General features: G+C 42.8%; 3 annotated features.

The window, feature by feature from the left end:
* Positions 25,769 to 26,391: an enhancer, noted in NCBI's record as "OCT4-NANOG-H3K4me1 hESC enhancer chr2:239565991-239566613 (GRCh37/hg19 assembly coordinates)". NCBI's record gives its function as "activates a minimal SCP1, AML or CMV promoter by ChIP-STARR-seq in primed H9 embryonic stem cells {active_cell/tissue: H9 hESC(primed)}" and the evidence as "EXISTENCE:reporter gene assay evidence [ECO:0000049][PMID:30033119]".
* Positions 44,670 to 45,171: an enhancer, noted in NCBI's record as "H3K4me1 hESC enhancer chr2:239547211-239547712 (GRCh37/hg19 assembly coordinates)". NCBI's record gives its function as "activates a minimal SCP1, AML or CMV promoter by ChIP-STARR-seq in primed H9 embryonic stem cells {active_cell/tissue: H9 hESC(primed)}" and the evidence as "EXISTENCE:reporter gene assay evidence [ECO:0000049][PMID:30033119]".
* Positions 49,787 to 49,987: a silencer, noted in NCBI's record as "peak4103 fragment used in MPRA reporter construct". NCBI's record gives its function as "represses an SCP1 promoter by STARR-seq MPRAs in K562 erythroleukemia cells {active_cell/tissue: K562}" and the evidence as "EXISTENCE:reporter gene assay evidence [ECO:0000049][PMID:32103011]".

The raw sequence follows: 72,089 nt of genomic DNA, 5'->3' as shown, positions 1-72,089 counted from the left end.
GGAAGAAGAAAAAGAAAGACAATTGATACTGGTTTGAAGATGAAGAGGCTGGAGTCAGGATCAACTGAGCAACCACTGACCATGCCCTGAGGACCAGGAAGAACTGAGGACCAGGAAGACGTGCCCCAGGTATGACGGACACTCAGAGAGTAGCCCTGCATTTCCCAGAGGAAATACATCCTGAATCCCAGAGATGATTGCAGGTGAAACTTCACAGCTACTTCTTACACCTCTGACTCAAGTTTGTTCTTTAATTTCCAAGGGCTTCCTATGCTATATCTATGTAAAGACAGTGAATGCACAGTAATGGTGGCATTGCAAATCAATGGGGAAAGCATGAGTTAGTTACTAAGTGGAGTTTAGGTACTAACATTTATAATTAATCTGTGTCTTAAACTAAAATCATTTCAATTGTGATTAACATATTAAATATTAAAGAAAAGATTATAAAACTCTTAAAATAGATGATAATCGAATATTTATATGACCATAGATGGGATGGAGAATTTCAAGGTGACCCCAAGGCAAAAACTGTAAGAGAAAAACTGATAGATAAGTCAACCTAAACATGTAAGACTTCTTTATGTCAACGATGAAATAAAAAGGGAAATGATGAAATGGAAACAATATAAATACAAATTGTTAATGGTCTTCATATAGAGATTGCATTTAAAATTCAATAAGCTATGGAATAAGGTGTGCTAAGCACACGAATATGCATACTATATAAAGTAGGGGAAAGTTTAATCTCATTAATAATTTTTTTAAATGACATGTTTTCCTACGATAAAGGAAAGGTCTATGAAATGTAGTGTCCCAGATTGGTGAAAAACGTGAGAAGGCAAATCAATACTATCCTGAAGACTAGGTAGACATGAAAATTATTCTGAACTGAAGACTGGCAATACACACATGCAGTAGAAGCTCCAAAAATAGGCCCTTTAGCCCAAGGGTCCGCAGTCCCTGGGCCATGGAGCAGTACTGGTCCACAGCCTGTTAGGAACCTGGCTGCACAGCAGGAGGTGAGTGGTGGGCTAGCGGCGCTCCGCCTACTGTCAGATCAGCAGTGGCATTCAATTCTCATAGGAGTGCAAACCCTATTGTGAACTACACATGTGAGGGATCTAGGTTGCAAGCTCCTTATGAGAATCTAATAATAAATGTAATGCACTTGAATCATCCCAAAACCATCCCCCAGCCCCATCTGTGGAAAAATTGTCTTCCACAAAACCGGTCCCTGGTCCCAAAAAGGTTGGGGACTGCTGCTTTAGCCCATGAAGTGGCCCATTCTACTTCTAGAAATTCAATACTCTTTTTCTCCAAATGTAAGCCATGTCCAAAAAATATATCACAAAAGATGTTAATAACAAAACTGTTTCTAAGGAGGAAGTATGAGAATAGAAACAACCATCTAGAAACATGAATTCAATTAAATAAAAATTTTACACAATAAGATAGTATGTAGCCATTAAAACAATGTTGAAGCAATGCATATATTGGTATTGAAAATGTTCATAAAATGTAGTTAGGTGAAATCATAAGTGAAACTTTTAGTGGGAAAGCATACTTAAACATAAATAGACTCTGAAAGCTACCAGCAGTTGCTTCTCAGTGAGTGGGATTATCATTGGTTTGGCTACTATATTTTCTGACTTCGGTAAAAATCTATTACTTTGGGGGTAAGAAAAATAAGTTCTGAAATTTCATTTTGAATAAAAATAATAACAATAAATCATCTATACATTCAACTAAGACAGTAAAAAAAGGGGACAAATATTTCTAATTTGAAAATACAAAAGGAAGGAAATAATACAGAATAAAAAATAAATCAAGAAATTATGAAAAAGAACAGTGCCATTAATAAATAAAACCATGTGCTCTCTGAAACAGCAATAAATAGACAAAAAAGAAGAATAAAAATATGCATGTGCACTATTATCTCAATTATGTTTAAAAGCATAGAAAATACTCAGAAGAAAACATGCAAGATATTAAATGCCACATCTGGTCATTGCACTCATATATTTTTTCTGTAATTTTATATTTTATTTTCCAAATATTCTACAATGACCATGAATTCATTTTGTAATCTTAAATTGATACTGGAAATAAGCATGAAGGAAAAACATGGAGTTTTAAGTGAAAACACTGACGGTGGAAATGATAGATGGCTAACATAGGCTAAGGTAAAACTTAACATCAGCACTGGCAGAACCACAGACGTAGGTAAGGCATATTCCTACTCTGACCTATGCCCTTGACTTGGAGTCCCCAGGATCTAGGTGTCTCCAGTGCCCCCCATATGGTTCAAGGCAGAATGGCACATGAAGCAAGGGATGGCAGAAGGGAGAAGGTAGAGCAGAAAGCATGGGGCTGTGCACAGCAGGACAAAAGGAAATCTGGACAAGTGGAAAGATCAGAAGGTACAAGTCCAGATTCCCAAATAAAGGAGTGATTATGGGCCCTGCTAAGGAAAGGATTAGGCTCCCAGGTGATAATCGTAAGCAGCTGCAAGGGGAAGCTGTAAAGAGTCAGAAGTAAGGCAAGAGCATCGACTGGACCCAACAACAAGGACAGTTGCAAGATGGGCAGCATGCTATAAGAAATGATGATGCCCTCAATGGAGGTAGAAAGTGCACTTCGCTCTTCAAGTTGTTTTTTATAAATGTATGTGTTTAAAGTTCCTGTCCTTTTCATTAACTTGTTAATTTCTATAATTAAGTGTTCGTTCAAGTTGCAAGTTATTTAGTTATTTGTATATTAAAAGGTTATAGGTATGTTAAATCAAACATTCCAGGGTTTTTCAAAGCACAGTGATCAAACTGTTGGATTTGAAACTGTGTTGGGTTTTACAATGTTGGACAAAATATTTTGGCAAGGCTGGAAAAATGGTCACTCTCATACATTGTAGATGAGAATGCAAAATGCAAATTCCCCTATGGAGAGGAATTTCAAAATACCTAGCAAAACTTCAAATTCATTTAACCCTTGACCCAGCAATTCCACTTCTAGAAATATACCCAAAATATAGATTGGGAAAAATACACAAACATATATGCATAAGATGAATCACTGTAACACTGTTTATAATAGCAAAAGACTGGGAACAACCTAAAGGTCTATCGAAGGGTACTAGCTGAATAAACTATGGTATATCTACACAATAGAGTACTATACAACTATAAAAAGCAATGAAGAATATTTATATATACTGCTTTGATGTGACACTTAGGACACATTCTTAAAAGAAAAAACAAAGTGGATAACTGTGGTATCTTCAAGTTGATATGTTACCATGTGTTGAAAAAATAGGAGAATATGAAAATAAATATTTGCTTTTATTTTGAGATAGAAGGATAAAACATACATTTTCACAAAATTACCTGTAGAAAGATAGAGGGGACAGGGAGAGAAGCTGGACTTCTCTGAATATAACATTGTTCTATAGTTCCAACTTAGGATCCATGTAAATAATTATAACATAAAAATCAACTGTGGAACAACTCCTAAAAATCAAAAGCAAAATGAAGCAAATGAACCTGAATGTGTATCAGGTGAGTGATAAGCAAAACGGAAAGCAGCTATTGAAGTGATTTCTAAACCTAATGATTTGACTAGTCATCCCTAGTGAAATAAACCCCAGGAAAACACATGCACAAATACAAAAAAGTTAATGTTTTCAGTATTTATATTGCTGACACTTATTGTATTGGTAGGTACTTTTATCCTGAGGTTATATTGTTTATTCTATAGGATAAGACAAATAAGTAATTATGTTGATGTCATGAAGAACCAGGATTTTGAGCTTTGGAGAAAGGAGATACATACAGATCAATCAAGTTTAGTAAAAAGTAATAGTACTAAATTTGAATTGGAAGTAAAATTTTTAACTCAAGAAATATTTTGTCTTTTAAAAAATGTGTATTTCCTAATTCTGTCCACTGGAAACATCTGGTAATGAGGAAAATCCTAGTAGCAATGAGCACCCCTAGAGCCCAAATTGTGTTTTCTCTATATCTTCTCCCTTTAAAGGAAACCATGGCCCCTTGGAAAAATGGCTGAGTCCAAGTCTAGGGCAGAAACAAACAGAATGCACCAGGAACATCTTGTCATACCAAAAGCAAGAAGGGTATCAGGTTGTACTAGGATCTGTCAGAGGTCTCAGGACTCAACTTGGAAAACCTTCTATTGGCCAAAGAAGGGACAATTTGAGCATGAGTAATAATAATGACTGAAGTAGATTGAAACATATCAAACATGTTTCTATCTCATGAATTCATAATTACACTACTAAAAAGAGTTATTTGTCATCCTTGAGGAATACTATGAACCAACTACTTAGAAAATGTATAAATATCTCTGACAAGCAAAAACTGAAGGAATTTGTCACCTTTTGACTGGCCTTATACGAAATGCTCAGGGGAGTCCTACATCTGGAAGAAAAAAGATTATAATTACCGTAATGAAAACATGCAAAAGTAAGTTTAAAAACTCACTTGGTAGAGTAGATACCCAAAGGAGAAAGAGAAAAGAATCAAACCTTCTCACTACAGAAAACCCCAAATTGCAATGATAAACAATAAGAAAGGAATGAAAGACATACAAAATAACCAGAAAACAGTTTACAAACTGACAGGAGTAAGTCCTCACCGGTCAGTAATAACCTTAAGTACAATTGGATTAACTTTTCCACTGAAAAGATATAAATTTGCTGAATTGATTTTAAAAAGAAACCCAGCAATATGTTGCCTACAAGAAATTCACTTCACCTGTAAAGACACATATAGACTGGAGAAAGTGAAGGAATGATAAAAGATATTTCATGCAAACAGAAGCCAAAAGTGAGCAGGAGTAGCTATACTTATAGCAGATACAACAGATTTTAAGTCAAAACTGTAAAAAGAGACAAAACAGATTATTATATAATGATAAAGGGATCAATTTAGCAAAAGGATATAACGATTGTAAATATATACATACCCAACACTGAAGCACCCAGATATATAAATCAAATATTATTATTAGATCTAAAGGGAGCGATATCCTGGGCATGGTGACTCACACCTGCAATCACAGCACTTTGGAAGGCCAAAGCAGGTGGATCTCTTGAGCTCAGAAGTTTGAGACCATCCTGGGCAACATGGTGAAACCCCCTCTCTACAAAAAATAAAAAAATTAACCACGCATGGTGGTGTGCACCTGTAGTCCCAGCTACCCAGGAGGCTGAGGTGGGAGGATCAATCACCTGAGCCTGGAGTTCAAGGCTGCAGTCAGCCACGATTGTGCCACTGCACTCTAGCCTGAGAAATGGAGTAAGACTCTGTCTCAAAAAAATAAAGTTAGGGAGAAACAGGCTCCAATACAATGATAGTTGGGGACCTCAACACCACACTCTCAGCATTGGACAGAGCATTTAGACAGAAAATCAACAAAGAGACATTGAATTTAAACCGCATTTTAGACCAAAGAGGCCTAACAAACATTTACAGAACATCTTGTCTGACAGCTGCAGAATACATATTTTTTTCATCAGCACATGGAAGATTCTCCAGGATAGACCACATGTTAGGTCACAAAACAAGTCTCAACAAACTTAATAGAATTTAAATCAAATCAAGTGTCTTTTCTGACAACAGTGGAATAAAAGTAGAAATCAATACAAGAGGAACTTTCAAAACTGTAAAAAGACATAGAAATTAAACAAAATGCTTGTGAATGACCAATGGGTCAATAAAGAAATTAAGAAGGAAATTTACAAATTTCTTGAAGCAAATGAAAATGGAAACAGAGCACATCAAAACTTCTGGGATTATGAACTGAAAGTAACTAGAAAGGCAAGAACAAACCAAATGCAAAATTAGTAGAAGAAAAGAAAAAATAAAGATCAGAGCAGAAACAAATGGAATTCAGACTGAAAAAATACAAAAGAACAATGAAACAAAAAGGTGTTTTTTTTAAAAGATTAACAAAATTGGCATACTACTAGTTAGACTGGTCAAGAAAAAAAAAAGAGTGAAGTAAATATAATCAGAAACAAAAAGGAGACATTACAACCTTTACCACAGAAATACAAAGGATTGTTGGAGACTATTACCAACAATTATATGTGAATAACTATACACCAACAAATTGGAAAACTTAATGAAAATGGATAAATTTCTGGACACATGCAACCTATCAAGATTGAACCATGAAGTAATAGAAAACCTGGACAGATCAATTACAAGTAATGACATTGAATCAGTAATAAAAATCTTTTATCAAAGAAAAGCCCAGAACCTAATGGTTTTATTGCTGAATTCTATCAAACATTTAAAGAAGAGCTAGTGCCAATTCTTATCAAATCTTCCAGAAAATTGAAAAGAGGGGAATTTCTTCAAATTGTTTTATAAGACCAGCATTACCCTGATACCAAAACCAGATAAGGACACAACAAAAGAAAACTATAGGCCAATATCCCTGGTGAACATAGGTGGAAAAACCCTTAACAAAAACTAATAAACTGAATCCAGCAGCACATTAAAAAGATCATTCACCATGATCAAGTGGGATTTATCCCAGGAATGCAAGGATGGCTCAACATAAGCCAATTAATAAACATGATATATCACATCAAAAGGATGAAAAACAAAACCAAATGATCATCTCAATAGATACATAAAAAGCATTTGATAAAATTCAACATTGTTTCATGATTTTAAAAACTCAAAAAACTAGGTATAATAAAAGGGAATGCTGAAAGCTTTTTCTCTAAGAACTGGAACAATGCAAGGATGCCCACTGTCACCACTCTTACTCAACATAGTACTAAAAATCCTAGCCAGAGCAATTAGGCAACAGAAATAAATAAAGGACATCCAAATTGGAAAAAAAGGAAATAAAAATATTCCTCTTTGCAGATAACATAATTTTACACATAGAAAACCCTAAAAGTTCCACCAAAAAACTCTCAGAACTGGTAAACAAATTTAGCAAATTTACAGGATATGAAATTTTAAACTACAAAAATCCATAGCATTTCTATACACCAATAATGAACTAGCAAAAAGAAATCAAAAAGCAATCCCATTTATGATAGCTACAAAAATGTAAATAATAATTATTCCTAGGAATAAATTTTTTTAAAAGAGGTGAAATATATATACAAGGAAAACTTTAAGACAGTGTGAAAGAAATTGGAATGGCCACACACACACACAAAAGAAAGACATCCCATGCTCATGGATTGGAAAAATTAATACTGTGAAATGACCATACTACCAAGAGTGATCCATAGATTCAATGTAATAACTATCAGAACACCAAGACATTCCTCACAGAAATAGAAAAAGCGTTTTAAAATCCACATGTGGAATCACAGAAGGCTTCCTAAATGCCAAAGCAATCCTGAGCAAAAAGAACAAAACTGGAGGTATCACCTACCTGACTTCAAAATATACTATAAAACTATAATAACAAAAACCGCATGGTACTAGCATAAAAACAGATACATAGACCAGTGGAACAGAATAGAGAACCCAGATATAAATCCATGTATGTACAGCCAATTGATTATTGACAAAGGCACCAAGAACATTCAGTGGAAAACTTTCAATAAATGGTGCTGACAAAACTGGATATCCATATGCAGAAAAATAAACCTAGACTGCTATCTCTCACCACATACAAAAATCAACTCAAAATGAATTAAAAACTTAAATGTAAGACCTGAAACTATGAGAATACTAGAAGAAAACATTGGAGAAACATTTCAAAACACTGGACTGGCCAAAAACTTTTTGTGTAAAACCTCAAAAGCACAGAGAACAAAAGAAAAATAGACAAATGAGATTCCATCAAGCTAAAAAGCTTCTGCACAGCAAAAGAGACAATTAACAGAATAAAGAGACAATCTACAGAATGGGGGAAAATATTTGCAAGCTACCCATCTGACAAATAATTATTAATCAGAATATGTAAAGGACTTGAACAACTCAATGGCAAAAAATAATAATAATCTGATTTTTAAATGGGCAAATGATTTGAATAGACATTTCTCAAAAGAAGATACACAAGTGGTTAATAGGTATATGAAAAAATGCTCATCACTAATTACCAAGGAAATGCAAATCGACAGTGAGATATCCTCTCACCCCAGTTAAAATGGGGTGAGATGATTTCATCAAAAAGACAAAAAAATAGATGATTGTGAGGATGGGAGAAAGGGGAATGACATTTCTGGTGGGAATGTAAATTATTACAGCCACTATGGAAAACACTATGGAGATTTCTCAAAACACTAAAAATAGATCTACAATATGATCCAGCAATCCCGCTGCTGGGTATATATCCACAAGAAAAGAAAGAAAATCAGCTGGCCAGGTGTGGTGGCTCATGCCTGTAATCCTAACACTTTGGGAGGCAAGGCAGGCAGATCACTTGAGGTCAGGAGTTCAAGACCAGCCTGGCCAGCGTGGTGAAACTTCATCTCTACTAAAAATTAGCCAGGCATGGTGGCACATGCCTGTAATCCCAGCTACTTGGGAGGCTGAGGCAGGAGAAGCACTTGAACCCAGGAGGCAGAGGTTGCAGTGAGCTGGGATCGCGCCACTGCACTCCAGCCTGGGTGACAGAGCAAGACTCTGAAAAAAAAAGAAAGATGAAAGGAGAGAAAGAAAAAAAAGAAAGAAAAGAAAGAAAGAAAGAGAGAGAGAGAGAGGGCGGGAGGGAGGGAGGGAGGAAGGGTCAGTTATCAAAGAGATAGCTGCACATCCATGTTCATTACAGCACTATTCACTATAGCCAAGATATGGAATCAACTTCACTGTCCATCAATAGATGAATAAAGAAACTGTGGTGGCCGGGTGTGATGGCTCATGCCTGTCATCCCAGCACTTTGGGAGCCCAAGGTGGGTGGATCACCTGGAGTCAGGAGTCCGAGACCAGCCTGGCCAACATGGTGAAACCTTGTCTCTACAAAAAATACAAAGATTAGCTGGGCATGGTGGCAGGTGCCTGTAATCCCAGCTACTCGGGAGGCTGAGGCACGAGAATTGCTTGAACCAAGGAGGCGGAGGTTGCAGTGAGCTGAGATTGTGCCATTGCACTCCAGTCTGGGCAACAAGAGCGAAACTTTGTCTCAAAAAAAAGAAAAGAAAAAAAGAAACTGTGATATATATATACAGTGGAATATGATGCACCCATAAAAAGGAAATTCTGTCATTTGCAGCTACATGGATGAAACTGGAAGTCGTTATGTTAAGTGAAATAAGCCAGGCAGAGAAAGACAAATATCACATTTTCTCACTCCTATGTAGAAGCTAAAAACATTGACCTCATAGAGGTAAAGGTTAGAATGATGGTTACCAGAGGCTGGGAAGGGTGAGGCAGGGGGATAGCGATAGGTTAAGGGGTACAAAATACAGTTAGATAGGCCGGGCGCAGTGGCTCATGCCTGTAATCCCAGCACTTTGGGAGGCCAAGGCAGGCGGATCACGAGGTCAGGAGATCGAGACCATCCTGGCTAGCACGGTGAAACCCCATCTCTACTAAAAATACAAAAAATTAGCCGGGGGTGGTGGCAGGTGCCTGTAGTCCCAGCTACTTGGGAGGCTGAGGCAGGAGAATGGCGTGAACCCAGGAGGCGGAGCTTGCAGTGAGCCGAGGTTGTGCCACTGCACTCCAGCCTGGGCAACAGAGCGAGACTCCGTCTCAAAAAAAAAAAAAATACAGTTAGATAAAAGGAATAAGTTCTAGTGTTTAACAGCACAGTTGGGTAACTAGTTATCAATAATTTATTGTAGATTTTTTTAATAGCTAAAAGAGAAGATTTTAAAAATTGACAACACAAAGAAATGATAAATGTTTGTGGTGATGGATATCCCAATTACCCTGATTTGATCATTACACATTATATGCATGTATCAAAATATCACATGTACCCCATAAATATGTACAATTATTATTTACCAATAAAAGCTTTTTAAAGAAAATTTATAAATGAAGGGAAACAATTAAGTATGTATTCTGTCTTTTCTATATGGACTGTATTACAAGGTAAAAAAAATTAATAAGGAAAACTTTTCTTCATGAAAGTGTTCACACTGACAATTGAAAAAGAAACAATAGAATTAGAGTATCACATTTTTGCACACAGAAAAAATTGAAATAATGGATCTAGACAATAATCACCATTGGTTTCTCACATAACAAATAGAGGGACAACCAAACATTGCATGCCTCTTCATGAAAATACATACCACTGATAGAGCATTTTACTTAAAAACAGTTTAATCTGATCAAAATTCTATTTGCAAATAGAATCTGTCAATATGTAGAAAGGATAATACATCATGATAAAGTTGGTTTCCTTCCAAGAATACAAGGTTGGTAATTCACCACATAGATTAAAAGAAAAAAATTATAAGATTATCTCACAAATGCTTCTAAGGAACTTGAACATTCAATACCAATTCATAATAAAAAATTTTACTGTCCTTAATCTGAGAAATATTATCTACACAAATATATAGTAAACATTATAGCTAATTGTGAAATACCTAAAACTTTCATATATTAAAAAAGAGAAAAGATAAAGATGTTTACTATCACTACTTTCATTTGATATTGTGCTACAGATCCAGGTCCTAGCTCAAAAAATAAGGCAAAAATATATTCTCTTGAGAACAATGCAAGAAATAACTGGTATGTAGATTATAAATAGAGAAAGTAACCTGTCATTATTTGCAGATGGTTGAATATGTAATGAAAAAATTCTAACTCTATGCTATTAGAATTAATAGTTTAGCAAAATCACTAAGTACAAGATAAACAAAAACAATTTCATTTCTATATACAAGCAACAATCATAAATTGAAATAAAAGTACACCATTTACAATAGCACTTAATATTCTGAAAAAACCTAGAAAGAATACTGCACTATATTATTTAAAGTAATTAGGGAAGACCTAAACAGATGAACAGATATACCATGTTCATGGATTTAAAGACCCAATATTATAAAAGATGTCAGTCCTTTGATCTATAGATTCAATACAATCCTTATCAAAAACCTCAACATGTTTTTGGTGAGGAACTTAATGGGCTGATTTTTAAATGTATGAAAATATGCAAATGGCCATGAATAGTCAGTCAATAAAATATACAAGAAGACTTACATTACAGGATAAAATAAAGCAATAGTGGTTAACAGGCGGCTGAGGCAAGAGGATTACTTGAGCCTAGTAGTTCAAATGCAGTCTGGGCAACACAGTGAGATCTCATCTCTTTAAAAAAAGAGAGAGAGAAGAAGAAGAAGAGGAAGAAGAAGAAGAAGAAGGAGGAGGAGGAGGAGAAGGAGAAGAAGGAGAAGGAGAAGGGGAAGGGGAAGAAAAGAAGGAGGAGGAGGAGAAGGAGGAGAAGGAGGAGAAGAAGGAGAAGGGGAAGAGGAAGAGGAAGAGGAAAAGGAGGAAAGAAAAAGGAGGAGGAGGAAGAAGAGGAGAAGGAGGAGGAAGAGGAGGAAGAGGAGAAGGAGGAGGGGGGAGGAGGAGGGGGAGAAGAAAAAGATATAGCTAAGACAGTTGTATTGACATAAAATTTTTTTTAATGGCCAATGGAATAGAACAGAAATTCAGGAAGAGACTGACACATATTCATACAATTGATTAATGAAAAAGGAAACTGTAGAGCAGTGGCAAAAGGCTTATCTTTTAAATAAATAGTACTGGCTAACTAGATATTCATAAAAAGAAAAAAGAATCTAGACCTATATTTCATACTACACGAAGACATGAATTCTCCACACTTTGTAGATCTAAACATGAAAGAACAGTAAAGCCTTTAGAAGACACCATAAGAGAGTGTATTTATAAATGTGTGGTGGGCAAATATTCCTTAAGCAGGACACCAAAAAGTAGTACTAATCCTAAAGGAAAAGACTGATACATTGGACTACATTCAAATTGTCAGATTTCATTCATCAAAAAAAATTTAAATAGTTGAAAATCCAACCCACACAACATGGGGAAAAGAATTATAAACTCAAATAATTTGCAAAGGTCTTATATTCAGGAAATATTTTTGAACTCCTATAAATCAATAAGAAAAAGACAACATAATTTAAAAAGTAGGCAAGAGACTTGAACAGACACACTGCAAAAGAGGATATCCAAGTGGCCAATAAACATAAGAAAAGGTGCTCATCCTCTTTAAGTTATTCAGAAAATGAAAATTTAAATCACAGTTAGATAACACAAAATTACTACCAGAATACCTAAAATTAAAAGAAAGACAAAACCAAGTGTTGGTGAAGATGCAGAATGACTGGAACTCTCGTACATTGGTAAAAGAAGTACAAATGGAATAAGCCTTTTGCAAAACTATTTTGTAGTATCTTTTAAAGCTGACTATACCCTTATTCTATGATCTAGCAATCCCCATATTTATATTCCCAATAAAAATGGATGTATATAGACACCAAGAACATGTATAAAAACACTTACAGAAGTTTTATCTGAAATAGCCTCAAGCTGGAAACAAACAAAATATCCATCATACCATAGAATTAATAAGGTAGTTGAGGTATTTTTATACTGTGGAATACTTATGAGGTAGTAAAGAGAAAGACTGAATCACTGTCTTCTACAACAATGTGGATAGGTCTCACAAATACCATGTTGAGCGAAAGAAGCCAGGCATAAGGATTGTATGAGTCCACTCATGCAAACGTCAAATATGGGTATCACTAATAGGTGGTGTTAGAAGTCAGGATGGCAGTTACCTTTGAGGAAGGGTGTAGGGGAGATGAGTAGGAGGGGCATGAGGGGGTTTCTGGGGTGCTGGTAATGTTCTATGTTTTTATCTGCATGGTTGTTGTATGGATGTGCTCGCTTTGTGAGAATTCTTTGAACTGTATACATGGAATTCATGCACTTTGTAAAAAAATATTGATTAAAAAAGAAAAGAAGTACCCTCATGTTTACATCAGCATTATCCAAAATAGCTAAAAGGAGGAAGCAGCCCATGTGTCCACCTACAGACTAATGGATAAGCAAAATGTGTCCCATCCATACAATGAAATATTATTCAGCCTTAAAAAAGAAGGAAATTCTGACACATGCTACAACATGGGTGAACCTTGAGGACATTATGCAAAGTGATATAAGCCAATCACAAAAAGACAAATACCATATGATTTCCACTCACATAAGGAGCCTACAGTAGTCAGATTTATAGAAACAGAAAGTAGAATGGTGCTTGCCAGAGGCTGGGGGCAGGGGAATGGGGGATGAGTGTTTAATGGAGACAGAGTTTCCATTTTACAAGATGAAAGAGTTCTTGAGATGGATGGTGGTGATGGTTGCACAACAATATAGATGTTCTTGATATTATTGTACACTTAACATGGTTAAAATGGCAAGTTTTATGTTATGTGCTTTTTACCACAATTTAAAACTTGAAAAAAAAAAGAAGAAACTACCCATATGTTTGGCAATAACAGAACTATTCGATGACTCAAGTCATCTGTGATCCACTTTTGCTCTGCTGGGGGTGATTCTGACGCAAACTGCACCTGCAGAATCAGCCAGGTCACATGGCGCCTATAATTACTCTGCTACGGAACAGACATTTCCTGAGGCAGCATGGAGGAACACACCCAATTTGAATAATTTTATCTAATTCTCCAATACATGCTACTTCATATTCTGCTTCTTTCATTTAGCATACTTTCATCATGTCTTCAGAGCTCCATTTTAAGACCACATAGTGTCTTGGCCAATGGATGGAGTCCTGCCCTGAATAAGTCTTTTTCAAATTTCACTTCTCACTCCAAGCCTATTCACCAAATATCCTATGAAAAAAGCCATCTTCTCACCCACACTGATTCATGGCCTTAGCTCTGAATTAACTCTCTCTCTTCCTTCTCCACATTATAATTGGTCTTGATTCTTTGGTTAGTACATAGTCACCACATGTGGAATCAATGAGTGAACAGGCCAACATCACTGCTGTCCAAAGTTGGTATGAGCTTCCATTAGCTTCTGTTCAAGATGTTCAAGCATGGACTAATCAACTACTTGGAGAGGTGGGGCACTAAAAAATCACAAAACCATAGCAGATCATATGAGCCTCTTAGACTTTAGGTATCATCTAAGTCAAATATGTGTAAACAGATAATCAAACTATGGTCCCAAAGTAAAATGACTTGATCAAATGCTATCAAGCAATTGCAAAGCTGAGAACAACAGAACTGTGTCCCCCAATTTCCAATTCAGGGCAGTCTCCCACCTTTACAATACAGAGCAGACTCTCACAATGCTGGGGAGGATAGACTACATGCTGTAAGGAGCTGCTCATCCTAAAGATGCTAAGAGTCCAGTAATGGGTGACAGGGGTGACATTAGTATGTGGAGATGGTATCTCCTGAAAAAAAAAAAAAAACCTTAGCCAAATTAAATTTAACAGAGTTAATTTAACAGAGTTTAATTGAGCAAAGAATGAGTCATGAATCGGGCAGCCTCCTGAGCCAGAGTAGGCTCACAGACTCCAGCACAGCCATGTGGGGGAAGAAGATTTATAGACAGAAAAAGGAAAGTGACATACAGAAAATAGAAGTGAAGTACAGAAACAGCCAAATTGGTTACAGCTTGGCATTTACCTTATTTGAACATAGTTTGAACAGTTGGCCCCCTTTCATTGCCCAAATCTTGGTGATTGCCCCAAGAGTAGATTACAGTCTGTTTATATCAGCACTTAGGTTACAGTTTACTATTTACAGAGAAGCCTTTAGGCTGAACTTAAAATATGTAAGGAGGTACCTTTAGGTTAAACTTGATTTAACACTTTCTACCATCTCTGAAATTAGAATTTGTTTTCATTCATCCTATGTACATGGCTGCTGTGTTAGTTTTAGTTGCTGTGAAGCAAATCACCACGAACTCAGTACCTCAAGATACTCCCACTTATTAACTCATAGTTCTGCAGGAGAGAAGTCCAGGCAAATGTAACTGGGTTCTCTTCACAGGGTCTCAAAGGCCGAAATCAAGGTGTCAGCTATGCTGGGCTGGGCTCTCCTCTGCAGGCTCAACTGGGGAAGAATCCAGATCTGTGCTCATTCATGTTGGCAGACCTAAGTTCCTCATGGCTGTGAAACCACAGTCCCTATTTCTTTGCAGGTGTCAGCCAGGGACTGTCCTCCACTACAAGAGGCAGCCCACATCCTCTGCTACATGGTCCCCTCAATAATCCAGCAACAGAGACTCTCTCTCATGTGTAATCTCTCCCATGCTTCAATTCTCTAACTTCCTTTGTCTCTGACCTCTAGACCCAAATTACAATGGTCATGTGCTAGGTCAGGTCATCTCTCCTTCTTAAAGTCAACTGTGCTGTGTAACCACCTAATTGTGGGGGTAAAATCCATTATTCACATAGTCTCATACTAAGCAGGGTGTGTACACGAGGACAGGATCTTGGGGTCATCTTATAATCCCGCCTATCACACTGCCCCAAAACAGCCCCGAAAAACCTAAAGCCTGGTCCACAGACAGCACCACACCATTATAGCTGTGATTAGTGTTGTAAAGGTCCTCAGAAGTCAGTGAAGAGAGTCCCCTAGATCTCCAGGTAACAGTGAATTTGACCTTGATTCTAGTTGCGGGAAAGCAGCTGTAGTTCAATGAAAGCATAATCACTTCCCTGCTCTGCCTTATTGGTTAGACTCAAGTTTTCAGCATTCCCAGATCTTTCCTCCACCTGCAAGAACCCTGTGGAAATTATGTCTAATGGTCCATGAAAAGATCAAGGACCAACCAAACTCAGATGTCTTCAGTTGCCATGTTATAATTTATTGGCAATATGTTGAGTAATGTTTTCCTGATTATTTCCCGGTTAAGTTGCTTTACCAGATGAAAAATGGCCAAAGACAGTTATTAATTAAATGAGAATGCAGCAACCAAATGTGAAGAGCTCAAACTCTTTTATTCTGAAGCATCTTTTTTTAAAAGAAATGGTGGGTAGAACAGAAATGTGTCATACCTTTTAGCTTATAAATTTACTTTCAACATCCATATGCAACTAACTTCTGGTTTCAGTTCCTATCAAACGATTCTTTGAACTTGTTTTCCTTCTAAAATCATCCCAAATAAACTCATATTAACTAGTGAGTCAGACTGCTTTTGTTAAAGAAAAATTATGGAAAGAAAATTGAATCCATCTCCAAATTTGAAGAGGAAACAGCAGTGAAAGAATAATTTATAAAGTGTACTGCACTGCTAATTGACAATGCTTGTCTTTTTTAGACAATGCTCTAAAATCCTAGCATTTTAGAGACATAAAGAAAGCAGAGGATGCTCTGATAAAATCTCTTTGTTAGACAGATAAAAAAAATTCAGACAGAGAGATGAAATGACTTTCTCAAAGTCTCATGGCTTGTTAGTGGCTGGCCCTGAGGCTCCAGATTCCCAAGGGCCCTTCCCACTGCCAGGTCATATCTCTGACCGCTGGAATAGGGCCAAGGAACCATCCTAAGGCATCTCCAACTCGCTTATGGTTTCATGCAGAGGATGTTGCTAACGGAAACACAAAATGACGTAAATTAGGCAGACTTTCATGTGTTACTGTTTTGAACAAAGACAGAACATGTGTCTTCACTTTTCCCCTTGCAGGAGAATCTTCTGCGTGAGCACGCTTTGTATCTACTCCAGTGATCTTTGGTAGAATGATCCAAGCAAAGAGAATGAGGTATCAAAGGGAACTCACTGAGGGGGACCCCACTGCTGGGGGCCATGCTCCCAGAGCCTTTCTTCCCAAATCTGTGGAATGTCATTTTCAGGAAGGTTGGGTAGATATCCACAATGACTTTCCAAGCATGCCATTCCTTTCCTTTTAGCCTTAAGACATACTGTCTCTGATAATTAAAGATTTGCAAGTCTTTTAATGTGTTTTTCAAGGCTGTTTTTTTCTTATTAACGAAGAACATTTTGAAGCTTAATAATTATTTGTAAGAAATCAATTTAAAAGTGATGTGTTGGCATAAAAGGCATTAATAGTACTTTTTTGTAAACAGAAAAAATGTAAAACAATTACAAAAGTATATGGGTTTTGTAAGTGAGAGTTTTTAAATACTTTTGTGTCTAAGCCAGGGTCTGTCAACATTGGCAATACTGACATTTGGGACCAGATAAATTCTTTGCTGTGCATGGCTGGCCTGTGCATGCAAGTTGTTTAACAGCATCCCTGTCCTCCACCCACTGGATGCCAGAGGCACAGCAACCCCCTACCCTCCACTGTGACAATCGACAGTGTCTCCAGACATTGCCAAATATCCTCTAGCAGCCAAAACCACACAGGTAAGCATGTAGTTGAACACTGGCTGTACATTTCGGATTTGAATGCAGACAGCACCTGCTGTCATCCAGAGCCAGGAAGCCTTCAAAGACAGTTTTACAATTAATCCAATAATCAATATCACCAAATACATTTGTAAAGTTGTTTAAATAAGAACCTCCTAACAGACAGAGCTGCCCAACGGAACTAGCTGCCTGAGGCATGTGCAAAAGAAGAGTCAGAAACCACCAAGAACAGACTGATGTGGAGGGAGCGAGGCTGCCAGGAGCAGGTGGAAGAAGGGCTAGGAGGGCATGTAGTTATGCCTCAGGCCAGACGACTGGCATGGGCATGCAAAAAATGTTGTCTTTCCACAGAACATTTACTGCTGAAAGCCCTGCTTTCCATCACTTAACATTTCTATATTAATTATAGTCATAATGTCACATTGTGGAAAATGTGGTAAGTTCATAAAAGTACAAAAAGACATAAAAATGATCTGCCCCAATCTCACCATCAAAGAAATTGCTCTTGACACACAGAAATTTGTGTCCAGTTGATATTCTGCACACGTTTTGTCATTAGTAAGAGGCCACTTGTTTTGCTTTAAAATTCTGTATTTCAGGAGCATTTCCCATCAAGAAAACTCTTTGGAAACAAAATATATTCTAGTTTAAGTAACCATTGTCTTTTGTTGAGCATTCATAAAATTCACCTAGATGAAACATTTTTGGCTCTTGATAGGTAGGTGTAATGCCAATATGTGCTTAGCTCAACACATAGTAAGTGCTCAGTAAGTCTGTCCTTGGCATTATTGCATTGTTAGATTGCCATCTTGAAAAGCTAAACTCTCACCAGCAGTAAAAGAGTGCTGGTATCATAAACCTTCACCCACATTAAATATTATCATTGCTTCATTTTTTGTAACTTAATGGGTATAAAAAGTATTCCTTGTTGTCTTAAGTTAATTTGCAATCCTTGACTCAGTGAGGTTAAATAATTTGGTTGCTTATTAAACATTTTCTGCAATACATGCTCTGTCTGTGACCCTGTTTTGAATTTCTTGGGGACTCACTTCTTTATCTACTTGCATGAGCCATTCTCTCAATGAAGACATTAGATATTAACCCTCATCTTTCACAGGTGTTTGTTCACAACTTTCCTTTTTCTTTAATTACAGAATTACACACAAATTTGCTCAAGTTCCTTAGTGCACTCCCAGCTAAGGTGAGCTTTTAAATAAAAAGTATAAAACACTTGACTAAAATCTATTGCAGTAAGGCACAGTTAATGGAACCAACTCATGGGAGTAGGAAGTTCAGAGGGAAATTAAAGTGTTTCTAGATTCCTATCTCCTTTATTAAAAGAATTCAGAGTACACGAAAAGTTAGAGGTGAACACTAAATGAACAGATAAAAAATGTTTAACTCTCAAATTGTAGAGCAGAGAAATAAAACTTTCAGCCTAGCAAAATCAGGAAAGAAAAAAGAAACAAGGAAAATAATGATGATTAAAAAACAAAAAAATGCTAAAAATAAGTTCAAATGTATTAACAATCATAATAAATGTAAATGAATTAAATTTACCTTTCTTAAGGCACAGATTTTTTTTAACTACCGCAGATCCTAAAATTGAAGTTTTGAATCCAATTTAAAGGTATGTAAAAATGCTAAACGAAGTGCCAGATTTACAAAGGAAATGGTTAAGAATCTGTGTCCCGCCTTTGAACCTGCACTCATTCAAGAAGATAGAATTACAAGAGTAGAGAGAGCATGAATTTGTGGAGGTGTCTTTGGTGAAAGTGGTGCTTGTATCTCAAGTCCTCCAGAGAAGGAAGAGTGGGAGGGGCCAAACCTCCTTTACCTCAAGCAAATGGGTTCAGCTCTAGCCCTGGAAGAGCCTGATATAACCTGTAATCCCAGCACTTTGGGAGGCTGAGGTGGGTGGATCACAAGGTCAGGAGTTTAAGACCAGCCTGGCCAATATAATGAAACCCTGTCTCTACCAAAAATACAAAAAATTAGCGGGGCTTGGTGGTGGGCACCTGCAATCCCAGCTACTTGGGAGGCTGAGGCAAGAGAATCGCTTGAACCTAGGAGGTGGAGGTTGCAGTGAAAGGAGATCACGCCACTGCACTCTAGCCCAGGTGACAGTGTGAGACTCCTTCTCAAAGAAAAAAAAAAAAAGCCTGATATAGATTTGATGCTGTGAGGGATCACTCTAGGCTGATGACTTCATCCTGCCCCCAAAAGAGGGGCTGGTCAGCTGCTTTGTCAGGTGTGGAAAAAGAAGGATGCTCCTTAGAGAATGCTACATAGAGATTGCTTTTTTCAGGCATGAAGATGCCAGAGAGGTTTTCCTGCACCAGATATGGGCCACATAAAAAAGATAGAACTAGAGGGTGGAAAAGAGACTGAGACAAGAGACAGACAAGAAACAGATCACACACAAACATACAGAGAGACGTTTTAGGTCCTGCCCCAGAGGACCACCTGAACGGACTAAGGACCCTGAGTAGAAGAACCTTCAGAGAGCAGGTCCCTGAGATCCCGGCACCGAGGCACAGTAGCCAGGGGCACAGCCCAAGAGTACCTATGAGAGCATAAGCAACTCTGAAAGACTCCAAAGTGGCCCACAAGAAAGCCAGTTAAAAACATCTGCTAGGCCGGCAGGGCAGAAACACCCACCCATTCCTCTCTCCTGTTCACATCCAGTCGTGCGGGACCAGGACAGAAGCCCCTGTCAGCCAGCTGGGCTGGAGGTAGAGCCTCCCTGAGGGCTGTAGCCTCACCAGCCGCAGGCTTAGCTAGTGTGGGAAGGAGATGGTAAATGAATAAAACGTTTCAATTAATGGCTCAGGCTATGCCCTATTTGATTTCTGGACTGAGATATGTTTAAGGACATCAGGCGGTAATCTGGGGTAAGCCTGGGACCTGTCCAAGCCCATAACTGAGCAAGATTACCACCGATGAACAGACTTTAAAGAGGCAGGGAACAGAAATTAAGTCACGCTTTAATTACAGCATGAATTGTGTTCACTCCACATACTAGTTATACAATATTCGGCTGTAGAAACTTTATGAATAGAGGTACACCCCAAACACAAGGAAAGAGGGACTAAAAGTAAAGAGACAGGAAAAGATATTGTCAATTGCTAAGCAAAAGAAAATTTAGATGGCTTTATGAATATTAGACAAAATAGGTTTTAAGGCAAAAAGTCTTAGTAGGAATGAAAAAGGCCATTTTTAATGATAAAAGTAATAACTCTCTAGGAAGATTAATGGTCCTCAACCTACACACATCTCCCAATACAAAGAAAAAGTTGACACAACTATAAGAAGTTGAAATATCCATAATCAGGGGAAGAAATTGTAGTTCACATCTCTTGTTAGCAGACAAATTAAGCTTTCAAAAAATCAGGAAGAAGAGAAAACATAAAAATACCATTTCACATGTATATATACATATATCCCCAGGCTCCCACAAATACAGACTACATATTTGTTTCAAACACAGAGTATTTTTTTAATTGGCCACATACATCATGGATTACAAAAGACGTCTTGAAAACATCCAAAGATTCAAAACCATGCAGCCCACAGTGAATTTAGAAATAAAATTTTAAAGTCAGCTAAAATGCACCCATACATTTGGAAACTAAATAACACTGTTAAATAATTCATGGGTCTGGAAGAAATCATAATGGCAATTATAAACACTGAGAACTGAAGGACAAAAAAAGAACTATGCACAAAAGCTGTAGAATGTACATGAAGGGCATACTACAGGGAATTTAAAATAGTAAATATATGTACATATTAGAAAACAAAATGATTTTAAATTAATAAGCTAAAAATTCAATTTAAGAAGTTAGATAAAGTTAGATAAATAAATTAGTGTAAAGCCAAAGAAAAAAGAAAAGAAAAGCTTTTTCAAAAATAAATTTTGAGACAAGGTCTTGCTGTCACTTAAACTGAACTTCAGTGGCATGAGCATAGCTCACTGCAGCCTCAATCCCACAGGATCAAGTGATCCTTCCGCCTCAGCCTCCTGAGTAGCTGGGACTATAGGCAAGTATCACTCGCTTGGCTAATTTTTATTTTTTATTTTCTGTAAAGATGGGGTTTTGCTTTGTTGCCCAGGCTGGTCTCAAATTCATGGGCTCAAAGGATCCTCCTACCTCAGCCTCCCACAGTGCTAAGGTTACATGTGTGAGCCACCACGCCTGGCAGAAAAGTTAAAATTATTGAAATAGTAAGCAAAAAAGCAATAGTGAAAAACAAAAAAATCAAAAGTTGATTATTTATAAAGAGCTAATAAAAAAAGACAAACTTCTTATTTTCTTGGTTTATCAAGAAAAAATACATGAATAAAGTATATTAGAAATTAAATAAAAATAATTACTTATAAGTAGAGATTAAGAAACAAAAATAAATGAACAATTTTGGACTAATATATTTGAAATTGTATATACAATAAGTAATTTTCCTAAAAATTAAATTACTGAAGCTTGTATTTGATCTATTAAGTTCTAAAGACTAGAAAAGGAGGGGAAACTATCCCCTTTTTCCTACAGCATCCCTCTGGTAACAAAACAAGGTAAGGCAGGAAAAAAAAAAAGGAAAATTATAAGCACAGACTCAAAAATCCTAAATAAAATACTAGCAATAGAATCCTAAAATGCATGGGAAATAAATGTAAGTCATGACCAAGTTAAATGTACCCTAGGAATGCAAGGATGGCTTAATATTAGAAAATCTAGTAATGCAGTTTGCCACGAAAACAGATTTTAAAAATCATATGCTCATCTAAATGAATGCCAAAAAACCTATAGAAAAGAATTCTTGCAACATAGGAATAGAAGGTAATTTTGTAGTTTATTAATAGATATCTAATGAAAACCTTCAGGAGATATTCTAATGGGGGCACAATAATGTGTTCTCTTTAAAAATACAAATTGAGAGTCACACCACAAAAAAAAAAATCACTGCCCTGGATTCTTCGAAAGGGTCCCAAAAAAACAAAGAAAGAAGAAAGTGGGGTCTAGGGAACTATTCTCAATTAAAGGAGATTGAAGTGTGACAACTAAATGCAATGTGTGATCCTTGACTGGATGCTAGATCAGGAAAACAACAGCTAATAGAGAATTTTATTAGGACAGTTGATAAAATTTGAATACATATGGTATAATAAATAATAGTATTATCATTGTGAAATTTCTCAATTCTGTTTACATAGAAGAATGCCTTTTTTCTTGTCTATAATTACTGAAATATTTAGGATGAAATATCACAATGTCTGCAACTTATTCCTCAGTGGTTAAAAATAATAAGAGAGAACAAAAAGCCAAATGTTAGAAATAGATTAATCTAGGTAAAAAGTTTGTATGTGTCCATTCTTTCACTTTTCTGAGGTTTTAAAAGTGGTTCAAAATTAGGAGATGTTTTCTTATCTTTAAATGAACAAGATATAGAAATGCCTCCTGTGCCTCTACTGAACATTGTTCTGAGAGTAGGGCTAATTCAATAAGACAAGAAAAATAAATAAGATAAATGAGAGTTGTAAATGAAAATATTTTTCACATGTAATATGATTCCATATATGGTTTTATACATAGAAAAATCCAAGAATGCATTAGGTATATCTCCTAATGGGTGCAGCACACCAACATGGCACATGCATACATATGTAACTAACCTGCACGTTGTGCACATGTACCCTAAAACTTAAAGTATAATAAAAAAAGGAAAAATCTAAGAATGCAAAACAAATACAAATTAACAGTTTCTTATGCACAAGCAGCAACCAATTAAAAGCTGTAAAAATCAAAGCATGCTATTCAAAATAGCAATAAAACTATAATGAAGAAATCTAACAAAATTGGTGCAAGATCTACATGAAGAAAAGTATAACATTTTATTGAAGGACACAAGGGGATTTAAATGAGTATCACCATGTTCATAAATAAGAAAACATGATATCATAAAGATACCAATTTTCCAGAAATTAATCTGTACATTAAATGCACTTTCTACCAAAATCCCAAAGAGTGTTTTTTCCTAAAAATTTGCAAGTTGTTCCTGGAAAGTAATAAGGTCAAAGATGAGCCAAAGTTCAAGAACAGCCGCGAGTATTTAAAAGAATAATGAAGAGAAGAGATATGTCCTACCAGATCTCAGAGCTGATTTGGAAACACGGAGATTGTAGTATCAGTACCAGGATAGATGAATTGATGTGAGGACAGAAGAGAAAAGCCAGAAACAGAACTTCCTATATCAGAAAACTTAGCATGAAGACATCATTTCCCTATCAATGGGGATAGAATGGGCTATTATTCAATGATGGTGACTGGAATATTGAAGGAAAACAATGGATCTCTTCCTTATACCACTCAGCAAAGTATCATTATAATCCTGAAAAATATCAATTTCAAATGGATCAATGAACTACAGGTGAAACCAAAGCTTTAAAAATTCTAGAACAAAATATGTAATATAATCTGGATTATATAGCAGGGAAGATTTTTCAAACAAGCCATAAAATGCACAACATGTACAGGCAACTGGCCATCCCACCAGCCTTAGAACACACCCTCCTGTCCAGCTGCAGATTGATTTCTAGGAAAGTGTCAATCTTTAGCTATTTTTTTTAACTTACTGTTGTTGGGGACCAGCCTCAACATCTCCCACAGGGTACCCAAAGTCCAGTGGTGATGAAGGAATGAGAAGAGACAGGTTAAGAGTGCATAAAGAGTGGGGGCCAGGGGGCCGATTGCACAGTGGAGGCTGCAAAAGGCCCAGAGTTCTGGTCTCCACACTATTTATTGAGTATGAACACTCAGATCTAAGAAGCAGAAGTTCAGTGTGAAACGGTGAAAGGGAGGCAGTGCGTCATACGCATCATCTATAGTAGTGGCAGTTTAAATTAATCTCCTTTGTGCTCAAACATCATATCTTTAACTTATCGGAGAGTAGCTAGTGGGAGCGGGCTTAACTAGGAGCCTGTGTGTCTGGCCACATTCCAGTGCTTCAAAGGAGTGTCTTTCTGCTTGAACACAGTGTTTATGGAGAAGAGAGCAAGCCTCGCTCAGAGCATGGGAATATAATGGTGATAAAAAGGCCTTCCTTTTCAGAGGCCTCTTGTGGCATTCCACAACTTATTGTCCCATATTTTTATGGCTAGTTTATGCAGGCACCACACAAGCCCTTTCCCAACAACCGTCTTCATTGTTCAGAAGAGGGCACCGCACCTCCTGAGGGCGAGAAGGAAGGGATGAAGCAAGTTCTCAAAGTGAGGGGTGATGTTTCAGCACAGCACCTGTGAGGAAAGTGACCAGGATCAAGTTCTCAATGGACAGACTGCAGCCAGGCCCAGAGGACATGAGCAAACAGGTGGTGGAGGCACCAGTCGGTCAAGTGAGGCTACTTTCTCCAACAGAACTCAGTTCTCCAGGCATGTCCACCATGAGAATGGCCAGGATTGACCTGGGTGTGGATTCTCACCCAGGCCTGGGAGAAGCCTTGGAATTAGGGAGCTAACAAGAGAGTTTGAACTTGGGCATTGGGTGTGAAAGAAGGAAAGCTAAAAGTCAAGGAAGGCCTAAAGGCTGGCATGGAGGGGAGGGGACCTGGAGGTGATGGGGCTGTCAGGGTGGGGGCAGCTGGGGTAGGTGGTGAGGCCCAGTGTGTCCAGGAGAGCATGCCATGGAGGTCGCAGGGGGAACACGGAAGGCAGCCAACCCATGGGTTCCCTAACGACATCCTTTCACAGGTGAGCTCAGAAAGTCTCCTCACCCTGTCCTAGCTAGCTTCTGTGGAGCTTTGAAAAGACAGACACTCATCAGTAGAGTCAGCCAGCCTAGTTGGAGAACCATCCTAGGAGAGGCTGCATGATGCTCAGGCTCTGCCATTGCCTGTGGTCAATCCTAGGCCTCATAAATTAGAACCCTGGATCCAGCCCTACTGCTTAAATGGTGCCCTCCTCGTTCCTGGGCCCCAACTGCCCTGGGCACTTTTCCTTCCTGCATAAGCAGCACCTTGCTCTTCTTGTAACCCCTGCCTTCGACGCACAGGGGACAAACAGAGCAAGCTGCCAGCCTGCTGTGATAGACGCAAGCACTTCTAGGGTGCACATTCAAATGTTACAGTGTCCAGGGAGAAGAGGGCCATGCCGCAGCACCCAAAGTTGTTTTAGATGTGAGACATGGTTCAGGTCCCCTTTGCAAGGACACAAAAAGTCACCGGAGCTCTCCATGTGCCAGGTGTCCTGCAAAGCAAGTGACCGACCTTCTGGATTTCCCACTGCGACCTATGTGGAAGCAACTAAGCCCAGAACAACTCAGCAAAAGGAGAAGGGCACAAGCTGCCTCTCCAAGCCCCTGCCCACTTTGTCATCGTCTCTCTCAGTCCCCCTCGCATCATCGGAAGCACAAAGTGTCCCTTTAACTCTCATCCCATTTACTCCAATTCCTCCCCAGGCAGGGCTGTTGCATTGCACAAGTTGTTGGGGCACCTGTGATCTGGCACACACAGTGACTGGGCTCCCTGGTGCTGTACAGAGCCTCTCCCGGCCTGTGTGGGCTGATGGAGGCTCAAGGGCTTCCCTGCAAGGGCTACTTGAAAGAGACCTAAAACGCTGGGAGTTCTAAGGCATGACAATGGAGACAGTTCAGGCAATGGGGCCAAGCAGGGGGCAGATCACTAAGTGAGAACCCTGACCCCATCCAGCCCACAGCCTCCCACCTGGGCCCTCTCCTGGAAGAGCTTCTGCCGATGTGATGCGAGGCTCTGTGCTCACAGCGGGAAGGGTTCTGCATAACAAGGAATTCAGAACATGGGGATGTCACAGGGCCAGAGACGGGGCGAAGAGATTTTGGCAAACACTCAGGAGGTTCCAGCTGAGCTGGCTGAAGCCTGGAAGATGGAAAGACACATTTGTTTGTTCTAAATTATTAAGACCAAAGAGATTTATTCTCAAACTGTAAAATCCTTCCAGGGAAAGCCCCATATCTCAGAGGCACGCATGGGATTCCTATTAGCATTCATAATCATTTTCTGCAACAGTCTGATGAGATGGCTCCTGTGAAACCTTAATCTCCTCCATGTGGCCTCCCAGTTGGCCAACTTCTCAGCTAAAAATAAAATCTATTCATCAACAAATACTTTAATATTGACTTCGTTGCCTGCATGCATGCTGGTTACCAGATTACATAACCATGTAGAATACAAGGCCATTTGTACTGAACTATTAAATCAAATGACACTTGGAGACATGTGCTTCTTTGGAGCCTTTTTTAATGTAGGAAACATAATGGGCTTTAATTGTGAAGCTCTTGCACCCTGAACAGAGAACCAGACCTTCCCGCAGCAGACACATCAGTGTCTCCTCGGCTCTTCCCTCCCCACAGTGACCCCACTCACGCCACAGTGCCGCATGGGAAGTCACAGGCCTGACAATGCATATTCCACACACACTAATAGAGAGGGATGACAGGCCAAAGTATGCGTCTTTGAAGAAAATGGACCTAAGGTTTTATGGATTTTCATTTTGAGGGTTTGTCATGGAAAACCCAGCCAAACACATTCTAAAGATGAAGTCAAGTTAAGAAGGAGGCAAAGTTAAGACCCTCTCCTCACCTTTTGCCAATCCACCCATGACATTTCTCTCTTTCAAACTCCTTTCCATGAGTTTTGTGGAAAGTCTGTCCTCATTGGCCCTTGTATGTTTCTGGATCTGTCCTGATTGGCTCTTGCGTGTCTCTGGGTCTGTGCTCATTGGCTCTTGTGTGTCTCTGGGTCTGTCTTGATTGGCTTTTGGGTGTCTCCGGGTCTGTGCTTATTGGCTTTTATGTGTCTCTGACAACTTCAAGTTCATTCAAATTACATTCGTGGTGTACCCACTCTGGGGCAGGCCCATACTGAGGGCTGGATCCCCAAGTACGTAGTCTATAAGGTCTCTGCCCTTGAGGAGCTCCTGGTCTAGTTGGGGGTGGGGCAGGTGAACAGAGAGACAGGTTACAGGCAAAGATTGCAGGAATGCCAGGAGGGAGGAATTTGTTCCCACAGGCTGGGAGATGGGGCCAGAGCAGGGCAGGCCCAGAGAACACAGCACTGGAGCTGGTCTCAACGGAGCCTTTTCACTACATTTTATTTGCACATCAAGGAATCATTCTAACTTTATTAAATACCCCATGTTCTTTACTGGTTGTCAGTTTCTTTGTTTCAGCTTCCTATGTGATTGCATCATCACTCTAGAATGATTCTAAATCTTTGGGACAGTAGTCTCAGCTGCCTTCAAAGCCCCAACCAACACCAACACCCATATGAACGCTGCACAACCACTGCTGGTTGACTTAGCCACCCCTAGCGATGGGGAAACCCTAAAACACTTGGTCTTTGTGTTTGATGAATTACATGAGCAAAGGAATGTCCATTCCTGAGTTTGACTTTGGGGACGGAAACCAGTGGCGCCCTACTGATGCTGTTACCACTTGCCGTGCATGTATGCCTGAGTGTTACTGCCTATTTTTGGTGCTGGAGAAGTTACAGAAGGCAACCCGTGGCTGCCTTACACTCCTCCTCCTCTGGGGCCTTGTGTCTCCTTGCCATTCTCTGTGAGGCTGAGGGTCTTCCCCCAAAACTGTAAACTCAGGTCCTCACAGAGAATGAAGCAGTTAAAGCACACCAACTTCACAGAATAGACAAAGAACAGGAGTGAGGCGCCAGGGTGTATAACGCAGTAGACAGTCACCACACAGGAACTAGGAACTGGTCTGCTGGTGACCTTCCCCAAGTGATTTATTCCCTGTGTGCCTCAGAGTCCATCTGTTCAACGAATGAGCATGGCTAAGGCTTCAGAGGTCATCTTTTGGTCTGGTTTTTAGGACTCTTGATAGGAGTTAGAAGCCAAAGTGCCTCACAGAGTGTTTACATATTTCTAAAATATGCATTGCTGAAGCTGATTGGCGAGACCTCAAAACCCAGCTCTAGGCTTCTTGCACCTTATGGATGTTGGGTGGAAAGCAATCCTGATGGCCATAGGCCCCTGCTGCCCCTTGAAGAGGGACAGTGCTAGAAACAAGCTGCTCAAACCTGAAGTCCAGATGGGCAGTAGGGAGTATCAGCTTCCCTGGAGGATGAGATGAGAGGAAACATGCAAACCGTGGCTGCTTCCCGGGGCAGGACCCAGCACACCTGTCCCCACATGGGCATGGTGGAGAACAAGGGACTTGCTAGCTGGCCGTGGCCTGCAGCAGAGGGAACAGCCAAGGGCAGGGCCCTGCAGGCTACTCTCAAATAGCCCAGAGGCCCTGAGGAAGAGCAAACCCTCAATTAACTGGTCCCCAGGGAAGGCTGCATTCTCGTTATCTGAATGTTCTGACGAAAAGGTGAAACCAGTCCTCTTTTGTCTTGGTCTTTGCTATTGGAAATCCTATAAAATTGTGTGATTCCTTTCCAAGCCTTGGAAAACACAGAAAAGAAGCCCAGTTGGAGCCTTCTTTCATGCCAGGGCATCATGAATTGCCTCCAGATTTTCCTTCAGAATCGTTATCAGGAACTCCCTGGGCTGAGGGCAGGAGGGTGAGCTGTCCTGGGTTTACATTAGTGGTTCTGGCAGGAGGGCGAACCCTCATTCACCCCTGGTCTTGCTTTGGGGAAAACACCCTCTGGTCTGAGCCAAGTCACTTGGGGGCTGGCGTGGGAACAGCAGGGAGGCACAGGTCCAGGGTCCCGGCAGCTGAGCCGGCAGAGGGGCTTATATGTCACAGATGCCCCATCAGCTCACCTTTGCTTCCAATGCACTGCCACATCCCAACCCCCACGTGGTTCCTGGGGCCAAGAAGTTGTTACTTAAAAAATGTGAATGTTGAAATTCAATTGGGAAACAATTTGAATGTCAGCTTTCTTTCTCATGCATTTACTCATTTTTCTAAAGGTAAGGAAATGAACACAGGTTAATTAGATATGTCCACTCCTTGACCATAACCAAAACCCCAGGGCCAGGCAGCCTCCCTGCAGGCAGGACAGGGTGGCCAACAGAAAGGCAACTTTGGCTGCAAGGGGTGAGGGTTTGGGGAGTGTAATGGGGGCTGGTGGAGGTGGAAGAAGGGGCTGCTGAAAGGAAAGCTCAACTGTACCCTGCATATAAATCGTCAGCCAATGCATCAAACCTGGGCAGTTCATTTGGTTGTCAGAGGTTTTTGTAAAGTAAGTTTGATTACTTTAGACCTTATTTCACAAGGAAAATGAAAAGAACAAAACAACCGCGGATCAGAAGAGAAATAAACTCCTTGACTGCAATCCCATGGCAATACGGTGGGGAGAAGGCATTTGCAATTTAGCCAGCAACCCCCACACATGAGCTGCCCCCACACCACACAGCTGTGTGCGACCGACAGAAGCCCCAGGCTGCGTGGAAGAAGAGCAGGCCAGAGCCATCGCCATCACTGCCTGGCAGAGCTCGAGGACCCAGTGCCATCATGGGTAGAGGGAGGGATTTGGAGACTGCCAGGACCAGAGCCCCCTACTCCGCCCCACCACCCACAGTCACCCACAGTCACCTGATGGGCTTGCTCCTTGCTTCAGGAGGTGCAGGATGGCCCTTTGAAGGTTTGCCTCTGCAGTGTGTCATCTGAGCAGACACAGGACCTCTCTGGTGCCCGTAGAGGAATCCAGACAGCACAAGTGCATCGGTGTCCTACAGCTGCCGTGACAAATTCCTACTCTCTCACCAACTGCCTTACAGTTCCAGAGGTCAGAAGAGTGACAGGGTCAGTCGCACTGAGCTAAAATCTGGCTGCATTCCTTCTGGAGGCCCTAGGGGAAAATCTGTTTCCTGTTCATTCAGGGGTTGACAGAACTCAGCTCCATGCAGGTGCAGGATTGAGGTCTCTGTCACCCTGCTGGCTGGCAGACGCTTGCCCCATGGATCTCAGAACAAGCAGCATGGTGTTGAAGCCTCCCGCGTCACATCATGTCACTTCTCTCTACTCTTCTCCCATTGTCTTCTCTCTCCACTTTTAAGGACCCTGGGATGTCATTAGGCCACCTGAGTAACCCAGGATCATCTCTCATCTCAAGATCATTCAGTGAATCACATCTGCAACCTCCCTTTGCCATGTCAGGTCACTGGTTCTGCAATGGACCATAGCACCAGTGACACACCACAGTCACAGAGGCAGCCCATGGCAGCATGGGCCGGGACCAGTGACACACCACAGTCACAGAGGCAGCCCGTGGCAGCGTGGGCCGGGACCAGTGACACACCACAGTCACAGAGGCAGCCCGTGGCAGCGTGGGCCGGGACCAGTGACACACCACAGTCACAGAGGCAGCCCGTGGCAGCGTGGGCCGGGACCAGTGACACACCACAGTCACAGAGGCAGCCCGTGGCAGCGTGGACCACAGGACCAACTTGACCATTTCCAGCAGGATGCTCTCCTGCCGGGACCTGCAGGGACCACGAATGTGTAAATATGCCCCAAGCAGCTCATCCTCTCCCCACGGGGCCTGCTCCTTCTGTGCTCTTCCCTTCCCCCAGCCTCCAGCACATGACCTCCCCCTTCTATGAAGATGCATGTCTCAGAGCTGACATCTCTCCTCCACGCTGTTGCCCAAGCTTTGGCCAGGTGAGAATCCCCACACCTACTGCTGACACGGTAACCTGGGAGACCCCATCATGTATCTCCCAAACTGGGCCACTTTGGAAAACGTAAAGGGCGCCATCAATAATGACATCAGGACATCAGCATAAACCAGGACAGTCCTGGGCCAGGCAGGACGTAAGGTCACTCTACCTTAACCTCTCAGCTTCCCCACCCATGAATGGCGGATGGTGACGGCCCCTGCACAGCCACCTCACTGCGGGGTCCTGGACCATGGCCAGGGCTCAGGAAGTGAACTCCATTGTTTACATTGGTGGTGGTCTCCTGACTGCTCCCCTGCATCTGGGCGACCCCCACTCCCATCACAGATGTTTCCCACCACTGAGCTGTGTCTCTCTCCAGGCTCCCCACTACCCGGAAGATAAAGCTGAGACTCCTTCACATGGCAGCTGTGCTGGTTCTTCTCCACCACAGGCTCCGTTCAGGTTAGACTCAACCACAGGGAGCCAGGAGGAGAAGCACAGGCAGGAGCAGAGGGGCCCCGGCCCCCACAGGGCTGCAGCTCTCCAAGGCAGAGCGCTCTCCCTAGTCCCCGGCCCTGTGCTGTAGACCCAGGGTGGGAACAGCTCCCCACTGTTGCTAGTCAAGGGTGTGCACCAGCCCATAGTCCGGTAATACTGCTCACCCCTCTCCAGTGACCGTGTCATCAGAGTCTCCTCGTTTGAACCCCTGGGGCCTGCTATGGTTTGGACATAGTTTGTTTGACTCCACCAAGTCTCATGTGGAAATTTATCCCCAGTGTTGGAAGTGGGGGCTGGTGGGAGGTGTCTGGGTCGTGGGAGTGGAGTCCTCATGAGTAGCTTAGTGCCCTCCTTGTAGTGACAAGTGAGGTCCCACTTAGTTCTGGTGAGAACTGGTTGTTAGAAAGACCCCAGCTCCTCCTCTCCTTTTGTGGCCTGTCTTGTGGTGTGATTTCTGCACTTGCTCACACCCGTGGGCTTTCTGCCATGAGTAGAGGTAGCCTGAGGCCTCGCCGGGAGCAGATGCTGGCGCCATGTTTCTTGTACAGCCTGCAGAAACATGAGCCAAATAAACCTCTTTTCTTTATCAGCTGTCCAGCCTCAGGTGTCCCTTTGTAGCAACACAAAACAGACTAAGGCAGAGATGAATTCTGATATCTTCTGGGAACTAGCTGGAAGCATCCAAAAACAGACCCCAAAAATGGGCTTCTGGGGCCAGGCTACTCAGATCCTTGATGAAGGCACAGATGACCCTTTACCAGGGAAAATGGGATCCAGGAAACCTGAGCAGGCAGTGGGGTCACAGTCACCCTAATTGTCATCAAGTTGGCATGGGATGGTGTGCAGGTGGAGGGCAAAGAGGGTGAGGCTGCCAGGCTTGATCACTCCAACAATGGTGGGCTCACTAATGGGGGCTTCACCCCAGATGTGAGGCAAGTCCAGTTATCATTAGGGATGGATGGGGGCAGGGATAATGGGGGCATCACCCCAGAGGTGAGGTGAGTCCAGTTATCATCAGGGATGGATGGGGGCAGGGAGGGTGGGAGTTTCCCATGCTGGGTGCACACAACAAGAAAGTGGTTTTTTGGCAGATAATTTAGAATAAGAATATAACTGACACAGTCTGCTTTGTACTATAGCCATGTGATGGCAGCTCCACACCATGGCGGTGATAACACATTCCTCTCCTGGGCAGACCTCTTCTGGCACTGCCCACCCTCAGGGCACAGCACATTGACCACGAGAGGCCACAGAGACAGAAGGCTGAGATTGAACCTCATTGGGGGTCTGAGGCTGTAAGTGGCAGTCACAGGTTTCCAGGAGTGAGTGATAGAAGGAGGGAGCTATGATGATCTATGTTGGCTTGACGACCAGCTTTGGTGGGAGCTAGGAGAAGGCAAGCTATGGCAGGGGGTAAGGGGATCCCCAGCTATCAGAGGAGGATGGCCGGCTATGGAGGTGGCTGGAGCGGCCAGGCATGCATTCTCTGCATTTTTTTTCTTTCATCCTATGCTTTGCTACATCCTCCATGATGGGCACCAGTGGAACCAGGTGTCAGGTTCGGGCAGAGGAACAATTGCCTAACATCATCCCACAATGACGGGGTGGCCAGTGAGCCTTGGTGTCTCCTGGGAGGGGGCTGGGAGTTTCTCCATCTGAACAAAGGACAGGAATGGATTCTGGGGGCCTGGGGTGCTGAGGACACTGCACATTCTTCAGCTGATACCCTCACCCTGTTCGTTCCCCCCATTCCCTTGTGGCTGCTCTCTTTGGGTTGTGCTTGGGGAAGGCGTAGCAGGAGCAGAAGGGTGGATGGAGAGGTTGGTGTTTCTCCTGTACCCTCCTGCTTTGGTGCTGCACCACCCAAGCTGCAGCTTCTCCCAAGAGGCCCCTCTCTGTGGGCCCGTTAGCCCTGGGGATACAGCAGCTCCCCACTGTTGCCAGCCCCTGGGTGCCTTGACTTCCCTGTGGGCCCCCTTAACCCTGCCCTCCCCACAGGAATCCTCACTGGACCCCAGGTTGAGCCCTGTTTCCTGCCCAGCCCCTGACTGCTCCTGCGGGGTACAAGGCCTGGATACGCTGGCCCCAATGGCAGCCCAACATCATCCCCTGGAGCCCCTCAGCCAGCTGCCCTGCTCCACCAGGACGCCAGAAGCTGCCCTCAGCCGGCTGCCCGCTCCACCAGGATGCCTAAAGTCACACGGAGCCTGGCTCTGTTCCTCGTGAGGCAAGCTGGCCTGCCCTGGTCCCCTGACCAAGCGCTCTTGTCGTCTGTTCACACTGAACCACCTCTCTCCAGACCTTCCCTGACTGTCCACCCATGCCCATGGGCAGATTGGAATTAAGAGTGGCCTGAGACCAGATGCAAGATGGCATGACTTCCAACCTCGAAGTCTATACCCGACCACATTTTAATCACCTATGAGAACAGAACAAAGAAATTTTCAGACATCAGAAAGTTGACTTCACGTGTACCCTTTCTTAGGTAATATTGAAGGACGTCTTTCACGGTCAAATAAGGGATTCAGTCCTGAAGAAAGAAGATAGAAAATCCAGAAAACAGAGAATCCCACCCAGTGGAAAAGCCAAAGGAATTCCCAGGATGATGGTGAGGAGAAGCCCAGGGTCGTCACTGTGTGGTGGCCTGGGGTGCCCAGCCTGGGGCAGGAGCTGGAGGACACTAGGAGGGATGACCCCAAAACAGAAAGTCACAGAATGTGACATTGAAAGGGGTTTGGGTTTGCTGTAAAGTTTGAGGTGGAATTTAAAATAGGTAAATAGAAAAACATATTTTAAAAGAGGAAGGAAAGTTTCAAGAAAATCAAAGAAGCTGACTTCCCAAAAAAAGGTTGTATGTTTTTGGTACAATATGTGCCTTAACTGTGAAAAATATTTACATGATAGTAATAAAAAACACCAAATATTGATTTAGCCAACAATTATGAAATGACTCAACAGGGAATACTTAGTGGTGAAGGGATGTGTGGGCAGGTGGGCATGGGGCGTGATAGAAGGAGACTCATTCTCTTCCACAACAGAAAGTCAGTCGACACAAAAAGAGAAAAGCCATGAGCATGTCTCTTAGAAACACGGGGTCAGTACCGAAGAAAACAGCGCAAAAACTATTCAAACAGAAAAGATCCGCCTGTCTCAGCCTCCCAAAGTGCTTGGATTACAGGCGTGAGCCACCACGCCTAGCCTTGTTTGACTTTTTAAACCAAGCATTTGCATATTTTAACTAGAAAGTGTTTTTAAAAAGAAAAAATCAAGCTACCTGAGATTTTTCCTAATTAATATCACTTAAATGCCTGAAATTTTAATTCCACCTATAAAATAACATAAAATATAACTTCCCATTTTCAGAAAATATAAAAATACATACATTATTATATTCACAGAAACAAGACCAGAACAGATTCCCCGAAGTATTCACAGTTATCCTTTAACTCTTTATAATCTTTCTGCAAAAAGAAAACAGCTCAAAACAGCTCAAAACCCAAAAATCCTGGGTGCAGGAATGGGAGATGGAAAAAGTAGAACAATCTTGTTTGACTTTTTTTTTTTTTTTTTTTTTTGAGATGGAGTCTCACTCTGTTGCCCAGGCTGCAGTGCAGTCATGCGATCTCTGCTCACTGTAACCTCTGCTTCCTGGGTTCAAGCGATTCTCCCACCTCAGCCTCCTGAGTAGCTGAGACTACAGGTGCACACCACCACACCTGGCCAATTTTTGCATTTTTAGTAGAGACAGGGGTTTTGCCATGTTGGCCAGGCTGGTCTCGAACTCCTAACCTTAGGTGATCCACCTGCCTCAGCCTCCCAAAGTGCTTGGATTACAGGTGTGAGCCACCGTGCCTGGCCTTGTTTGAGTTTTTAAACCAAGTATTTGCATATTTTAACTAGAAAGTGTTTTTAAAAAGAAAAGAAAAAATCAAGCCACCTGAGACTTTTCCTAATTAATATCACTTAAGTGCCTGAAATTTTAAAACTCTCAGATTTTTTTAAAACCTTTGAGGGGAAAAAATTGTGACCAGAGAATCTTTCCACCAAGTATGAGGATAGTATGGAGACACTTTTGGATATGGAGGCTCAAAAACTGTCTATACAGACACATATATACATACATACTCTAAAAATTACTTCAACATTTTATAGTTGAATAAAAAAGATTCAATATTGAGAGTTCAAAAATATGGAAAAGTTAAAAAATGGAGACCAATAGAAACAGTTTTTAAAAAGGAATGAGTTTAAATAAATACTGTTAGAATATTTATTAAAAGTAATAAAAATATTACAATTATTCTTGGAAAATAGGTTGCTTATGTTATGAAATTCAATAATAACATTTTTGGATATAAAAATCCCAGGATATAGTACAAAAGGTTGAAAGGAAAGATGCATGTACAAAGCCAACCAAAACATCTAGACATAAAGGATTAAATAATTAGTTTTGATAAATTCAGGTGATAGAACTGTATAGAATCATTTTTAAAGTGTGATTTAGGGGAATATTTCAAATCATCATTAATGCTCAGAATAGATCCCTTAGTAAAAATGGCAGTCACCAAGAAACATAATATAAATCTAAGCATAACATAACCTATACCATAACATAAAATATAACTTCCCATTTTCAGAAAATGTAAAAATATATACATTATTATTATATTCACAGAAACAAGACCAGAAGAGATTCCCCAAAGTATTCACAGTTATCCTCGTAAGTCTTTATAATCTTTCTGCATTTTCCAAGTCTTCTATAATGATTCTGCTCTACTCCTTTTAGACAACTAACAAGCAAAGCATGAGTCCCATGGCCATGCCCACAGATCATACTAGACACACAAGTCCCCAGGCCAAGGTTTAGCAGCTTGGAGCCTGCTTTTTCTTCTCTTTTTGGTACATCTTTTCTTCTCCTTTAGAACATTGAAATAAAAAGTCCAACATATGCACTTTGTACTCAGTAGCAACTCTACTCTTGCCAAGATAGTGGTCTTGTGATGGCCTAAGTGGGGAAAGAGAGAATGGGGATGAAGGGTACTAGATAGGCGATGTACTCAAACTGGGCTTTGGAAAGCATTTTGAAATTGTCGATCATGGTGTTGTGGAAGGACTGATGTACAAGAAATCCAAGCAAGGGTGTAGTCTAAACTATGAGAGCAGCGTAGACCCTTCCAAGTCTTCGTGTCTATCCCTAAAGCAGAGATAATATGGTCCTCACCTGACTGGTGGAGATGTGTAAGGCCGTTAAGGATGTAGCAGGCATGTAGTGGAACCCTCTGCATACTTCAGGCTTCCAGACCTGGAGGCTGTCAGGCTTACTACCTGGCATGAGGGCTGCCAGCCCCACCTCCCTCTACCTGTCTCTTCCTGGACCCACCACTTTCACTCCCACCTCCCTGCTCTCCTCTCCCTCAGTTGCTAAGATGAGCTCGTTTCACTTTCTTCCTTCCAAAGGCAGTTGCAAACTTTATAGTCCCATTGTTTGAAATTATTGAAGATGCTAATGTTTGATGTGGAAGTTTAAGCCTGTCAGGAAATTTCACTTTCAAAGTCCTTCAGTCGGTTCAAAAATTCCTCACATGCGATGTCCTCTTGATGGTGTTTCCAAACCCCTTGGAGCCTATCTGGAGTGAAATGGTCCACACTGAAGCCCTTCTGGGGGATATGACAGAACCCTAAAGATTGTCAGCACTGTCCGTTTTTAACCATGGTCTGACATGCGCATACTGTCTTAGGAGTAATTGTTAGTTCTGAACTCACCAGTGAGCATTGCAGAGCTAAATAATCCAGAGGTCTCCTGCAAAAGTAAATATAATAGAGAGTGCTACACCCTGTGCTTGTGACGAATGCCAAGGCTTGGCAGACCAGGCCTCTGCTGGGCTCTGGACTCAGGGCTCCGGCCTCCAACAGCCAGAAATCCCACCAACACCAAGGAGACTGTACCCAGAAAAGGTCACCCAGAAATCCCATCACTTTTGGACCATGGCAGAATATTTGCCTCTCCAGAGGTTGAAACAAAGTATGAGTCACTTCCAAAATTATTTTATAAAAGTTAAAATGTTTCCTTTAAAAAGAAAAATCCTATCAGAATGCAGATTGGGGTTTGCCAGGGTCTGTGGGGGTTGAGGAATAGGGAAAAACTGCTTAATGCATAAGGGGTTTTGCTGTGCAGCAATGGGAATGTTTTAGAACCAGGTAGAGGGGGTGGCTGTGCAGCTTTGTGACTGTACTCCCTGCCACTGAATGGCAAAAATTGTTAGTTTTATTTCATGTGAATTTCACCTCAATAAATTACTGTAAAAATCATTTCAAATGATTTTTCTCCCCTCTGGCTGGCAAGGCTCATTATCTTTGGGTGAGGGTGGTGGCACTTATGGTGTATAGTACAGCAGACAAAGCACAAAATTGGCACCAGCCTGACTGGTATGTGCACTGGATGACCTGGGGCAAGTTGTTTACTTATGCTGTGTGGTCAAATGAGGCCAGTGATCTAGCTGTTTATTAAATAATCTGTACATTTTTCTAATGAACAAAGCAATACTGGTATATTATAAAACAGCGATCCTCAACCTTTTTTGGCACCAGGGACAGGTTTTGTGGAAGACAATTTTTCCACAGACCGGGGAAGGGGGATGGTTTCAGGATGATTCAGGTGCATTACATTAATTGTGCACTTTCTATTATTATTACATTGTAATATATCATGAAATAATTATACAACTCACCATAATGTGGATTCAGTGGGAGCCCTGAGCTTTTTTTTTTTTTTTTTTTTTTTTTTTGCAACTAGATGGTCCCATCTGGGAGTGATGGGAGACAGTGACAGGTCATCAGGCATTAGATTCTTGTAAGGAGTACACACCTAGATCCTTCACATGCGCAGTTCACAGTAGGGTTTGTGCTCCTACGAGAAGCTAATGCTGCGGCTGATCTGACAGGAGGTAGAGCTCAGGTGAGAATGTGAGTGATGGGAAGTAGCTGTAAATACAGATGAAGCTTTGCTCGCTTACCCAATACTCACTTCCTGCCGTGAGGCCCGGTGAGGCCTGGTTCCTAACAGGCCACAGACAGGTACCAGTGCCAGTCCATGGCCCAGGGATTGGGGACCCCTGTTATAAATTTTATATAAAATAAGAAAATAAAAATCATCCAAAACTTCACTACTCAAAGGTGACATTTTGTATTTTGTTTTCTAGCTGTCTAACCCTTTTCATACCCATGTATATTTTTAAGTATTTTTGATCTCCATGCTTTTCTTAGCCAGTCCTTTGTTCTTGGACTCTGCCTGTCCCGGGCCATGTCAGCAGGAAGCTTGCAGACACCTCCCTCCTTCACGCTTAGGGAGCATTTCCTGGGGTGGGAGTGGGAATTGGAAAGATGTTTGAATCACCCACCATTGGGATTTGCTCTTTTAAATCTTTAAGTTTCTGTTCCTTCCTTTGTCTTCAGAGTTTTTATTAAAACAATGCCAGTTTTCCATCTCCTCTGTGGCATCTGTTTATTCTCTTTGACTTTCAGAAAGCTGAACATATGACTCATTTCTGTGTGCGTGTGTGTGCGTCTTTGTGAAGCAACGCAGAGTAAAAGGGAAGTGAAGTCGGGAATAATTATTTGAACCTGATTCTTCTGTGAATGTTTCAATGAGAAATAAATCTTGTTTCCCCTCACAGGAATTTGCAAGTTTGCTACAAGCCAAACAGAAAGATTGGTCCAGGGCTGTGAATTTGGTCAGAGCCCCTTCCAGTTGGAAGTAGCAACTCTTTGCAGCCCCAGTAACAGGAAGTCCATGTGAGTGTGCTTGGGCCCTACGGGACCTGACTCAGACCCAGGTACCTTTCACACGGCAGGTGCAGAGCAGGTCAGCCCTGTCAGCCGATGGAGTTGGACATTCCCAGGCTCATCTCTCCTTCTAGGACTTACTGTCACCTCTCCAAGCCACTCTTTTCAGCTTGCTGGTGGCCTCCTGACCCTCCTCCCAGCCATTAATATCCATCCATAGCCTCCTGTCACCAAGGGCAGCTGATAGCATCTGACTCACCATAGACAAGTGACTAACTCTCATGTGAAAGGTCGCTTCTCTCCAGCATGAGACAACAGAGTGACTAAAACAACTAGATCTCCAACAGTGGAGCCTAAGGCACCAGTGAAAGCTCAGTGAGGAGGAAGCCACTGTTCTTATCCAGTGAGTGAGGGGGCCGCTAAGTAGACTTTAGGAAGCACAGTGTGGGATGGCCCCTGGATATCTCAGTCTCCTGGAGTCACACTGGAGCCTGCTCTAGGACCTGGACCAAAGCCTCCTTCCCAGGTCTCTTCCCACCCTGCACTACCTCTACCAGTGGATTTTCTACCTGGATTATTAACCACTCAGAGCAAACCCCACAGAGAAGGGAGTCTCCCTCCAGGGGCACTCAGAGGCTCAGTTTGCCTCAGTCGTCTTCATTCATTTGTGGCTCTTCGTAGCTTTCAGTTTACCAAAAAATCAATCAATCAATCAATCAATGAGCAAGTCCACATCATCACTGGCTTCTAAGAGTTTCCTCCAAATCCCAGCGTTACCTTGCCTTCTACAGCAGTGCCCCCTCATCCACAGTTTCACTTTCTGAGGTTTCAGTTACCCACGGTAAACCAAGGTCTGAAAATAGTAAATGGAAAGTGCCAGAGATGGATAGTTCATGTGTTTTCAATGATATGCCATTCTGAGCAGTGTGATGAAATCTCACACCACCTACTCCATCCCCCAGACAGGGATTGTCCCTTCACCCAGCTCATCCACATTCTAGACCCCACTTCACAGGCGTCTCAGTGATCAGATTGTCAAGTGGTCCTTATATTACTTAATAATGGCCCTAAAACACCAGAGTGATGATGCTGGCAACTGTTATAATTATTCTATTTTATTGTTAGTTATTGTTAACCCCTTACCACACCTAATTTATAAATGAAGCTTATTGTAGGTATATATGCATAGGAAAAAGCACAGTACATGTAGGATTTGGTACTATCTGAGGTTTCGGGCATCCACGGGTGTCTACAACTGTACATGGAATGAAAGTTCCGATTCTGAAAAGCAACCTGGAACAAGACAGGCCATCAGCACTTCCTGACTCCAGCCCTCCGTGGGGTGGCGCTCCCCACAAGAAGGGGTCCCCGACACCACCTCGCCAGACGCTGTGCATCTGGGAGGCTTCTAAGCGAAACAGACCCAGGAGCAGCAGCAGTGGAAATGAGGCCCCAAACAATAGCAGCAGGGCTTTGGTAAAGCAGGCTTGGAGCAAGCGGCTCTGATGGGCGCTTTCATAGAGTGGCCGTTTCTCCTCCTAAACCCAGATCTAGGCCTTGGTGTCCAGTCCTCCCCTGCACAGGATGGTCTCACCTGAAAACTCCTAACATAATGACATCTGCATGCCCACGATGGGGCAGCAGCCCCATCACACCTTGGTGAAAAAATTCTCTCTTCAGAGAGTAGAGGGACCATGTCTGGACCCCAGGATGCCTCTTAGTATTTTCATGCCCTGTAGCAAAGGGTGATATAAAATTACAGCAACCAAAGAAGAGGCCGCAGGATCAAAGATCCAGACACTTTATGAATGAATGTCAGGGTCACTATGCTAGGCAAAGGACAGCATGAGCAGAGGTTCTAGCTAAAGCTGGGGAAATACGGAACAAGTCATTGACAAAGGAAGCCAAATATGTCAACTACGGCCTCATGACCAATACAGAAACAAGTAGCTTTGCATATTTTTGCTCCTCTGTGTGTTTTTATTTAGACGTCCTAACCATTTTCTTTTTCTCTCCTACCAGTATTTTTTTTTTTTTTGAGACAGTGTCTGAGTCTGTCACCCAGACTAAAGTGCTATGGCGTGATCCCGGTTCACTGCAACCTCTGCCTCCCAGGCTCAAGCGATTCTCCTGCCTCAACCTCCAGAGTAGCTGGAATTACAGGCGCCCGCCACCATGCCCAGCTAATTTTGTATTTTTAGTAGAGATGGGTTTTCGCCATGTTGGCCAGGCTGGTCTCGAACTCTTGACCTCAGGTGATCCACTCACATCGGCCTCCCAAAGTGCTGGGATTACAGGTGTGAGCCACCGCGCCCGGCCCCACCAGTATATTTTTACATGCAAGTTGATGCAGGTTATTTTTACAATTTGGTCTCTAGGAGCAGAATATGCAGTGGCGCTGCGCCACATCCTTTCCTGGGGTACATGGGGTGGGGAGCTTTTTCTCAGTGTGTTCCTTCCCTAGGGCCCTGCCTTAGCCCTGGAGGCGGTACTTGCTCCCTGCACAGCTGTCCCGTGTGCTCTTTATCCATTAGGAGCTCTTCTCTTTTCCGAGTTAATAATTAGAGTAAATGCTCCCTGGTCAGTTAACGGATGTGATTTTCTCATGACTAGGCCTTCGTCTAATGCAAATGGTATTGTATGAAAGTCTTACTATAAAGGCAAACTTTATAAAAAAAAAAAAAAAAAAAAGTAAACCTCCCCAAATGCAAAAAATATCTACCGAAAAATAGAGAAGGCGCAAATTACAAAGACTGAATAGGGAAAGACAATTTATACAGACAATCTCGTAGAACCGAGGGCACACATTAATCATCTTAATAAATGTCCATTTTCAATCACTCTGCATCCTACAGCCATGCTGGAGACAGGGAAAACGCCAATGTTTCTTCCTTCTTCTTTGCTTTCTGATTCAAAGAGATTTTAGTACACCATGGGATCCTGAATGTGGCCACAGTTGAAAGAAATAATGAGTTGCATAGTTGGATTTCAAAGTGCAAAAATCCTATAAGACAAATATTCCTTTTACGCATTTTACAGATGAAGAAAATGACTTCCCAACATTTACAGCTGGTTAACAGCAGACCAAGAATTTAAAACTAGAACTTCTCTTTTAAATCCAAGTACAAAAGCTTGCCCTTGTACCTCAACCTTCCTTGAGAAGGAGAGTCGCTCGGCACTTTCCGCTCACCAGAAATGGAATCATCTCACAGGTTCTTTTTATTGTAATGAGAATTATCATGATATCAGAAAGAAATGACATTCATAAAATTTTTTTGATTTTGGCGTTTTATTTCTCCATCTTCGAATCCCATTCCTCTAAAGTATAAGCCATATTTGTCTTGCAAATCCTAGCTCTGTAGGAAAAACAAACAGAACAAAACAAAATCTTTGAAACGTGTGTTGCCCTTAAAAACAAACAGCAATCATGGCTGCCTCAGTCATGGAAAGTCTGAATATCTTCACAATGCATAATTCAAACACATCGGAATATGTTTTGTTTTAAAAATTTTCCCCAAAGTTGTCTCCTACTGGTTTATATCTACAACATGTGCATTCGTCTGATTTTTAGCAATAGACGCTCAGTATTACATATGCATCGGAGGAGGAGGATTTGAGGTGAATTAATTAATTTTCTAAGATGTTCCATGTGTTCTTGTTTGCTGAGAATTTCTTTAAGGGGCATATGTGTTGAAAAAACTGTCCACTTTTCTACTCAGTACTTAGCACGACATGACCTACCAGAAGCGGGATGACCACAAAGACCAAGTTATGCTTCCTGGCTTTTAGGAAAAAACCACCTTCGTGGCATTTTGTCGGGATGCTGCATCTGGAAGGTGATCCGAGGGGCAGGCTCCTGACAGTTAGTGGTGCCCTTCCCCTGCACCCCATCCCAGGCAGGGCTGTAAGGACAGACCCATCCAGTTCTAAGCACCAAAGTTGACCAGTCCAGTAAGGAAGACAAGAGCATCCCGTGCATCACTAGAGAGACTCCGGACTCTCAGGAAGACAATGAAAATCTTCTTCCACGTCCTTAGGCTCATGGCTGCAAGCCAACCACAGATGGACAAATGTGCCAGAAATCACAGTGCCTGGGGACATGCAGTTCATGGATAGAATTTTCTGGAAAAGTGGAGCTACCCAGAAAACTTTTTTTTCCAACTTTCTCATTCAAAATATTTTAATTCACTTGTCTGCCTTGATTTGCAAAGGAAGGGATTTATTTTATAATCACATATCTTGAGTGGTCCCAGAGGACTAGGGAAAGAAACATTCCCACAGCACCAAACAGGTAGCTATAGAGATATCTATAGACATTGGACTAAATGTGTCAGAGTTTTCTTTCTTTTAATTATCCTCAAGATAAATTTGATTCCTCATGCTTTTCCTCTTTCTCCTAAAAACAGAATGTACTGACTTTTGGCCTGGCACAGTAGCTCACGCCTGTAATCCCAACACTTTGGAAGGCCGAGGCAGGTGGATCACCTGAGGTCAGGAGTTCGAGACCAGCCTGGCCAACATGGGGCCAAAACCCCGTCTCTACTAAAAATACAAAAAATTAGCCAGGTGTGGTGGCGGGCGCCTGTAATCCCAGCTACTCAGGAGGCTGAGGCAGGAAAATCGCTTGAACCCGGGAGGCAGAGGTGGCAGTGAGCCGAGGTCATGCCATTTCACTCCAGCCTATGCAACAAGAGCTAAACTCCATCTAAAAAAAAAGAAAAGAAAAAAAAAAGTCCTCACTTTTTTCTTCCATTTCATTGAAGGCTTCCAACATTTGAATTCAAAGAGTTTCAAGGTCTCTTGCCTATAAATCGAGTTCTACATGTGGGCTAACATGAATCTTTCTACAAACATTAGATTCAAGGTGGAGATGGACCAAGACTTCTACTTTAATAACAACTGAAGCATTGGGAAAAGTTAATATTCAGAATCCGAGCTGTCCAGAGCTGCCAGGGAAAGTGCTCTGAAGACAAAGAGATGCTTTGTTCTTATTCTCAATAGCACCTCGAAGCTGAGCACATCTCATTCAGACAAACAGAAAATTGAAGAAAATTCACCTCTGAGTGAGATCAAGTATAGAAAATGTGAGCCTCGAAGGGAAGATTTGCCAGAGGCCTCAGGCAAGGAAAAGCAGGGAATCTGAAGGCAGCTGTGAACTGTTGCTAATATGCTCGGAGCTTCTCAAAAGAATGGGAAAGCTGTGCTTCCAGTGGGGACAGAAATGTGGCTTTTCTTGCTTAAGCCACCTGGCGATGCAGTTTGTTTCATCTCTGGACCCCTCTTCCTCAACCGCAGAGTGTCGCCGCATAGCCATTCTGGAACCACCAGCACCCGTGAGTTGCCTCAGGTGAGGAGTGGACTGAGGTGCACAGTGGTTGAACGCCTTCCTTTGCTGTGCGGCACCAGCGACACTGCATCTGTGCATGGACTCACCACGGAACACAGCCGTCGTGACCCTTGGCAAACGCTGCTCTGCCTGAAGGCTCCCGGGACCCAGAGGCAGCACTTGACTGCAGGCTGTGAGGTATCTGCAGCCACAGTCTCTCACAATGGGCATTCCTGGAGCCTTTTGACAGCAAATCCCATTTCTCAGATACATAGGCTCCAACCCAGAGTGAAGGCAACACGTAGAGGATGCTCCCAGCCCCTTCCCTGGGACCTGCCAGACAGCCCTGCCCTCGGGCAGAAGTGAGTCCTGCACCCAGGGGAGGGCCACGTCCTGGATCCCACATGTGTCAAATGTCACCTGGCTGAGCTAGAAACTCCTTTGCTCACATGTTGTGACACCTCGCATCATGGTGCCTGCAGCTTCCCCAGAGAAACCTCACTGTCTTTGTGATCCCCAACATGCAGTGCCCGGTGCTGTCTCCTGATATTTCACGGCTGCCCCTCCTTCGTTGGAGGACAGCCGTCCAAAGAGAGAAGACGTTCAAAGGCCACCGAGGCAGGCAGCACCAGCTGCAGACCATTGAACCTATCAATCAAGCACTGCCTAAATCACATTTACTCACATCCACACACGACTGTCACGTGTCCAAGTGACAGTTGTCAGGACAAAAGAAAGGGCTCAGGGGACAGATTCCCAAAGTCTTCTCAAGTCAAGTGTGCTGTTTCTGTGCCCATCTCACGCAGAATGCCAAGCGGGAAATGTATTTTCATCCATGCCACACAGCTTTACCATAAAGCAGTAGGTGGGCCCCAAAACACACTGGGCTGCCGAGGCCATCTTGGGGCGCCACTGCCTACCTCTGAGACCCTGGGCAAGTTGCTGGTCTAAGCCTCGGGCTCTAGTCTCCCAGGATAAGGCTGGCCCACCAGGCTAGCGAGGCACTCACACAGGGCGCTGTAGGTGAAAGGCCTGGAGAATTGCAAATTGGACCACAAAAAGATCCTCTGGGGTTTCTTTTCCTTTTTTTTTTTTTTTGAGACGAGTCTCGCTCTGTCACCCAGGCTGGAGTGCAGGGGCGCAATCTTGGCTCATGCCAGCTCCGCCTCCCGGGTTCACGCCATTCTCCTGCTTCAGCCTCCAGAGTAGCTGGGACTACAGGCACCCGCCACCACGCCCGGCTAACTTGTTTTTTGTATTTTTAGTAGAGACGGGGTTTCACCGTGTTAGCCAGGATGGTCTTGATCTCCTGACCTCGTGATCCGCCCGCCTCGGCCTCCCAAAGTGCTGGGATTACAGGCATGAGCCACCACACCCTGCCAGTGATGTCCTTTTCAATCTGAACAGCATGAGCATGAGCCCTCCTGAAGTGCACCCGAGAGAGTGGCTCGCTGCCCAGGCTGCCACTGGACTGGGGCCACTGTGGGCATGACCAAGCGTCCATTGGATCAGTGGGATTTTTTGCTGAGTAACAAATCACCACAACCTCAATGGCATTAACACACACTTGTTGTCTCACAGTTCCTTTGGGCTAGGAGTGCAGGCACATCTCCTGGAGGATGGGCACAGCTCTGTGCCACACGGCCCTCTCCATAGACATCCCACAATGTGGCGCCTTCCTTCTTCCAGGCCAGCAGGTGAACATCTCCCAGAAGTCAGCTATGACAGAGTCTCATTGAATGAAACAAAAGGAAGCCACCTGCCACCCCTGTGCCATATCTGTGGGTCAGAAGCATGCTGCAGATCACCCTCACCCCCCAGCGGAGGAGATCACACAAGGAGGCAGGGACCAGGGGCACCCTAGGGTATACCCACCACATCGTTCTTCCTGGATGAGGCATTCTTGGTGGTTTCATTGGTCTTCTGGGTGTTTCCTTGTTGAAGGGTGTTCTGGAAGTAAGCTCTCAAAGACCACAGAGTTATAACAGGAAAGTTGGAGGGGCCTGGGAAGTGATGGAGTCCCGCCCCCTCCATCTAGACAGGAGGACGGAAGCTAAGGTGAGTGAAAGCACCTGTTACGGCTCATAGATCTTGTTGGAGTCAAGGCTGGGCCTCTTACAGCTCATAGATCTTGTTGGAGTCAAAGCTGGGATTGAAATCTAAGCACCTCCTTCTATTGCACCCCTCTAAAGAAGCACTACTGCCGTATCTCTAATTCAATGTCACTTTGCCTCCTGCCAGAAGAGAGGAGTTGGCATTCTCCATCATTTCCAAGCCGGCACCATTTGTCCCTTCTCAGCCACAGCACGTCGCTCATTCCAGGTCCCGATACTTTGCTTTCTGAAAGCTCTAAACTGATAGAGATGTTATGGAGGGCTAAGATTTGTGTCACTTGTTCTGCCGCACATCTGCATGGATAATGACAGTCACGGGAGGCTCAGCTGGGCACTCCTGGAGGGAGATGCTTTACATGGGAGTCATGCAAGGCAGGGAAAAGTTGCATAGGAAATCGCAATCTCTCCTGGGATCTGATAATAATTTAAACATTCCTCTGAGACATTTGAGATTCGTAGAAAGGAGGGGAAAGTTGCTAACACAGAAAGAATGTGAGCAATAAAGCAAGCGTCCAGGAAACCACTGGCTGCCTCCACTGGGGAGCAGGTGTCCCTACTGCAGCCTGGCCACTGTCACCACATGCCGCCACTGTGTGCATTGCTCACAGAGTGTAGCCGTTACACCTGCAGGCCTGAAACAAAACAGGAACCAACAGGCAGGAATAAGCAAGCATCCGCCATGCTGCATGGCAGCGTTCTCCGTCTACAGTGGCTACAGTCGCTCCGTGCGCGTGCGTGGAGTTGAGATCCCTCAGAGGGTCCCGTGAGCCATGGGCCCGGCCTCCCCTGTCGGGCTGGCCAGGGTCACATGTTGATCCTGCTCCAATTCTTCCTGGTCTTTTCAGGAAGACAGAGAAAATAAGCAGACGGGAAACAGAAACCCTCCTTGTGGATGAGGGCTAGAAAAATATTTTTAGATACCCAGCTCAAGCACCCAAATTAGGTGTGTTTCAATTAAAGTAAATTCTCTGGCCATTCTACTCCCCACCCCACAAAACAAGAACCTCATAAAAAGCCTTCCGGCAACTTCTAACCAGTATTCACTGTGTCCCCCCTCCACCACCCTCCTGGGACATCTGTTTGTGAGAGCAGATTGCATTCAGCTGATGTATTCACCAGATGAGTGGGACGTGCCCCTCGGCCTAAAAGAGTTGAGTGTGTGCTGGGGTGGATTTTGGGGTGGGGGGGGACACAGATGTCCACCAAACATTTTTAGTGCGCAGAACCTCTGACGCACAAGTGTCTGCTGATGTTAATCTGGGGTGGCATCTCTCCCCGTGACTCACCAGTGGGTCCAGCCGCCCACTGACCTCTGAAGCCATTTGGGCCCTTCAGAGTGTGAAATTTCAATTTCTACATCAGAGCTTTGTATGTCAGTCCCGGAAAAAAATGCTTTATGTGAGAGCAAGGTTGATGTTTTCCAGGTCAGCATTTCAGCTGGGGAAAGCGGAGAGAGAAAGAAAGCAATAATTTCTACCAGGCACACATCGAGTTTGTAAACACAGCGTTCTCCCAGCACTGGGGTCTACTTGAGGGTGGAGGGTAGGAGGAGGGAGAGGAGCAGAAAAGATAACTGTTGGGTACTGGGCTTCATACCTGGGTGATGAAATCATCTGTACAACAAACCCCCATGACATGAGCTTACTTATGTAACAAACCTTCACATGTACCCCTGAACCTAAAATAAAAGTTTACAAAAAGACCCCATTCTCCAAACTCATATGAAAGTGCTGAGCTGCTTTCAAACACTGGGGAGTCCCTAAAATGCCAGCTGCCTGCATTTGACCCTCTCTCCAGCTGGACGTGAACGCAGGCCCAAGACAGAACGGAGCCCACAAGAGGCTGGGTTGCCTTTGCCCTGCCCTTAGAAAAGGGAGGGCAGGTTGGCATGGTTACCCAAGATGGTAGCCTCAGCAAGGCCTTTATCCCACGTGGGCCCAGACAAATGGCTTCACCTCTCTGTTTGCTCACTGCAAGGTGCCCCCATGCCTGTGCCTGCCCCGCCTCCCAGTGTGTGCTGTCTCAGACCCAAAGGAGCCCTTCCCTCTAAATGGGATCAGTCAACACAAAAACCACCTGACTCTTTACTCTGGGGAAGGACATTAAAGATGCCCCGTCCATGTCTGTGGGATGAAACCACCATGTGCCCTCCTTCCAGCACTCGTAGTGCTGCCGCGATGGAGGAGGAATGGGACAAGCTGGGAGACATGACTCTCATTGGAGGGGTGACCTCGGCCCCTCCTCCCTCTAGTCACATCCACTAGTCTCCCAGAGTCCCTTCCTGACACCAAGCTCTATGATGCAAATCTGATGGCTGCAGGGTCATCTGTCCGAAACAGTGGAGTTTGTGGGGCCTCCCTGCATTGCGAATGGTCACAGTCACCTCTCTGCTGTTAGAGGGGACCCCAGCACAGCTGGAAAGTCGTGTCGGCTCTTGGAGAAAACTCTGTAAACCAGCCGGGTCTACCCACAAATGGAGGATTCTGGGGTATTGGGTGCCCAGGCTAGACCCGCTGGCATCTGAAACTAAGGTCATGCTGGTAATGATGGAGCCACCTGAAGAATATCGAGGCAGTAAATGAGGTTAACCAGACAGAGGGAATGAGGAAGGAGAAAGAGCTTAGGGTCCCTCTGAGCCGAGGGTCTCATCCACTGAGGAGGAGAACACACGGAGGGCAGGAGGAGGTGGTGATGTGGCCTTCGCGGGAGCTGCAGGTGTCTCTGTGACAGCCGACTCCCCAGTGCTGGAGAGCACGATTCTGAAGCCGTTAGATTCAAAGGATTCGGCCAGGGTGTTTTTTACTGTAGGTTTTTCTCGTGAGTAGTCTGGACTGAGATATGTTATTTGCATTTTACTTAACTATATTTACTGCTGGCTGGGAGGTGAAAATTCAATGCACATGAATCTGAGGTGATGTAATTAGAAGCAACAACATGGGACCAGTTGAGTTCCTGGGCCAGTGGCCCCCAGATAAGAAGCGACACCCTGCAGGCACAAGGTAACTCTCCAGGGTACAGGGAAAATATTAGGTTTTTACAAACAAGAAATTAAGCTTTACCAATATCTAAAGTATACATTGAGTGATGTACGTGTAAAATGTATATAAAAATGAATGGAACACGTACTGGTAAGGATCCGCCATGACCAACATCTAGGAAGGGCAAACTGACTGACAAGGAAGGCGACGCACTGAACTGACTGACAAGGAAGGCGACGCGCTGAACTGACTGACAAGGAAGGCGACATGCTGAACTGACTGACAAGGAAGGCGACGCGCTGAACCGACTGACAAGGTGACACGCTGAACCGACTGACAAGGAAGGCGACGCGCTGAACCGACTGACAAGGAAGGCGACGCGCTGAACCGACTGACAAGGAAGGCGACGCGCTGAACCGACTGACAAGGAAGGCGACGCGCTGAACTGACTGACAAGGAAGGCGACTGCTGAACTGACTGACAACGTAGACAACGCACTGGGCATCCGGCCGCTGACCCGGCAAGCACTCTCTGAGCTTCATCTAGTGAGATGAGGGGAAGAACACAAAAGAATATGAGTAACAGAGGGGCCTTTTCTTTTATAAAAGAGTAAGATTTTACTTTGGAAAACTCTAGAAAAAAAGTTAATATTGAATAGAATAATCGTTCACAGCCTTGGATCCCGAAGCTTCCATGGCCTCTCAGCACAGCAAATACGGCTGCTTGTTGGGGCCTGAGGGCTTCTGTGTAGTATCTGGAGGACTCCCCCACACACACCCCCTTCATGCATGCACACCCACAACACACAACACACACATAACACATATCCCATACACACTGCATATACCACACACATCACACACTACACACACATCACACACACATCCATAGCACACATACTACATACACCACACACATCACATTCACAAACATCATAAACACACCGCACACGCATCCCTGGTCAGGAGAGTGTCGGGATCTGGCTAAGCCGATGGATGGGGCTCCAGCCCCTCACTCTGTACTTCAAGTGGGAAAGGACAGATGTCTACCTGAGATCCCACCTGAAGAAGGTGTCCTGTGGCCACATGAAGTGGTCCCGGAGAGGGACCTCCTTTGGGCATGACCAGGTCCCTGCACATGCTCTCCAGGTGCGTGGGGCATTTTGACGGTACTCGCCATCCCCGAGGCTGGCATGGCTTTCCCCTCCCCAGGGCCAGTGCCCTTGAGAGCCAGCTCAGCCTCATTGCCTCCTCCCCGGCGTCTGGGTGGACAGCTCATGGCCCTGGCCCCTCAGTACCCCCTCACCCTCGGCACGGCCAGCACCACCGCTGTTCACCGGAAGAGCGTGGAGCTCCCCGTATGGGCAGCGTCCAGAAAGGCCGCTCTCCTGGGCGGTGCAGGCTGAGAATCCCTGCTGCAGGCAGTGGTCAATATTCCAGGCATTGAATGATCTCCAAGTTGGGTCGAGCCCTGGCTCTGCCACTTGCTGGCACGTGTACCTGAGCCACAGTCTCCTCTGTCAAATGGGGGAGCCACTACTGTGCCTCTCCACCGTGTTGGTGAAGGACGTCACACCCAAAGCCAAACCAGCCCTCCAAAAATAGCAGCCATGTCATTCCTACAGACACTTCTAAATACACACAGAACTGGGGCGACGTAAAAACAATTAGAAATCAGCTAAAAATAAAATCAAAAGGTTGGTGACACATGCTCAGGTCCTGGATGGTCCTAATGAGATAGGCGGCCTCAGCCTGGTCTCCTGCCCATCAGCAGTGGAGCTGGCGAGGGGCGCCAGTCCCTGGATTCCAAGGCCTTTCTGCCTTTGGTTAAGTAGTTGATGTGCCATCAGTTCTGCTTAACCTCCCTCACGCCTGTCTCTGAGTAATATTCAGTGTCAGCCCTAATTAAACCCAGGAGCACTTTTATAACTAAAAGAAGAGGTATTGGCCCGTGCTGGGCTGAACAACTGTCTCCTCTGGGCCCAACAATCCCATGTTTGATCAATAAACTGAGCAGCCAGAGGCACTGACCAAGGGTAGGAATTTCAAAGCCTGGGGGTTGTTCCTGCCCAGGAGAAGGCCTGGCAGGAGGCAAGGATGTCCCCAAGGCCCCAGCCTGAATAGATGCCACATAGTCTTGCCACGTGCCCCGTCATCACAATGCCCAGGCTTGTAACATGCCATTTCCTCCTCACAGTAACCTGCAAGGCAGAAGTTATCACTTGCTGCAAACGCAGAAACAGAGCTATAAATGGTCCCGTGACCTCACCCAGGGTCTCACTGTGGGGAACTGTCTGTTCAAACCCACGTCTCTCTGGCTTAAAAAGTTATATTTCTACCCACGGCACTGCACTGATGATCTGCACATTAGTTTAATCAATTGTATGCCCGGCTCCACACAGAGCCTGGGGAGGCAGAGATGGCAGTGGGCACCTGGTGGGAGGAAGCAGTGACCAAGCACTCCTCCTCCTGTCCCAGATTGCCATCTTCCTCTGCACCGTGTATTCCTGGGCCTCTTTTACTAACCCTCAGCCGCCCCTTCCGCCACTATTAGGCATTCTTAGACTTCACCATGGATAGACGCCTCGGAGCTCAACAGGGAAGGCCAGGCCGGAATCAGCTCCACGTCAGGTGTGTGCTGTTCACTCTCAGGGGGCTCCAAGTGCCTGCCCAGCCAGCCCTCCCTCCCTGTGCCTGCAATGGTGCAAGCCCCCTTGCAAGCATGCCCCTAAACACAGATTTCCAGCCGACTGAGAACTATTATCGGGCCCAGTGCAGTGGCTCACACCTGTAATCCCCACACTTTGGGAGGCTGAAGGGGGTGGATGTATCGCTTGAGGCCAGGAGTTCAAGACTAACCTTGTCGACATAGCAAAACACCATCTCTACTAAAAATAAAAAAATTAGCCCACCACGGTGGTGCACACCTGCAGTCCCTGCTACTTGGGAGGCTGAGGCGGAAGGATTGTTTGAACCTGGGAGGTGGAGGTTGCAGTGAGCCTAGATCAGGCCACTGCACTCCCGCCTGGGTGACAGAGCGAGACTCCATCTCAAAAATAAATAAATAAATAAATAAAATAAAACAAAAAACTATTGTCATCTGGGTGGTAGTGTCTGATAGATTAACAAAGATGAGTTTATTTCATTAAGCAATGAACTGTGTGCTCCCTGTGAAATAGCAAGGGCAATTTTATTTTTCCATAAGTGAATAGGAGCATAAAAAGTAATATGCTGTTCAAAGTAAAATATGGAACAAATTAAAAGTTATCAAATGCCAAGTAACTCCAGGCTTTCACCCAGTTGAAACTAATATACCCTAAAAAGAAAAAGAGACTAGATTTCATGGGAGAAACAACATTTTTAGGACACGGGAGTGGAACATGGATTTTGTTCCAACAGTGCTTCCCACACTGGAGTCTGCAGAAGAGTTGATGCTCACTGTGGTGCTATGCGAAACAGTGTATTGGCTCCAAAAAGTTTGAGAAGGCTCCTGTAACCCAAAGTTAAACACTTTGCTGCAGGAGTGCTCCAAGCCTTCAGTGTGCTAATAAGCACAGTCAAGCTGAGGGAGGTAAATGGAATATACCATTTCCAGACTTGTTTGACCACAAGGATCCTTTGCGTGTGAGTGGTAGTGACAGTGGGGAAGCCATCTGTTGATGGGTCCCAGAAGACTGCTCAACAGAACCAAGTTCAGGAAATTCTGCATTGGACTAATACCAGTCCCAGAGGGTACAGGACGATGCAGTCTCTCAGAATCACTGGGCATGTTCTTCCCGGATCTGATAGAAGATGCCAAGACCTCACCTGGAACAAGACCTGGCCTGAAGCGAGACCTGCGGTTTCCCAGGAGGGAACAGCCACAGTCAGCCTTGAACGTCCCAACTTCCTGCTGCTCTCACGTAAGCTTCTGCCTTACATTTACTTAGAGTTAGTAAGTCTAATTCCCTTACCTTGTCATCAGCAATTAACGAAGGTGATTGGCATGGCCTTAGTGAACGGCCCAGGCTTCCCAAATTCACCCCTGTTGCCAAATGCTGCATGATTTCTTTTTTTTTTTTCTGAGACGGAGTTTCCCTCTTGTCACCAGGCTGGAATGCAATGATACCATCTCAGCTCACTGCAACCTCCACCTCCCAGGTTCAAGCGATTCTCCTGCCTCAGCCTCCTGAGTAGCTGGGATTACAGACACCTGCCGCCATACCCAGCTGATTTTTGTATTTTTTTGGTTGAGACGGGGTTTCTCCACATTGGCCAGGCTGGTCTTGAAAACCTGACCTCAGGTGATCCTCCCACCTCAGCCTCCCAAAGTGCTGGGATTACAGGCATAAGTCACCGCACCTGGACAAGATCTGCATGATTTTTGCCACAGGTTTACGGGTTTGAGTGTGCGAGCCCCCCGTGCTCTGCCTCTCCTCCTAAGCCTCCTGCCTGCACCTGCCACGAGGCCTCCAGGTGGACATGAAGTCCAGGCTGTGGTTACAATGCCAAAGAGTTCAGGCTTTTCATGAGTGTCATTAAGGGACACTGATCAGGACACTCTGCTCTTTCAATAGATTTTCAATTAAACGGAAGAAAAGATTACAGACCATTCTACCCTTAATTACCCATGTGGCCACTGGATGAGCCACTGAAATCCCAGGCTCTCAGAATTCTAATCCACACATTGATTTCCACAGTCCCTTAATCAAAATAAATGCACACACCCAGATACAATGGGATATCTCTCCGCTCTTTTCCAACGGCCTTCCCTCTGCCGTAACTGAGCTGTCACTGAGAGCCAGGCTGCATGAACATTTTAAATCTTTATCTTATTTAACCTCTCAGCCGCTCTATCAGGAGGTGAATGCAACCTCAAAGCCACGTGGCCCCAATTTGAGGTGCCCCTGGCAGTGTGCTGCGCAAACTGCAATCTGCTTACTCCAAGGAATAGAATCATGCTGTTGTGTGGATGCCTCATCGCTGCTGTTCCCCCACCCAGACTCCCCAGTATTCCAGAGACCCAGGACCTGTGGACTGTTAAATTAGGAACCAAAACAGACACACCACTCGGAGCAGAACCGTGCTGGAGGCTGGAGAGGTGTTGGGATTTGCAGACATTTAAAAATTACACAATTAAAATCATCTGCAATGAGTGTGTTATGAATAAAATCATGGATTCACTGTAAATATTTTTCTAAATACAAAACAGATTCAGGCACACTGCGTGTCCCTGGTCCAAGCCAACCTTCGAGTTGGTCTCTCCGAGGTCAGAGCCCCCTGTTTCCACAAGAGCTTTAGCTGTTACGCCCAAATGCTGGCCACATCTCCTCACCTACTTGGTGAAACTGAATAACCATTTCCTCAGAAGTTATGTGCAACATACATTACAACGAGGGGATTTAGCACGTAGAGCTTCCTTATTTTAACCCCACACCATCACATTCTCAGGGGTAGAGTCAGAAGGAGGCCGACATTTCCATTAGATTGGAACCATAGGGTCAGGCTTTCAGAGGTGGAAGGGATGTCAGAAGGCTACTTCTCAGAGGGTCCATTGTACAGAGTGGAAACCAAGGCCATGTGGGGCGCCCACCTCAGCTGTGGTCACGGAGTGGTTGTGTTACTGGGCCACAAACCCAGGTCTTCAGACTCCAAGACCAGGTCTCGTCTTCGGAGATTACATGAACACTTTCTTCAATCCACATGAAAACTAGGTCACAAAACACAGGTTAAGTAACATTTCTGATGTGTCCTCTGTTGCTTAGGATGACTCCAGTTGGAGAAGGCACTCTGTTTATGGAAAATCACCTCCTCAGAAACTTTTTTTTTTTTAGCCATCATCATGTGCTTATGGAAAAACATCATTCAATAATAAACACCAGAATAGACACTCGGGAGCAAATCAGAGTTCTTTGTTTTGTTTTTGGTTTTCATTTTCTTTTGTTATATAAAGAGGATTTTCATTCTTGCCACCCTCATAAACTGTGTTCAAACTCTTCATCTCTAGCTGCGTGTCTCTGAGCTAAAGATAACTACTGCCTATACTGGACATAGAGCAGAAGTGGAAACTTCTTCTGTAAAGGGCCAGATAGTAAATATTCTAGCTTTGCAAGTCATACAGTGTATTAGTCAGGGTTCTCCAGAGATGTAGGACCAATTGAATACATATATACACACACACACACACACACACACACACGTATACACACACACACACACACACACACACACACACACATATATATATTCTAAGGAATTGACTCACGGTTAGGAAGGCTGAAGGCTGAGCAGTCCCATGATCTGCCACCTGCAGGCTGGAGACCCAGGAAAGCCCATGTAATTTGAGGGCCTGAGTGTGGGAGAACCGATGGAGTCAATTCCAGTCCTGGTCTAAGATCCCGAGAACAAAGAGTAGTGAGGGCAGGAGAACCACGTTCCAGCCCAAGAGATCAGGCAGAGAGCAAAGTCAACCTTCCTCCACTATTTTATTCTATTCATGCCTTCAATGGATTGGATGCACCCACCCACACTGGGGAGGGCCATCTGACTTAGTCCACCATTTAAATGTTCAACTCTTCCAGAAACACCAGGCACTTCCACAAACTTGCAGACACACCAGAAATAATGTTTAACCACATATCTGGGCAACCTCTGGCCCAATCAAGTTGGTGCATAACACCAACCATCACATCTGGTCCCTGCTGCAACTACTCAACTCCACCCTTGTGGCATGAAAGCAGCCACAAAGGGTAAACAAGTAGGTATAGCTGTGTACTAATAAAACTTTATTTACAAAAATAGGCCATTGGCCAGGTTTGCCAACCCCTGTTATAAATAATGACAATGTTTTTGTGTAGAACGCTGAGTGAATTATTGTGGCATCAGTGGACATATTTTGGAATTTTATAAGCATTAATTAAGCACTTTAACATTTTACTGACCTATTAACCTTTTGCCTGGGCAAGCTGTCATTGTGTAGTCATAATCACTATCACATTTGAGAACATATTTCAAGAACACAGTTGTGAAGACTTGTAGAGAAGCCAACGTTCAGGACATTCAAGAGGAAGGGTCAGGAATGAGTGAGCTTTGAGTATTTATTCCAGATGTTCCACAAAGCTAAGAAGCACCTAGAAATACATCAATAACAATAAAGGTCTTGGGTACATGAATTTTTTCTCTCTCACTACCACTTTGTGAAATAATTCTACACACTCTTCTTCCACATTGGGAATATTTCCAGTGGTCTCCAGAAAGCTCTGCCTCTGGATTTCTATGGCGTGGATTGTGTTACATTCTTATAAAACACAGCACAATACCCATGCCCTGCTGCAAACGACATGTTAGGGAAGACCTGATCAAAAGTTTTTTGCAGGAATTTTCCGGGCGCGGTGGCTTATGCCTGCAATCCCAGCACTTTGGGAGGCTGAGGTGGGCAGATCACTTGAGGCTGGGAGTTTGAGACCAGCTTGACTGAAGATTATGGTGAGCTCTGACATTGAGGTGGTGCATGAGGTCCAGTTCCTGGCAGAGGGGAGAATATGGGAGGGGAGAGGAAGGAACTACTTGAAGAACTGAGGAAGGCAGGTGTGACCTGAGAAAGGAGAACAAGGAGGGGTGGCAAGAGAGGGACAGAGGTGAGCACAGAAGGAAGAAAGATGAATGGGCCTCAGGTGATGCCAGAGAAAACTCCAGAAGCCCACGAAGCACATTCCAGCAAGCTCTGTAGGGACATTGTGCCCAAGATTTCCATACCCAGCCCAGGTGTCGGCCACAAGAAAAGGCCGTGGAAAGACAGTCTCAGATGGAGGGGCCAGGAGGATACAACATCCCCGCAACGCCATTCCATCATTCCATCTGCAAACTCCAGCCAGCAGAGGCAAGTTAGAGAAAGTAGCACAAGAGGGGGCAAACATGGCAGCAAAGGGTGGTGATAAGTAAGAAACCCCATAAACAAAGGCATTCGGTCCAATAAACTGTAAATGGGAGTAATACAATCAATGCAGGCTAGGTGCGGTGTCTCACGCCTGTAATTCCAGCACTTTGGGAGGCCAAGGTAGGTGGATTGCTTGAGCCCAGGAGTTCAAGACGAGCCTGGGAAACATGGTGAAACCCCATCTCTACAAAATATACAAAAATTAGCCAGGAGTGGTGGCGCATACCTGTGCTCACAGCTACTAGGCAGGCTGAGGCAAGAGGATCACTTGAGCCAGGGAGGTGGAGGTTGCAGTGAGCTGAGATCGTGCCACTGCACTCCAGCCTGGGCGACAGAGCAAGACCCTGTCTCGAAAAAAATAAATCAATCAATCAGTGTAAATGCCAAAGCAATTGTTCTTAAAAGGTACCAAAAAAAAATCTCAATATACTAAATTGTGATTTAAAAACAATCTTTCTAGAATCCCAAAGTCACAGAAATAGGACTGGTAAAGGGGAAAAGTGAATGCATGCTAAATGTTTAATCACACATGGGTTCTCCTCAATAGGAAAAAATGAGAGTGAGAACCTCCTGAGTGCTAGCAAGCAGTGAGGGTGTGCTTAAAACAAACAAACAACAAAAAAGCATAAAAGCCAAAATAAAGAGGGGCAAAAAAAGACAGTATGCATATAAGGTAGAATAGTACACTGCATTAAAAATCATGTTCTAGGCCAGGCGTGGTGTCTCATGCTTGTAATCCCAGCACTTTGGGAGGCTGAGGTGGGTGGATCACCTGAGGTCAGGAGTTCAAGACCAGCCTGGCCAACATGGCAAAACCCCATCTCTACTAAAAATACAAAATTAACCGGGCATGGTGGCAGGTGCCTCTAATCCCAGCTACGCAGGAGGCCGAAACATGAGAATAGCTTGAATTCTGGGAGGCAGAGGTTGCAGTGAGCAGAGATCACGCCATTGCACTCTAGCCTGGGTGACAGAGCAAGACTCTATCTCAAAAACATAAAATAAAATCATGTTCTAGATGAAAACCTAATGACGTGAAATTATTTCTATAATTTCAACTTTTATTTTAGATTCAGGGGGTACATGTTCAGGTTTGTTACATGGATACATTGTGTGGCAATGAGGTTTGGTGTACAAATGATCCCATCCACCCAGGTAGTGAACACTATACCCAACAGTTTCTCAACACTTGCTTCCTTCCCATCCTCCCCTAGATAGAGTCTCCATCTTTATTTCCATGTGTACCCAATGTCTAGCTCACACTTATCAGTGAGAACATGTGGTATTTGGTTTTCTGTTTCTATGTTAATTCACTTAGGATAATGGACTCCAGCTGCATCCATGTTGCTGCACAGGACATTATTTCATTCTTTTTTATGGCTGTGTAGTATTCCATGGTATATATGTACCACATTTTCTTATTCCAATCCACCATTGATGGGCACCTAGGTTGATTCCATGCCTTTGCTATTGTGACTGGTGCTGTGATGAACATACGAGTGCATGCATCTTTTTGGTAGAATGATTTCTTTTCCTTGGATATATGCCCAGTAATGGGATTGCGGGGTCAAATAGTATTTCTGTTTTAAGTTCTTTGAGAAATCTCCAGACTGCTTTCCATAGTGGCTGAACTAATTTACATTCCCATCAACAGTGTATAAGCATTCCCTTTTCTCTGCTGCTTGCCAGCAGCGAATTTTTTTATTTTTTTTTTTTACTTTTTAATAAGAGCCATTCTGATTGGTGTGAGATGGTAGCCCACTGTAGTTTTGATTTGCATTTATATGAAGATTAATGATGTTGAGCATTTTTTCGTGTTTGTTGGTCACCTGCGCGTCCTCTTTTGAGAAGTGTGTGTTCATCACGTTTCAGCCTTTTGGCTAAGATCAAGTGTGAGAAGTGTATGTTCATGTCTTTTGCCCACTTCTTAATGTTTTTTTTATTGCTTTTTGAATTATTTAAGTTCCTTATCGATATAGTGTGGATGTTGTCTCTGCCCAAATCTCATATTGAAATGTTATCCCCAATGTTGGAGGTGGAACCTGGTGGGAGGTCACTGGATCATGGGGGCAGATTTCTCCTGAATGCTTTAGCACCATTTCAGTTGGTACTGTCCCCATGATAGTGGGTCAGTTATTGTGAGATCTGGTCATGGCAGAAGAAGAAAGGGGAGCAGGCACATCCCATGGTGAAAACAGGAGCAAGAGAGCGCAGGGGCAGACTGTAAGCTTCCTGAGGCCTCCCCAGAAGCAGATGCTGCCATGGTTCCTGTACAGCCTGCAGAACCGTGAGCCAATTAAACCTCTTTTCTTTATAAATTACCCAGGCTCAGGTACTTCTTTATAGCAATGCAAGAATACACTAATACACTTATAGATTCTGGATACTAGGCCTTTTTCAGATGCATACTTTGTGAATATTTTCTCCCATCCTGTAGGTTTTCTGTTTACTCTGTTGATAGTTTCTTTTGCTGTGTTGTGCAGAGGCTCTCTAGTTTAATTAGGTCCCACTTGTCAATTTTTGGTTTTGTTGCAATTGCTTTTGAATACCTAGTCATAAATTCTTTCCCAAGGCCAGAATGGTAGTTCCTAGGTTTTCTTCTAGGATTTGTATAGTTTGAAGTCTTACATTTAAATCTTTAATCCATCTTGAGTTACTTTTTGTATACAGTAAAAGATAGAGGGTCCAGTTTCACTCATCTGCATATGGCTAGCGGGCTCTCCCAGCACCATTTATTGAATAGGAAGTCCTTTCCCCATTGCTTATTTTCATCAACTTTGTAGAAGATCTGACGGCTCTAGGTATGCATCTTTATTTCTGGCTTCTCTATTCTGTTCCTTTGGTCTATGTGTCTGTTTTTGTGCCAGCACCATGTTGTTTGGGTTTGTAGCTTAAAGTTGGGTAATTTGATGCCTCCAACTTTGCTCTTTTTGCTTAGGATCACCTTGGCTATTTGAGCTGTTTTTTGGTCCCATATGAATTTTAGGATTGTTTTTTCTAATTCTGTGAAAAATGATGTTGGTAGTTTTGATAAGAATAGCATTGAATCTATAGATTGCTTTGGGCAGTATGGCCATTTTAATGATATTGATTCTTTCAATCCATGAGCATGGAATATTTTTCCATTTATTTGTCATCTATGATTTCTTTCAGCAGTGTTTTGTAGTTCTCCTTGCAGAGACATATTCCTAGGGGGCTGTGTGTGTGTGTGTGTGTCTATTATAAATGGGATTATGTTTTTGATTTGACTATCAGCTTGATTATTACTGGTGTATAGAAATGCTACTGACTTTTTGTGTATTGATTTTGTATACTGAAACTTTATTGAAGTAGATATCATTTCTAGGAGCCTTTTGGTGGAATCTTTAGGGTTTTCCAGGTACAGAATCACATTATCAGCCAAAAGAGATAATTTGGCTTCTTTCCCTATTTGATGCCTTTTATTTCTTTCTCTTGCCTGATTGCTCAGGCTAGGACTTCCAGAACTATGTTGAATAGGAGCGGTGAGAGTAGGCATCCTTGTCTTGTTTCAGTTCTTAATGGAAACGCTTCCAGCTTTTGCTTATTCAGTATGATGTTGGCTATGGGTTTGTCATAGATGGCTCTCATTATTTTGAAGTATGTTCCTTTGATACCTAGTTTGTTCAAGGATTTTATCATAAAGGGATGTTGGATTTTATTGAAAGCTTTTTCCATGTCTATTGAGATGATCATATGGCTTTTGGTTTTCATTCTTTTATGTGGTAAATCGCATTTATTGATTTGTGTATGTTGAACCAAACTTGCATCCTGGTACTGAAGCCTACTTGATCATGGTAAATTAACTTTTTCATGTGCTGTTGGATTCAGTTTGCTAGTATTTTGTTCAGGATTTTTGCATCTATGTTTATTAGGGATATTGGCCTTTAGTTCTCTTTTTTCGATGTGTCTTCACCAGGTTTTGGTTTCAGAGTGATACTAGCTTCAGAGTATCAGTTAGGGAGGAGTCCCTCCTCCTCAATTTTTTGGAATAGTTTCAGTAGAATTTCTACCCACTCTTCATGTACATCTGGTAGAATTCAGCTATGGCTCCATCTGTCCTGGGTTTTTTTTTTATTTGGTAGGTTTTTTTTTTATTACTGATTCAAATTTGGAATTTGATATTGATCTGTTCAGAGTTTTGATTTCTTCCTGATTCAATCTTGGGAGGTTGTGTATTTCTAGGAATTTATCCATTTCCTCTAGATTTTCTAGTTGGTGTGCATAGCTGTGTTCATAATAATCTCTGGGAATCTTTCTTATTTCTGTGGGTCCAGCTGTAATGTCACCTTTGTCGTTTCTTACTATGGTTATTTGGAGCTTCTCTCTTTTTCTCTTTGTTAATCTAGCTAGAAGGCTGTCAATCTTGTTTATCATTCCAAAAAAACAATTTTTGGTTTTGTTGATTCTTTGTGTGGATTTTGGGGTCTCAATTTCTTTCAGTTCTGCTCTAATTTTAGTGTTTCTTTTCTTCTGCTAGCTTTGGGATTAGTTTATTCTTGCTTTTCTAGTTCCTCTGGGTGTGACTTTAGACCCTTAATTTGAGATCTTTCTAACTTTTTGATGTAGGTGATTAGCACTATAAACTTTCCTCTTGACACTGATTTTGCTGCATCCCAGAGACTTTGGTTATGTTGTGTCTCTGTTTTCACTTATTTCAAAGAATATTTCTATTTCTGTCTTAATTTTATTGTTTACCCAAAAGTCATTCAGGAGCAAGTTATTTAATTTCCATGTAATTATGAGATTTTGAGAGATCTTCTTCGTATTGATTTGTATGTCTACTCCACTGTGGTCCAAGAGTATGGTTGGTATGATTTCAATTTTTTAAAAATGTAGTGAGACTGGCTTTATGGCCGAGCATGTGGTTGATCTTAGAGTACTGGATGTGCACGTGAGAAGAATGTCTGTTTTGTTATTAATGGGTAGAGTATTCTGCAGATATCCATTAGGTCCTATTGGTCAAGTGACGCAAAATTTTAATGTTGATTGGGAGCTGTTTTCACTAGGAGTTAGTTTAACTTACGAGTTGAAGAATGTAAGTCTTTACACATTCAATGAAAAACAAAGACTAGAAAACCATATTACATTGAAATTTCATTCTTATACATAAAACTATACATTACATAGCTATGAAAAACTTCAACAAAGAAATTACAAAGTTAGTGATGGATTAAGAGAACATTGGAAAATTATATTTTCTCTTTTTGTTCATTATATTTTATAATGTCTCTGATAAATTTGTATTCTGTCACAAGGAAACAAGTTATTTTAAAAATAAAATTGTAAAATAATTTGTATGGTGTAATTTGTAAGTCTATACATAAATTATAAATACATTTATAAAAATATAACCAGATGGCAGAGGAAGGACCAAATGTATCATATATGATTAAAACTGACAAAAGTTAGAATACAATATAATATGATAGCCATAAATACTTCTGTGCCAAATAACATAATGTTAAAATATTTAAAATGTAAACTCCTCAGAACATAAGGAGAAACTGACAAAAACATAATTTTAGTCACCTGTAATCCCAGCACTTTGGGAAGCCGAGGAGGGTGGGTCACCTGAGGTCAGGAGTTTGAGACCAGCCTGGCCAACATGGTGAAACCCCATCTCTACTAAAAATACAAAGATTAGCTGGACATGGTAGTGCATGCCTGTAATCCCAGCTCCTCAGGAGGCTGAGGCATAAGAATCGCTTGAACCCAGGAGGCAGAGGTTGCAGTGAGCAGAGATCATGTGACTGCACTCTAGCCTGGGCAACAGAGCAAGACTCTGTCTCAAAAAAAAAAAAAAAGAAAGAAAAAGAAAAACATAATTTTAGTGGCAGACACTATTGCACATCTTAAAGTCAAAAAGCAGATCTTTAATAAGGATACTGAGTATCTAAATAATATGAATTAAGAAAGCTGCTTTAATAGATATATTATGATTTGTACCTTTTAAACATGGAATACATATTACTTTTTCAAACTCATGGAACATTCACAAAAATATACCATATACCAAACAATGAATTATACCTCTGTAGATTTAAAAGAAAATTGTATATTACCAAATATTAATTAATAAAATTATGAATAATTTAAAAGTTATACCCAAAAAATACAACCTCTTGAGAACAATATATATATGACTACATAAATAGTTGACAAATAAATATTTGATAAAAAAAGCCATCACAAATGCAAATTATTAAGAAAGTAATTATAATACTACACATTAGAGTGTATGAAATGGGCTCAAAACTGTACTCAGAAAAAAAAACAAGTCTTAAAATATTTTGTTTGCTCTTATTGTCATGTTTATTAGTAGCCACTATCTATGGAGTATTTACTACGTTCCGAGCACAGTGCTAAACACTGTATACAGATTATCTAATTTAGTTATTTCCTAAATCTTACCAGGTAGATGTCAAATAATTAGCATAAAAGTGAATGAAAGAAGTCTCCAAATCAAGGAGCTAGAAAAAAAGGCATCAAAATGCCTTCAAGGAAAACATGTAAGATATACAAAAAGAATGAAGAAAGATGGAAAACAGGAAACAGTGAATGAGTGAAGAGAAAAAGTAAAATTAATAATTCTAAGAGCTGGTTCTTTGAAAAGACAATAAGGAAACCACTGAGAAGACTAATTATGCAGAAAATAAAGAAAAAGCAAATACACACCATTGGGGTTTATCACAGATATATAAATGATATGGAGGAGATCTTAAAATATAAACAATGTTATAGTCACCTCACACTACTATATCTGGAAAACAGAATCTCAATGCAGAAGGTTCTCTAAAAAATTACCAACATTGGTTGTTAAAAGGAGATGATTTGTGCTGGGTACAGTGGCTCACATCTGTAATCCCAGCACTTTGGGAGGCCGAAGCAGGTGGATCACGAGGTCAGGAGTTCAAGACCAGCCTGGCCAACATGGTGAAACCCTGTCTCTACTAAAAATACAAAAAAAAAATAGCTGAGTGTAGTGGCAGGTGCCTGTAATCCCAGCTACTTGGGAGGCTGAGGCAAGAGAATCATTTGAACCCAGGAGGCAGAGGTTGCAGTGAGCTGAGATGGTGCCATTGCACTCCAGCCTGGCCAACAGGGGGAGACTCCACCTCAAAAAAAAAAAAAAAAGAAAGGAGATGATTTGAAAGATTTAGGGGCTTAATAAACACACTATTATTTCCCTCCTGAGTTCAGAACCAAGAAAAAAAATAAGACACAGAAGACAGGCAGATGTCAAGTAGAATATCAATCTCAATACTGATACACCAATTAGGGCAACCAACTTTAAGGCCAAAAGGGCTTCCTAACACCACCCCTGCCACCCACCACCCACTGCTAGCTCTGAGGCACCCTGCTGAGGGTACTGTCACTTGAACTGTCACCTCACACTAACCGGGAAGAAAAAGGGAAGGAAAAGGAAAAAACCCCAGTACTTGGAGCCAGGCAAAAGATTAGCAAGAGAAATGGACAACACTGTCATCTCCCTAACCACAGGCCAGAGCCCTCCTCCGCCTCCACAGAGAATCAAGAACAAGTGATATGTTTTGGCTGTGTCCCCACCCAAATCTTATCTTGAATTCCCACATGTTATGGGAGGGACCCAGTGGGAGGTAACTGAATCATAGGGGCAGGTCTTTCCCATGCTGTTCTCATGATAGTAAATAAGTCTCACAGGATCTGATGGTTTTATAAGGGGGAGTTTCCCTGCACAAGCTCTCTGTTTGCCTGCTGCCCTCCACGTAAGATGTGACTTGCTCCTCCTTGCCTTCTGCCATGATTGTGAGGCTTCCTCAGCCATGTGGAATTGTAAGTCCATTAAACACTTTTTTCTGTATAAATTAACTAGTCTGGGGTATGTCTTTATCAGCAGAGTAAAAACAGACTCATATAGCAAGGGAGGATTGAAAAGGAACAATAGCCTGGTACTCATGGGACTGGAGCCCATGAAACGAGCTGTCCTCTCTCCAACAATTTGGCTAGAATAATGATGAAGGGAGAATTTGAGAGACAAAAAAGTCTGCCTCTAAAAAAGGTACCTCATGAAGATGATCTCACTGGCAAATTATTTTAAGTTTTCAAATAACACAGGACCAGTGCACCAAATGAAGTCTTTTGAAGAATAGTGAAAAAAATAAATTAATAATGAAATAAATGGAAATGTTTACAATTCATTTTAGAACCAAGCATAATTATTTCTCTAGAGTTCTCTTTTATAAATATATATAGCAAATTCCTCTATTAAAAACTAGGGAAGGAAGACCAGTGCTCTATAAAGGAAAAAATACACCATCACCAAGTAAAGATTATTCCAGGAATGCAATATAAGACATGTATGAATATAAATCTTGTCAATTGAAAAAAGGATAAAAACCATATGATCATCTCAATAGATGCCAAAAGGCTTTTCATAATACTCAGTATGCACTATTCATTGTATATGTACACACACACACACTCCAGGATTGGGGTTGCCTACAAGCAAGGAAGATCACATGTTATTACCCGGTTCCACTGCTGCTTGGAATGTGATGGTCAGGTCTGCTCATATCTAAGAAGGAGAAGAACATAGCCAGAAAGCTAGCCATGCAAGAGAGGTGAGGTGGGTCATACAGCAAGAAAACGCACCTCCTAGGTCAAGAACCACCTTGCCAGAGCTCACCCAGAGGGAAGCTTGCTGGAAAGAGGGGGTAAAAAAAGATGGGGTTGTCAGATTAAATACAGGACACCAGTTAGATTTGAATCTCAGGTAAATAATAAATAATTTTTTTGACTACAAGTATGTCCCAAATATTGCATGGGACATACACTAAAAAATTATTGCCCAGGCGCGGTGGCTCACGCCTGTAATCCCAACACTTTGGGAGGCGAAGGCAGGTGGATCACGAGGTCAGAAGTTGAAGACCAGCCTGGCCAAGATGGTGAAACCCCATCTCTACTAAAAATACAAAAATTAGCCGGGCACAGTGGCGTGCACCTGTAATCCCACCTACTCGGGAGGCTGAGGCAGGAGAATCACTTGAACCTGGGCAGCAGAGGTTGCAGTGAGCTGAGATTGCGCCACTGCACTCCAGCCTGGGCAACAGAGCGAGACTCTGTCTCAAAGAAAAAAAAATTATTAATCATTTATCTGACATTGAAATGTAACTAGGTATCCTGTATTTTATTTACTAAATCTTGCAAACCTACGAAGACACCAAGCCAGAGATGTGGCTCCCATGTCAGAGAATATTGCAGCAGGTTGGCCCCAGAAGCACCCAAGAACTTGCAAATACCCAGCAAGGCAAAAGAGCCATTTGTTCGCCTGCTACACAGGATATCAGTGACTAATGTGATCAGAGCTGCAAGCAAGCGAAAGAGCAGATTGTAGTCGGATGTCTGGTTAGAAAAGCAACATCTACACCTTGCTGTCCCTTCCCCCCATTCCCTGCAGAGCATAGAGGTTAAACTTTGGCAAGGGAGGAGAAGACAGACATGCTACCCCGTGGGCATTCCAGGAAGAAGGGGGTGGGGCAGAAGAGTACAACATCAGACCAAGCCCCTCCTCACTTCAAGACCCTCAGGTCACAGCAAGGGGAGGTTGGCGGGAAGGATGCAGGGAACTTTAATAGGGCAAGAGGAGGCTGAAGATACAAACTGTGGATTTTAATAACCAACTGACCAGGAAGTTGAGGAATCTGCCCGAGATGCTATTAAGATACATGCCACCATTCACTTTGTGAGTGGAGAAAAATAAAACCTTTTTATTATTTAATTCATTAGCCAACATCTTAATTAACAATGAAGCAGTAGAGCTATTCCCATTATAGTAAGAAATAAAACAAAGCTACCTCCACTGTTGTTATTAAATATTCTTCTGGAATTTTGCTTCCTACAGCAGTTAGAAAAGAAAAGAAAATAGGAGATAATGTATTGGAAAGGAGGTAGTAATTTTTTTTTTGCCAATGATACAATTTACTAACTTAAAAATTATAAAAATGAGAGCTCAATAAGCTGCCAGAAGAAATGAAAAGTATGAACAAATTCCTTCTGTCACACCAAGGCTTACGGACTGCGGGGGCACTCAAATGCATTTCCCAGGGTCGAAGACTCATCCACAGCTGTGACAAGGATGAAATCCGGGGAAATGCATTTGCATGCTTCCTTCTCTTGCCTGTCCAGACATCTGACTTCTTCCTGCCCTGGGGAGGAAGGGCGAGAGATTAGGATTATCATAGCGGGGGATATTTTTAAAAGATAGAATATTCATCTCCTACTTGAAATATGGGAATTTTGTATCTGCAGAAAGAAAGCAAGATTTTGTTGAGACAGAAAAGAAACTTCCCAAATTAATTTCCTCCTTCAGAACTCAGGAGGCAAGTCCATGGAGTTTCAAAACAGCTGTGCCTAAGGGAGACTATATCCCACCTGGAGACGCAAGAGAACTACCCTGTCCTCTGAGGAGAAGTGCAGGTAAGAGAAGGAAGAGAAAAGCAAAGGAAACGGGTGGGCATCGGGTGGGCTGAAACTCCAGCATGAAGACGGGTGTGTTGGCAAGGGGAATACCAAAGATGGGGGCTTCTGCCTGCCTTCCCGCTTGGAAGCCCCTGAAGAAAGTGCCCTCGCATGCTAACTGGCATCAGTGGCCACATCCTCTGTAAGCCCAGCAGCGTCTATGCAAAGAGGCCTTCCTCAGAGTGACTGTGCCACCAAAGACACTAGGGTCCCCCAGGCCTGTGGAGGCCAGCAGAGGAGTACTCGATTGCAAGCCAGTGACTCACCATTTGGGGGAGCTCTGGGGGCTGCATGGCCCTGCAGCAAAGGTCATGGGATGCGCTTAAGGGACAGATGCGGAGGGCCTCCAAGGTGCAGCAGCCAGAATGGGTCCTAGGCAGCCAGGGGTGATGACAAGGACCACTAGGAGTGTGACCCAGGACAAGAAGCAGAACTGGGCTGATCCCTGCCACCCTGTTCAGCAACACTTCCAGAGCAGCAAGTCTCCAGAAACCCAAAGACCCTCTACACATCCTGGGCCACAAGGATAGGTACATTCTGACCAGGTAATACCATGTGACCTCAGTGCCCATATTTGTTTGTTTGTTAAAATCACATTGGCACTAAGAGCTTTGTTTTAGGTAACAGAGAAAATAAGAAAGATAAGCTTAGTATTTATTTGTCTATAACAAATATTTGCCAAATATATGTCAAGCACTGTACTAAGTGTTGGAATTCAACAGTAGTGAGACAGATACATGGATAAGTGGATGGATGGGGGTAGATGAATGAATGGTTGGATGGGTAGGTGGGGGGTGGGTAGGTAGATGTGGATGGAGGGATAGGTGGATGGGTGGGTGAGTAGATGAGTGAATGAGTGGATGGATGGGTGGACGGATGGGTGGGTAGATGTGGATGGATAAATGCATGGATAGGTGAATAGACAGGTAAGTAAATGAATGGATAGGTGAAAGGGTGGATGAGTGGGTGGATATGGCTAGATGGACAGATATGGATAGGTGAGTAGATGAGTGAATTGATGAATGGGTAGAAGGATGGGTGGGTAGATGAGTGAATGGGTGGATGGGTGGGTAGGTGGATGGATGGATATGTATAGATGGATAAATACATGGATGGATGTGTGGGTAGATGGGTGAATGGGTAGATGGTTGTGTGGGTGGTTGGGTGGATGGGTGAATGGATGAGTGGAGGTAGAGGCAGATGGATATGGATGGATGGATAGGTGAACAGATGTGTGGGTAGATGAGTGAATGGGTGGATGGATGGGTGGGGTGGATGTGGATAGATGAATGGGTAGGTGAATAGATGTATGGGTAGATGAGTGAATGGTGGATAGATGGGTGGGGTGGATGCAGATGGATATGGATAGATGCACAGATAGATGGATAGACACCAAGATAAAAAGTTATGTCATCAGATTCAGAGACACAATTGAATACATAGAAACACAGAGACACAGATAAAGTCCATGAGAGGTTTTGATAAGTACATGTAAAATTTGAGTAGAATAAGGCTGATAGGGATTACCAGTACAGAGGCTGGGGAAAATACTTTTTCATCATTTTGCATCAGATATTGTACATCAGGTGGTCAGGTAGGACCACTGTGATGAGATGGACATTTGAGCAGTGATTGTGAGGAAGTGGGGGCAGGAGCTGGGTAGATCCATCTGGTGTCACGCAAACCAGGACATGTGGACAGACAGCACACACACCAATCCTGCAGGAGCACCATTCACTGGAGAAAACTCCAGAGACTGGGTGAGCAGCAGGTGTGTAGGTCTCTGCACAGGAATCTGGTGTTCTGGCAGGATGGGGACCTGGAAGTGCCAGACATCAGACTCAAGAAGAGTGATCCTGACTCTTTGGCTACAAAGCTTTGAAGCTACAGGATAACAAAAGTGCTTGCCCCAGCCTGGTGGGACAAGGGAAGGATACAATCGCGATGTGATACAATGGAACCCTGGCCCCAGCACTGGAGCTGCGGGGGCAGGGTTTCTTGAAGAAGTATTCATATTATATTATTTATTCAGAAAAATGTCGAAAAACTATGTTTGCACAATTCTAAATTTGTATAAATATATAGTATATATACGGTCCTAGATATGCGCATATATATATATATATATATATTTTTTTTTTTCTTTTTTTGAGACAGAGTCTCGCTCTGCCACCCAGGCTGGAGCGCAGTGGTGTGATCTTGGCTCACTGCAACCTTTGCCTCCCAGGTTCAAGCGATTCTCCTGCCTCAGCCTCCCGAGTGGCTGGGACTAAAGGCACACGCCACCACGCCTGGCTAATTTTTTGTATTTTTAGTACAGACGGGGTTTCACCATGTCAGCTAGGATGGTCTTGATCTGACCTCATGATCCGCCCACCTCGGCCTCCCAAAGTGCTGGGATTACAGGCGTGAGCCACTGCACCCAGCCTGCAAAGATATTTTCTACCTTAACAGAAAGAATAAACAGAACACATTATATTATGTATTATACTATATGAAGAATAAATATAGAATATATTTTATAATATTATATGTTATACATGGGTATATGTAAGTATATGTTACTAGTGGTTGTCTCTCTGTGATAAGATCAAGGGGAGGTTTTCTTTTCCTTATGTTCCAACATTTCTTCAATGAACAAAATGAACATTAATTCTCTAGCAGAAAAAAAAAACAGAATAATAATTTTTTGAGGAAGATAGGAACAGGAGACCAAGAGCAGAAGCCTGACATGACCTGAAGTATGTGTAAGGTTGAAGTTTAAGAGCTCAGGTGTGTTCAGGTGGGATCTTTACACATTCAGGTGAGCACAGGCAGGAGCTGGACCAAGGACAGACCAGAAGACTGGGATGAATGTGTATCTCACGCCACAGGCTGTGAGGCTCTTATGCCCGCCTTCATGACCCTAAGGGATCCTTGACTTCTTCAGTCTGGTGAATGTGTACTAAGGGCAAATTGCTGATGTTTTTCCCTTTTGTCACCTAGCTGTGAGGCTGAACTGAACCAAGTGACAATTGTTCTGGTAGTGAATGAGCATGGCATTGTGGTGAATTGTGCCACTGAAATTGGGCTTTTTATGAAAGACTACAGAACTTGAGTTTGATAAGTGACTGATAACTTTATCATGATGTATTTTCTATATATACATTGCTGGACTCCATTGGTTAATAATAAGTCTTTTGCATTTACTTTCATGAGTGCCTTTTACCAATAATTGTAGCTTCTCATTTTACCATTGGTCTAATTTTGGCATCAAGGTATACACGCATATCAGTTGAAGCAGCAAATATTTTCTTTGTCTATTCTCTGGAACAGATTATATAAATTGAGATTATCTATTCCTTGAATATTTGGTAGAACCTATCTCTAAGCTCTCTGGGCCTGGAAGGAATTTTGCCAGTAGCTTTTTAACTATTTGATTCAATTTTGTTAATGAGTGTATGCAGGTTTTCTACTTCCTCTTAAGTCAGTTTTGGCAATTTGTATTTTTCTAGGAAATTGGCAATTTTGTTATACATTTTCATGGTTATCCATAAGTAGCATCTTTTTAAAAAACATGCCTATGTCTTTGTTGTTTTTAATTCCTGTCTTTGCATTTGTTTATTCACTGCTTACCTCTCTCGTCATTGAAAAATGTAGGCAGAAAATTGTTTGTACTGCTAATCTTTTCCAGAATCAGCTCTTGGTTGCATGGGTCTTCTCCTCATGTATCTTAGTTTTACATTTCACTAATTTCTGCTCATACCTATTTCTTTCCTTCCCATTTTTAGAGTTTACCACGTTTTCTTTTAATTTATTTTTTCTTATTTTTTATTTCCATAGGTTTCTGGGGAACAGGTGGTATTTGGTTACATAAGTTCTTTAGTGGTGATTTGTGAGATTTTGGTGCACCCATCACCCAAGCAGCATACACTGAACCCAATTTGTAGCCTTTTATCCCTCAACCCCTGCCCACTCTTTCTCCCCCTCCAAAGTCCATTGTAACATTCTTATGCCTTTGCAACCTCATAGCTTAGCTCCCACTGATGAGTGAG

Source organism: Homo sapiens, chromosome 2 (genome assembly GCF_000001405.40).
Source record: "Homo sapiens chromosome 2, GRCh38.p14 Primary Assembly".
Lineage (NCBI taxonomy): Eukaryota > Metazoa > Chordata > Mammalia > Primates > Hominidae > Homo > Homo sapiens.
Note: the sequence above shows the minus strand (reverse complement) of the source record. Positions and strands in the feature narration are given on the sequence as shown.